The sequence below is a fragment of the Scleropages formosus genome, chromosome 10 (assembly GCF_900964775.1).
Source record: "Scleropages formosus chromosome 10, fSclFor1.1, whole genome shotgun sequence".
NCBI classification, from domain to species: Eukaryota; Metazoa; Chordata; class Actinopteri; order Osteoglossiformes; family Osteoglossidae; genus Scleropages; species Scleropages formosus.
The window spans coordinates 30,241,734-30,313,599 of NC_041815.1; the positions used below are offsets into that span (position 1 = coordinate 30,241,734).

General features: G+C 48.3%; 2 protein-coding genes and 1 pseudogene across 2 annotated transcripts; all 3 read left to right on the top strand.

Annotated features, from left to right (window-relative positions):
* Positions 1–10,123: 10,123 nt before the first annotated feature.
* Positions 10,124–13,713, top strand: LOC114911657 (extracellular calcium-sensing receptor-like). The gene is made up of 6 exons (XM_029255722.1): positions 10,124–10,263; positions 10,480–10,768; positions 10,859–11,641; positions 11,770–11,997; positions 12,447–12,570; positions 12,803–13,713. Exons 2-6 carry the CDS (start codon positions 10,514–10,516, stop codon positions 13,711–13,713), a joined length of 2,301 nt encoding a protein of 766 aa, XP_029111555.1. The 5' UTR covers positions 10,124–10,263; positions 10,480–10,513.
* Positions 13,714–29,750: 16,037 nt separating this feature from the next.
* On the top strand, positions 29,751–33,565 carry LOC114911656 (extracellular calcium-sensing receptor-like). Its single transcript, XM_029255721.1, has 6 exons — positions 29,751–29,896; positions 30,332–30,620; positions 30,711–31,493; positions 31,622–31,849; positions 32,299–32,422; positions 32,655–33,565. The coding sequence occupies exons 2-6, from the start codon at positions 30,366–30,368 to the stop codon at positions 33,563–33,565; spliced, it is 2,301 nt and encodes a 766-aa protein (XP_029111554.1). The 5' UTR covers positions 29,751–29,896; positions 30,332–30,365.
* Positions 33,566–47,069: 13,504 nt separating this feature from the next.
* On the top strand, positions 47,070–53,407 carry LOC114911708 (extracellular calcium-sensing receptor-like; annotated as a pseudogene).
* Positions 53,408–71,866: the final 18,459 nt, after the last annotated feature.

Sequence of the window (71,866 nt, forward strand, 5' to 3'; positions counted from 1 at the left end):
GTGGCGTTGTAGTTAGAGCAACTTGCCACTACGTTTATCAATGTACTTAACCTGAACTAATGCTGTAAAAATTGCCCTGCTGTATAAATGGGTAGATCACTGTAATAAGTTTAACAGGGTTCGTCACTATTCTTTCAGAGAAATGACTAAATGTACCTGGGATGGTGAGAGGCCTGTGTCCCACAGCAATGGGGAAGAATGGCAGCAGGATCTGGAGATGGTGCCGAAAGGCGAAATAAGTAATAACCCACCATATAGTTATATCCCTAATGCTGTCTTCAGTGTACATACACATATTCATACACCTTCTGAACCGCTTGTCCCATACGAGGTCACGGAGCCTACCCGGCCACTCAGGGCATAAGGCCGGAGAGGGAGAGGACACACCCAGGACGGGACGCCAATCTGGCGCAAGGCACCCCAAGTGGGACTCGAACCCCAGACCCACCAGAGAGGAGGACCTGGTCCAACCCACCGCACCACTGCACCCCCTGTCTTCAGTACATTACCCGAGAAACTTTAAACACACTGGCATGACAGGCCTTAAGAGCCAGGGGGGCTGTTGGCAGAGATCCTGGCCAGCAGAGGGAGCTACAGTCCAGCAATCTGGTCCTGTTGCCGGCCGCCAAGAGTGAAAGCCCCTGCAGGTGTTCTCCAGAACAAGACAGCTTTACCTGCACAGTCCCTGTTTCATCAGCACACCTTCATGTGCCAAAAGTGTGCATTTACCAGTGAGGGTGTGTTTATGTGTGGTATTCGCATGTCAGCACACAATGTCAGTCAGAAGCACCCAACATCAAAAAGTGATCAGACAACCGAAAATAAAAATGCAAAAAAAAACATGTGTAGTTAAAATGCAGTTAATGCTGGGTGTGGGATCGTTGGCTTGTGAGTTGTGAGTGTGGGTGGTGAGCGGACGAGAGCCGGGTGCACTGAGACTCCCTCGTCCACGTCCCGAGGCCCCGAGTCAAAACAGCCATCAGGTCAATTAAAGCGCAACCTGTGTTAAATTGAATTATTCAGGGTTGTTAAACAAATACAGGGTCCCCAGGGTGGGACAGCCAGGAAACGGCACTTTGCACCAAGGTTAACTAATGAGATGTTTACTTTGCGAGAGTGTCAGAAGGATGATTTAATGCCATATTCAAATTGCATCATGTCTGAGGTGCAGAGGGTCTGCGCATATTCTGCTTGGAATTAAGTGGATTTGTGTAAGATTTCTAAAGTATTAATTCAAACTCAAAGTGGTGGTGTGGCCCAGAAAAGTTTAGAAAAGTCTTTTACTTTTCATTAACAAATGTGTTTTTATTTTTGCTTTTGGAATAAATCCATACTTCACAGAACATATAAGTGAGTTTTTTCTCATCGCCATGGTGGCTCCATGATCTCTGTCTAAGTATAACACAAACAAATGTGCTTGCGGTCATGTGTTTCTGACACGCTTTGTGCTGCTTCGGGGATGCTGGTGCAGGCCACCGCTGTCAGGCCCTCTCACTCTCCCACACACACACAGACACACACTGGTGTCCCAGCAGCCAGGTGGACACCGAACACAACTACATGGCTCTCCTCCTGTTGCTGGCTCTCACCTGGCCAACCCTGGACAACAGCTGCCGTGTGCAGGCCTGCTATGAGCCCGACACTCTGTCAACCGTAGGCGTCACCACAGGGGGTAGTTACTGCCTGTTGCGGTCAGTGCAGATGCCATTCTGGAACTACACGACAAAGGCATATGGCAGACGGTGTGCACGGTGAGTGTCATGCTGCACGTGGTTTTCAGAGCTCTTTCCCAAGCTGCTCCTCTCCAGCTCCTTAACTGTGCAGCTCTTCTTACTCATTCCACATTCCAGCATGCTGTCCTGCACTCTATGTTCTAAAAACTGAGCTGGGGGCGAGGGGTTCTGCTGCTGTATTTCTTTCTCGGCTGGTTCTGTCACCGGCTGGAGGATCTGCCTCAGCATCGGGCGCTTTTTCGACCGCAGTGGCATTTGCACGGGGCCTCCTGTGGCTCTAACTGAACACAAGAACAGCTGAATGTTCTGCACATTGTGGTTGCAGTGTCACACGTGGGCCCTGAGAGTGACCGAGAACGACAAACACTCATTGCATTCGTCTCTGTCGGGCATCCACGCGGATCACATACAAACTTGTGTTAAAGACGAGTGTGTAAAACTGTGGAGCCTGTAGCCGCTCATCATAAGCTCTTTGCCAGTGCTGTTTGCAAACGTCTGACACGAAGAAAGGTTCCTCTCAAAGTGTCTCCACATCCTAGATTTCGCTGCCAAGGACAAAGAGGCTCAATTTACAGTGTTTTTACCACCTGCTTTTCTCTGTTTGACCATCGCTAGCAGACTGGAGCCCCCGGCAGAGTCGCAGGCCTGGACAGGCTGTCTGGACACTAGAGGAAGACCGGCCAATGTCAGCGAGTGCGGATGGCCCTGTGGCTGCCCTGCAGGGGCTGTGAGAGGGGTGGGACCCAGGTGTGCCAGCTGCCACGTCAGACACATGTGTATCAGGACCAACCTGCTCACGGCCCTCGGTCTGTACCACATGCTCGGGGCACAGCTCGTCGTGAAGCAGGCGAGGCACCCCCTCAGCCACAAACACAGGCATTTCAGTCATACTTTGAGCTAGTTCGAACAAATATTCAATTTTCATTTACAGACATGCGTTGCTTAATGATGGGGATATGTTCTGAGAAATGCGTCGTTAGACAATTTCGTTGTTGTGCAAACATCACGGAGTGTACTTATACAAACCTAGATTGTATAACCTCGATGCAGTTAAGAAGCGAGAAATATGAGATTTACTGCTGCTGGCATAACACGGCATACTGTTTTACAGCAAACTCTTTTTTTACAAGTAGAAAGAGTATACTCTAAAATAAAGATAAAAAGTACAGTGTAGTAAATACATAAACCAGTAACACTGGTGTTTATTATCAAGTATTATGTATTGTACATTTACATTTATTCACGGGGGGGCGTAGTGCTGCAGCAGGTTTGGCCAGGTCCCACTGTCTGGAAGGGCTGGGGTTCGAGTCCTACCTGGGGTGCCTTGCGATGGACTGGTGTCCCATCCTGGATATGTCCCCTCCCCCTTCAGCCCTGCGCCCCGTGTTGCCAGGCTAGGCTCCGGTTTGCCACGACCCCGCTTGGGACAAGTGGCTTGAGACAGACATTCATTCATTTAGCAGATGCTTTTCTCCAAAGCAACGTACATCTCATAGAAAATACAAGTTGTGCTTTACATTAGACGAAAGAGAGACACAATTGCAGATGTGTAATTCTTACAAACAGTTTGTTTCTTCCACCATATGCACCAATGTTCATCACACAAGTAGCTCATGTTGGGTCCAGGTGATTGTTACACTAGGACATTATGACATCGCTAGTCAATAAGAATTTTTCAGCTCCGTTATAATTCTATAAGATCACCAATGTATATGCAGTCAGTTGTTAAGTGAAATGTCGTTAAGTGGCGCACGACTATAGTTCTCTTTTTGCAGATTGTTGTGGTGTGAAAATATGATCAAGAGGTTAACATTTTCAAGTGATTAATATGTTCTGGTGTGATGTAAACGTTAAGGCATTCAAAAAATATATGCTGTCTCTTTAACGCAATGGAGAAATGTTGATGAAGAAAACAAAATGCAAAGAAAGTTTAACCTTTAGGATGTGTCCTGACACACTTCTTAAACAGGGACCAATTGTTTGGAGTAAAGATCACTTTTGTGTCGGATGCAAAGGAAGTTTGGAAAGTGTTGTTATGCCTTATGATGGTGAATATATAAGCTTGCAAATACAAGGAGGCAACACAAATTGATCGGGGAGAGACACTCAGCTGTTTGGGAGCTCTCCCATTGGCAGATGTTGTCATGAAAAGTCTCTACGTGTCTGAGTGTTTTGTGCGGATCCCCTCCGGATCCAATGGGAGAAAAAGAAATATAATTTCTTTCACGTTGTATAAACGACCAGAAGGTGCTGAGTAGCAACTTCCAGAGAACAGCCAGAATCATATGTACTAACTCGCACTTGCTGTGTTGTGTAATGGGTCTTTCTCCTCTATGGAAAACACAAGGATTTTTATGCTTTATTAAAAACCAAAACAAAACCGCATCGGTGGGTGTATGTGTATCTATATACATATTTACAGAGGTAATGTGGTGGTTACAACTGACACCTTTGGAGTCAAAAGACTCCCTTGGACTACAGTATGCAATATGCTTAAGGAAAATACTTACCTTGAATTGATACAGTAAAAAATTGCCCAGCTGTGTAAATGGGTAAATCATTATATGCCGCTTAACACTGTGAGTGTCATGACCATTCATTCCCATTGTCCTGTCTTAACGAGGGGGTATCTATCAGCAGGGATGGACTGGGAGTAAAAAACGGCCCTGGATTTTCCCCCAAATAGGCCCCACCACAACTACAAACAGCTGCTACTATCTCACAATATTACAACAGTCGATGTATCGCATTTATGGCAAATAACATCACAAAACCCATGGTGACTGAAATAAATTTATTATTGTATGAACTAAAATACTTGAAATCTACATAAAAAGAGCAGAACGCAAAATGTATAATATAACATATAATGAGAAACATAAACCTAGAATCTAGAAACCTGAAACAACAGAACTATTCTACAATAGCAGGAGGTGTGGTGGCACAGTGGGTTGAACCACAGTCCTGCTCTCCGGTGGGTCAGGGGTTCAAGGCCCAGTTTAAGTCCCGCTTGGGGTGCCTTGTGACGGACTGGTGTCCTGTCCTGGGTGTGTCCTCTCCCCCTCCAGCCTTACGCTCTGTGTTACCGGGTAGGCTCCGTGACCCTGTATGGGACAAGCGGTTCTGAAAATGTGTGTATTCTACAGTAGTTCTCATAGTATTCATATGTCTGTGTGTCACTGACACTATGCTTTTCACTCCTGCAACTACCTTCACCCTGAATAAGCAAACGAATACAGATAAATTGATTTCAGATAAGTCTCAGTATAACATCTGTCAGTTAATATTAAACCAATCCTAAATTACTTTTAGATTACTTGTATATTCTTATAACACTTTGAATGTGGAATATGGAAAGCAAACACATTGTTTTAGGTTTATTTTCAAACAAACCAGTTGTCTGCAACATGTTATCTCAATCTTGGGGAGAATTATAGCCTATGTTTTGCTATAATTTCAGCTGTAGATAACGTGAGAACACCTGATTGTGCAAACCGACACGTAGCACCATTAGAACTGTTAAATTCTGTTTGTTTTGATGTGAGTTCGTGACCAGTTCGTGGGCAATTTAAAAAGGGATGAATGGGTGTGAATTTGGATATTGGCTGGGTTAGCCTACATGCCACGATCAAAATAATATCGTTTTGGTGTCTACTGTTACCACGCAACGACAAAAGTCATGCTGCAGCCAAGCTGAGTGAGAGTGACCATGTGTGCACAAATTATTTTCAAACTCGCTCATTCTCATGTTACATGTTAATCGGAGCAATCACCATAGGCTACTTCATTTACTCTATTTTCTAACTCATTAGCAATGTAACCTATTGTAGAATCGCTGCTGTCTCGTTATGAATGAACGGAATATTCACGTCAGACAATGCGGAGTGATAAATAGCAGTGAACGTTCGGACTAGGGATGTCCTGGGATTTTACTATAGTGCTGTTCATAGGCTACATGCTCTGTAGTGAGAGAGGCGGGCAAAGGTAACCTGATGTAACTGTCCTGACAGGCGACTCACCAGAACCATTGGCTCAGGAGCAACTGCTGCTGTCTCTCCCTCATCAGGCTCAAGATTAGGGCTACTGCTGCCTGCAGTTGAACTGCTGCTGGCAACACTATTGCCAAACATCTCTGTTATTTTTTCGCATTTTGTAGCGTCGGTCTCTAAGGGCTTCGCTTTTTTTTCTTTTAGCTTCTCCCAACCACCTTTATCTTTACGTTTTTTGTTTGGCGTCATGAGCGCACTCTCCTTTGCATTAGTTTCGGTTTATTATAAGCAAAAAAAAGATTGCATTAGCACCCCCTTTTGTCGGCTGTCAACGTCACTTAATCTGACACTTTTTCTTTGATGATGAACCAGCCAGGCCGACGGCCATCGGATGGACGGACATTCTGGACTTCTCCAGAAAGTCCAGATGGCCAGTCCACCCCTGTCTATCAGATAACCACATTTGTAGACTCTGGAGCAGTTCGGTTGCTTTATGGTCATCGCTTTTGCAAACTTGCACGACATTCCCACGCGGGACTGTGGCATAACGTTACGAAACAGTGCACTCGATGGGCAACTGCTGGGAAAGGGTGTAGTGGAATTCTGCACCAAAGCAGTAGGGCTTCAAGCAGGGGCTTGCCACAGGGATACTCTCTTTTTTTCCCTTATCACGTCCCCTGACAACTTGGTTAATTATAATATCGGTAACAGGGAGTTACTAGCCTAACTTTGGAGGAATGGAGGCACTGGTTAGAGTGGGCCACTCATCCATTCTTGGTCGTTACAGACCACCAGAACTCGGAATACCTCAGAACAGCTCATCGCTTAAACCCATGCTAAGCCTGTTGAGCTCTCTTTTTTTTTTTTTAACCAGATTCCGGTTCCACGTTTCATATCGTCTGGGCTTGAAGACAAGGTGGATGCCCTGTCCAGGCTTTATGACAAAGACCTGACCCCAGTATTGCTGGAAACCATCTTGCTGAGCTTGTCCTTTGTGGTGCCGGTGTGGTGGCAGTTCACGCAGGACCTCCAGAGGGCCCAAGCAGAGGACCCAGCTCCAGCAGACGCCCCTGATGACAAGGACTACGCTACAGCAAGGATGCAATCCCACCTGCTCCACTGGGCACACAATGCCTCAGCAGCCAGCCACCCTGGGAGCTGACAGACTGTCTCCCTTGAAAAGAAGTGCTGGTGGCCTTCCCTTCATGATGATGTGCAGGAATCTGTGGAGGCATGCAAGGTTTGTGCTCAGGCAAAGACCCCCAGTCAAAAGCCGGCAGGGTTGTTGGAACGCCTCCCGTGCCATTCTGGCCCTGGTCCCAGGTGGCAGTGGATTTCCTGACGGGCTTATCTCCCTCTGCCAGTAACACCGTGATCCTGATTGTCTTAGACAGGTTTTCCAAGGCCTGTCGACTAATTCCATTACCTCGTCTCCTCACAGCTCTAGTCATGTCAGAACCGCTTTTTCAGAAGGTATTCCGCATCTTTGGGTTGCCGGAGGATATCGCATCCGACCGTGAGCCACAATTTGTGTTCAAGGTGTGGAGAGTGTTCTGGTAGAAGTTCGGTGTCTCGGTCAGCCTCACCTCCGGGTACCATCCTCAGGCCAACGGACAAGTAGAGTAGCTGAATCAAGATCTCAGCTGCTTGAACCGGAGCTACTGTGGCCAGGACCATGACCCATGGGCTTGGTTCCTGCCATGGGCTAGGTATGCACATAACTGCCTCTCACACTCCTCCACTGGTCTCTCCCCATTCTAGTGTCTCCTTGGGTATCAACCTCCCCTGTTTCCATGGCACCGTGGTTCCTCTGATGTCCCTGCCGTAGATTCCTGGTTCTGGAGCAGCGAGGAGGTTTGGTGTGCGGTACACCTGCGCCAGTGTCCACTGCTAAAAACAACAGGCCGACCGACATTGTTGCACCCTGCTCTACCAGCCAGGAAAATGGGTGTGGCTACCCACCCGGGATAGCCACCTCAAGCTGCCCTCCAAAAAACTCAGCCCCCGCTACACTGGACCGAACAAGATCATCCAACACATCACTCCCATCACTTATGGGTTACAGTTGCCTCCACACATACGTATATGCCCCAATATCCATGTTTCCCTGCTCAGACCCTAGAAGACTTCTCTTCTCCAGGTGTTCGGAAGGGATCTGATGCCCCCTCCCGTTGAAGTGGATGTGGCACTGGCCTACACCATCTCCACCCTTCTGGACTCCAATACCTGGCATGGACACATATACTACCTTGTGGACTGGGAGAGGTATGGCCCAGAGGAATGCAACTGAACGCCGGTGTGCGATATCGTCGATCCATTCCTCCTCACTGACTTCCACAGGGACCCTCTGGATCGGCCAGTGACCTGTTTCAGATGCCTTCCAGGGGTCACAGGACAGCAAGAGCTGCCTGTGAGGGAGGGTACTGTCGCGACTAAACCCACATGTCAACCAGCAGCACCTGGCTCTGATTAAGTACCTGGCTTCAGTCGAATCACTCAGCTATAAAAACACTTCTCAGCCTCTTCATAGTTGCGGAATCTCACTTGAGACAACCGTCCCCTCTGCGGTCTCAAACCCTCCCAAACTTTGCGTTTCCCAAGTCCCGTTTCTCATCGTTCCCCAGTCCTGCTCCACGTCTTTTTTGTTAATGACCGCCCGCCTTGTTCCCCAATCACAACTTTGGATCCTTGCCTCTGTTCAGTTTGCCATTTGACTGACCATTCACTTGTCCCTGACCACGCGAACATATCTACTAGTTTGGCTTTGAATAAACGATCCTGCACTTGGGTCCAGCCTCCTTCGCATCCTCTGTTTACCATGACAGTGAGATGTTCTGGAGAAAAGTCCATCCATCCATCTTCCTCCACTTATCCGGGGCCAGGTCGCGGGGGCAGCAGTCCAAGCAGAGTCCTCCAGACCGCCCTCTCCCAGCACACCTCCTCTAGTTCCTCTGGGGAAACCCCAAGGCGTTCCCAGGCCAGCCGGGAGACATAGTCTCTCCAATGCGTCCTGGGTCTGCCCCAAGGCCTCCTCCCAGTGGGACATGCCCTGAACACCTCACCAGGGAGGCGTCCAAGAGGCATCCGGAACAGATGCCTGAGCCACCTCAACTGGCTCCTCTCGATGTGGAGGAGCAGCGGCTCTACTCTGAGCTCCTCCTGGGTGACTGAGCTCCTCACCCTATCCCTAAGGGTGCGCCCAGCCACTCTTCGGAGGAAACTCATTTCTGCCGCTTGTATCCACGATCTCATTCTTTTGGTCATGACCCAGAGTTCATGACCATTGGTGAGGGTAGAAACATAGATTGACCGGTAAAGACTTTTCTGGAGAAAAGTGTCAGACAAAAATAAAAAATATATAAGAAGCTTAATTCATTCAAATCTGAGTTGTTTCTGTCATCACGAACACAGAAGATCGACTTGGCGCACTCAGGTGCAGGTGCTGTTTTTTTAATAGAACAGCCAAAAGAGTGGTCAGGACAGGCAAGGGTCAGGCGATTTGCATTCTTTGGTCACAAAAGGCTCTTGTTGCAGTTGCTCAAAGTGAGGTATTGTGTTTGGCTCTGGTCGAGTCGCCTCCTTTGTTCATGCGTGCCCTAAATGCCTGCAGATGCGGAGGTGGGTTGTACAGCAGTGGATGTGACAGTTGCCCTGAGATGTGACCTGAAAATAAATTCTATGGGAAACAAAGTAATTGGTTGCTAAATAAAAATAGATCCTAAAATGAACTAAAACAGCAAAAATAAGGTATTTTTATGCATAACAATAACATACACAAAAAAATTATTTCTAGCTTGTCTTTCACTGTTCACTGTTTTCATTCATACATTGATTATGAATAACTGCTTACTAATAACCAGAGATGCCAAAGCTGAGATGCATAGGGCATGAGACAAGAGTACAACCTCGACAGAGACATTGTGATAATTTGTCTCCCAGGTGTTCGTGATATAAAGAACATTCACAAGATCACTGCCCGTGTCTTTCACTCCGCAAAGCACAGACACAACACTGTTAGAGGCTGTGACTGTTTGATCCCGTCTGCTGCTACAGTGCCGTTTATCAAGGCATCTCGGACTGAGACAGTAAAAATCACGCCGCTGTATAAAGAGTTAAATCAGGGTAAGTAATTGAACATTTAGTCCAAGGGCTGTACTGTACCTAACCCTACTCCTAAGCCTAGGTGTTGTGCACACGTCTGTTGGGAAGTGTCTCCTGTACCCGCTGCGGGTGCCGTGTGATTGGCTCAAGTCAATGTGTTGTGTCCCTGTAGCGTATAAAAGTCCCGTTTCCAGATTTGCCCAGTTTGGTAGCAGCCCACTGAGCAGGGTGGGTGCCATGCTGCTGTGTGCAGCAGTGGTTCTCTGTGCTCTAGGAGCCATGGGAGAAGAGCCTCTGTGCCGAATACTGGGGAACCCAGAGACCCCCCAGCTTTCCAAGGACGGGGACATCCGTATTGGAGGAGTTTTCTCCATTCACCGCACAATTAGGCTACCTGTGCTCTCATTCAGAAACAAGCTGCCACCTCCAGCCTGCTCCAGGTGTGTTTCTGCTCAGGTGTGCTTCTTTGCCCTCTGAGCCACTCTGTCTTTTCTGTAGAGAGACATAACAGCCTTCTGTCAAGGTGGCAGGAAAGTGTCACTGAATCTGTGTTTGGCAAATTTGTTGAGGCAGCTGTAGCGCCTAGACTGGGGTCGACCACAGTCAATGACAGCCATTAAGTACAAATTAACCAGGACCTTTTCTGTATTTAACAGCATAAACCTGAGAGAATTTCGGTATGCACAGGCTATGATCTTTGCCATTGAGGAAATAAACAACAGTAACAGCTTGCTCCCAAATGTGACCTTGGGTTATGAGATCTATGACAGCTGCACCTCCACAGTGGGTGCTATGCGGGCTGCCATGGCGCTTGTGAATGGCCAGGACCAGATGGCACACAGCGGATGCGCAGGCAAACCAGTGGTGCATGCCATTGTAGGGGAATCGGAGTCCTCTTCGACTATCGTCATAGCAAGGACCACCGGGACATTTCACATTCCAATTGTAACGTCTCTCTTTTTTGCACATTAACCACACTGTAAAGTATTTAACAAGGAAAACATTTGACTAAAATACTGTATTTTTTTGTTGCAGATCAGCCACTTTGCCACGTGTGCATGTCTGAGCAACAAAAATGAGTTCCCCACCTTTTTCAGGACCATTCCCAGTGACTACTACCAGAGCAGAGCACTGGCCCAGATGGTCAAACACTTTGGCTGGACCTGGGTTGGCACTGTCAGAAGCGACAATGACTATGGCAACAGTGGAATGAGTGTGTTTGAGGAGGCTGCCAAAGATGAAGGTGTGTGCATTGAGTACTCAGAGGTCATATTAAGAAACTATCCCCAACAGAGGATTACAAAGGTTGTTGAAGTTATTAAAAGGTCCACTTCAAAGGTAATTATAGCATTTTCTTCCCTAACTGAGATGGATGTTTTGCTGGAGGAGATCCTACTTCAAAATGTGACAGGTCTCCAGTGGGTGGCTAGTGACTCCTGGATCACAGCTCGATATCTGGCCATTCCCAGAACCTCTGCTGTTATCAGCAGTGTCATCGGTTTCACCATAACGAAGTCCACAGTACCTGGTCTCAATGACTTCCTGGTGAAGGTCCATCCATCTAAAAGTCCACAAAACGCCCTTTTGAAAGAATTCTGGGAAGCTTCCTTTGCGTGCATGTTCTCCCAGAGGAATGAAACAACAGATGTGAAGCTTTGCTCAGGCAAGGAGAAGCTGGCAGAGCTGAGTAACGAGTACACTGACTTTTCAGAGCTGATGTCCAGCAATGTCTACAAAGCTGTGTATGCTGTAGCACACGCCCTTCATGAGCTGCTGACATGCAAACAGGGCAAAGGGCACACATTAAATGAGTCGTGTGTAGACAAGGCAAACATTCAAGGGGCTCAGGTGTGCATCAGTTGCTGAAATTTTAGAATGTAACTTTTAGACCAATAAAAAGGAAACTGTTGCTTCCCTATTACTAATGCCACTGTTTCCTTACGTAGGTGGTAAAATATTTGCATGAGGTCAATTTTACAACACACACTGGTGAACGTGTGTATTTCGACCTTAATGGAGATCCAACAGCCCGATATGAACTGGTGAACTGGCAGAAGGGGGAAGATGGAGAAATAAAGTTTGTCACAATAGGTTATTATGATGCATCTCTGCCAGCTGGAAAGCAATTTACCATGAACGACAACAATATTTTCTGGGCCGGAGATCCGTTCACGGTAGGTAGAGCATGCTGGGTTCCAGCACTATTTCGATTTTTTCGATTTCGGTCTTTCCGGCTCTCTACTTCAGTGAGAATGCCGAGGTTCTGTTGTGTGTTTGAAGGTAAATGTGCTTGAGGAGCACAACTGGGTCTGAGGGTCAATTTGAAAACAGTCATGCTCAATGTCATTCTGCTTTGCACAGTGATCACCTGGACAGTCCTTGTGTATTTTGGTATTCATTAATCATTTCATTTTTGCATGTCCCTGTGTTTTTTGTATTTGCTTCCTCTGTTACAGAGGCAACTTTCTTGAAAGCTATGGTACAAAAAATTAGCTGAAGTTAGCAGAACTGTCAGTGAATAAAGATGAGAGTGAGTGATTTACTGCTGTAAAAAGATGAGAGTGAGTGAATGAGTGGCAAACTGAAACTTGCTTGGCCAGCTGAAACTTGTGCTCTTTCTCAGAAGCCCAAGTCCGTCTGCAGTGAAAGCTGCCAACCGGGTACTAGCCAGGCTGTGATTCGAGGCAAACCTATATGCTGCTTCTCCTGTATTCCATGTGCTGCTGGGGAGATCAGCAATGTAACAGGTAGAACTTTCTCTAGCAGTAATAACAGTCTCACCATCTCCATATACCCTGCCTTACTTCTAACAAAGCTGAATGTGACAAAAAAAGGAGACCCGATTGCTGGATGCATGTCTACTGGAATGATCAATAAATGTGCAAAATTAATAGAGAAACAAACAAAAAGCTGCAGCTTTTGTGAATCATAAAGTAATAGAAGTGCAGAAAAATACTCTGATTGTGTGTTTTGTTTCAGATTCAACTAAGTGCATCAAATGTCCGCTGGAATATTGGTCAAATGAAGACAGAACCGAGTGCATACTCAAGAAGGTTGAGTTTCTCACCTTTGGAGAAACCATGGGCAAAATGCTAACAGCCATCTCTGTGATAGGAGCGAGTTTAACAGCAGCAACTGGATTAATATTCTTTCACTTCATGGAAACACCAATTGTGAAAGCCAACAACTCAGAGCTGAGCTTCCTGCTGCTCTTCTCGCTCATTCTGTGTTTCCTTTGCTCTCTCACTTTCATCGGCCGGCCCTCTCAGTGGTCCTGCATGCTGCGTCACACAGTGTTCGGGGTCACCTTCGCTATGTGTATGTCTTGTGTCCTGGCGAAGACAATAGTGGTAGTAAATGCCTTTAAAGCATCTGTCCCTGGAAGCAATGTTCTCCAGTGCTCTGCCCCCTTACAGAGACTCAGTGTACTCTGCTGTACTCTCATTCAAGTTGTAATATGTGCATTGTGGGTGTCACTTGCCCCACCAGTTCCAAACAGAAACACTGCATACTCAACTGACAAGGTCATTCTCGAGTGTGACGTAGGCTCAGCCGTGGGCTTCTGGGCTGTGTTGGGCTACATTGGCCTCCTCTCTCTCATGTGCTTTGTACTGGCTTTCCTGGCCAGGAAGCTGCCCGACAACTTCAACGAAGCCAAATTCATCACATTCAGCATGCTCATATTCTGTGCGGTGTGGATCACCTTTATCCCGGCCTATGTCAGCTCACCGGGCAAGTTCACTGTAGCTGTTGAGATCTTTGCCATTTTGGCTTCCAGTTATGGTTTGCTGTTCTGCATTTTTTTGCCTAAATGTTACATAATATTATTTAAACCTGAAAAAAATACTAGGAGGCATATAATGGGTAAAATGCATGCTAAATCCCACTAACTACCTGTTTTTATTAGTTATGAAGACCTTTCTGCAAAAAGGTTTAATCTTGATCATGAATAAGCCAATCCTTACATATGTACAAAACAGAGGACTGTTGTAGAACCACATTGGTGTGGATGTTTTTCGTTCTGTTAATAGAACTAAGGCATAAAATAATCTCAGACGTAAATATAAGTTTGAAAAATATTAAAAGGAAATGTGATGTGACGAGTGAATCATAAGTTGTGTTTTACCCATTAGACATGTTAAAAGTGTTCTTTTGTTATGGACATGAAATGTTTTTAAGTATAAGAAAAAAATAAAAACGCTGCTTTTTACCATAGACTTTGATATGACATATTGTCGTTTTTGTGGTGTGTTCTGTTTATTTTCTTTCGTTGTACTTTGCATTTGTCAACACAATACAGAAAGATGATAATCAAATATTTTCAGGAGAATGAAAAGATCACAAAGTCAATTACTGGTCTGAGTGAAAGTACAACCCCAATTCCAAAAAAGTTGGGCCAGTATGGAAAGTGCTGATAAAAACCAAAAGAAGTGATTTGTAAGTTTACTTTGACTTCTATTGAAACAAAAATAGTATTGACAAGGTATTTGATGTTTTACCTAATCAGCTCTATTATTTTTTGAAGATATACACACACACACACACAGTCAGAACCACTTGTCCCATACGGGGTGACGGGGAACCGGAGCCTACCCGGTAACACAGGACATAAGGCCGGAGGGGGAGGGGACACACCCAGGACGGGACGCCAGTCCGTCGCAAGGCACCCCAAGCGGGACTCAAACCGCAGACCCACTGAAGAGCAGGACCCGGTCCAACCCACTGAGCCACCACGCCCCCTATGAAGATACACATTTAGTCTGAAACTGATCCCTGCAACATATTCCAAAAAAGTTGGAATACACACACACACACACACACACACACACACACACACACACACACACACACGCATTTTCAGAACCGCTTGTCCCTTACGGGGTCACGGGGAACCGGAGCCTACCCGGTAACACAGGGCGTAAGGCCGGAGGGGGAGGGGACACACCCAGGACGGGACGCCAGTCCGTCGCAAGGCACCCCAAGCGGGACTCAAACTGCAGACCCATTGAAGAGCAGGACCCGGTCCAACCCACTGAGCCACCACGCCCCCTATGAAGATACACATTTAGTCTGAAACTGATCCCTGCAACATATTCCAAAAAAGTTGGAATAGTCAAGTCTTTTCCACTGTGCAACATCACCATGTCTTTTAATAACACATCATTTGGGCAATGAAGACACCAGTTGGTTAAGTTTTGCAAGCGGAATTTCCCCCCATTCATCCATTATGCAGGAATTCAGCTGCACAATTGTATGGGGCCTTTGCTACTGTATTACGCGCTTCATTATGAGCCACACATTCTGAGACAGTTCAGGACTGCAGGCAGGCCAATCTAATACCTGTACTTTCTGCTTATGCAGCCATGCACTTGTAATCCAGGCAGAATGCAGTTTGCCGTCATCCTGCTGGAGAATGCAGGGATGTCCCTGGACAAGACGACATCTGGATGGCAGCCTATGTTGCTCCAAAATTTGTACATATCTTTCGACATTAATGGTGCCCTCATGGATATGCAAGTTGCCCATGTCATGGGCACTGACACACCCCCATACCATAACAGGTGCTGGCTTTTGGACCGGATGCTGAGAACAGCTTGGATGGTCCTTTTCCTCTTTGGCTCAAAGAACACAATGGCTGTTTTTTCCAAAAACTATTTGAAATCTTGCCTTGTTGGGCTGCTTTGTCACCTGCTCTGAAGGCAGAGTCAAAAAGAAGGTGTCACATTGTGACCCTCGTGAGACTAGTTTCCCGGTGCTCCAAGAAAAACCAGGTTGCGTTTAGCCAGCCAGGTGTACCCCAGGATGTTATCCAGGAATTTAATGAGGTAGAAGGACACTGAAGGACATACTTGCAGCTGCAACAGCTCTGTGCAGCTTTTCTTTATACCTGTCCCTAGTGGTTGCCTGTGCAGCTTGCTAACCTGCAGCATTGTGTCACACCCAGGAAAGGGAATACTGTGCAAAGGTATAATCAATGAAGCTGCTTGCAGCCCCTGAGTCGAAGAACGCCTGAGCCAAAACCTGGTTCCACCCCATGACATGGCAACGAGCACAAAGCGCTGTGAGGCAGGCCGAGGGAGGTCACTCACCTATAAAGGAGGACCGGAGTTTGATTGTGCTGGACCCACCGCTTGGAAGTGAACTGCACTCCCGCAGTACAGACAGAGGCCCTCATGGATCTGCCACTGTCTTTCTTCCAGGATCAGGCATTCTCTTCCTAATGGCAGGGGCTTTAGCGCCTCAAAGAAAGATCCAGACAGGGAGAGTGCGTGGCAGGAACGTTGTGTACGCTCTCTCATGAGGTTATCAATCGTGATGGTGTTCTCCGCAAATTCATCGAAAGTTCAGTTCTCCTCCGATACGCAAATTCAACGCATGGGTGTGGCCAGCTGGGGGTCCTCCGTGGGGACTGACATGGAGGTGATGGCTGATGACGCGGGAGGTGGCACGGCAGACGTGGATGTGCCATTTGCTGCTGTGGCCCCATCCTGATGCAGGTTACACAGTATCTCCTGCATGGCCTTGGACAAGCACTGAAGGGTTTGCTCCTGAGAACCCAGCAAAACCCCCTGGTGATGTTGGTGTATCAAAGTTTCTCAATCTCTGCTGGGTCTATGTAAGAGGTGGAATCTTCTGTCAGGGATATGAGTCCAGGAGACTGCAGGTAGGACCCAAAGTGCGGGATTGTTTTATTCATTTTCTGAAGGGTGAGGCAATACTCGTGGTTGGGGATGGGCATGTGTCAATGAATCGATGTGCGAACGTTGTACTAAAGGATGAGCCGAGGTATTGGTCGAAGGACGAAGCCTCAGTTGAGGTCAGACCGTCAGGACTTCGAGTGAGGAGATGGGACCAGGGTAACAAGGGAGGAACACAAGGTGAAGGACAACAGATGCAGATAACAAATGCAGAGGGGATGGTTGTCTCAGGGAGATTCCACAACCTGGTTGGGGTAGTGTGGCTTTTTATATTCAGTTCCATTGATGCCTGCCAGGTACAATAGGCTGCGGTGTGGTCAGGGGCATGACATGCTGAATGTGGTCATCCATTCTTTTTAACCACTTGTCCTTTAGGGCCGCGGTGGCAATAGGGAGAGCAGAGAAGCTCGGACATCCCTATCCCACACAACTTCCTCCAGCTCACCCTGGGGGATCCCCAGCCGCTCCCAAGCCAACTGGGAGATGTAATCTCTCTAGTAGGTCCTGGGCTGACTTTGGGGTCTCGTCCCAGTTGGCCGTGCCTGCTATACTTCCAACGGGAGGCGCTCTCACATCCTTACCAGATGCCCAAACACCTCAACTGGATCCTCTCAATGTGTAGTAGTAGCGACTCTACTCTGAGCTCCTCCTGGATGGCCAAACTCCTAATCTTATCACTAAGAGTGAGTCCCACCACCCTGCGATGTAAACTCATTTCAGCCACTTGTATCCGTGATCTTATCCTTTCGGTCGTGAACACTGTATGCAAATGTTTGTGTACCTTCTAAAAAAAAAAAATTGAAGGAAGGTCATCAGGATTCATCTGTCCTGCATTTTATGCACCTACTTGAGCGATGAACATCGGTGGATCAAGTGGAAAGCAACAAACTAGGTTTACTTAAGAATCACTTCTGCAGCTATGTATCTTTCTCTTAATGTAATGCACAAATGGTATTTTTACTGAGGGGGGTGCGGTGGCGCAGTGGGTTGAACCACAATCCTGCTCTCCGGTGGGTCTGGGGTTTGAGTCCCGCTTGGGGTGCCTTGCGACGGACTGGCGTCCCGTCCTGGGTGTGTCCCCTCCCCCTCCGGCCTTACGCCCTGTGTTACCGGGTAGGCTCCGGTTCCCCGTGACCCTGTATGGGACAAGTGGTCCTGTGTGTGTGTATATTTTTACTGAGATGTACGTCGCTTTGGAGAAAAGCATCTGCTAAATTAATAAATGTAAATGTAAATGTAACCTTGCCTAAGAAGTTATAAAAAGGATGACCAAATATTCCAAAGCTCATTACAGTTATAATGCAAGTGAAACATTAACTTTTCTAGTGGATTCAAGTTAGACACCTGAGTCATCGACATATTTGTTGCGGAAACTTTAGCTGTGGTTCATAGCAGAAGGACACATGTTCCACCCTGGACAGGACACGCATCCATCAAAGGGGAATGTCATACATAGTAACTCAAACACACTGCAAGCAATTTAGAGCCACCAATGCAACTGAAACATGTCTACGGCCTGTTGGAGAAAACCCAACATGAACATGGGGAGAACATGCTGATTCCACACAGTGAGGTCATGATATTGAGCAAAGATGGTAATGCAGCCATACCTAAAAAGTTCCACAAAGGGTGACCAGATATTCCAGAACTCGTTACAGTTGTGACGGAAGTGAAACATTAACTTTTCTAGTGGAATAAACTTAGACACTTGAGTCATCGACATATTTGTTGCGGAAACTTTAGGTGTGGTTCAGAGGAGAAGGGCACATGTTCTTGCCAAATGTACAAAAATATACAACTTAGGATAAGCTCTGGTTTTCCACACATTCTTCTTTCTCAGATACAGAATTTGGGTTATGATTTACCATATGATATATAAATGAAAGAGGAAAAAAGGTGTAGTATTGCATTTCCCTCACAGAAGCATGCAGCCGGTGCGTGGCGACGTGCTGATTGCTGATCCTCGCAGACTTGTTAGTTTAGTGTATATTGTTTTGTTTGTGTCACTATCCTTCCAGCCAGTTTACTCTCTTATTACTTATGATCACCAAACACTTCTGCAAATACGTAAAACAGTGCGATTAGACGCAATTGTTAGCGTTAGAGAGCGGAACTCGCTGCCTCGGCTCTGCCGCGAACAGCATGACCGTGTCCCACCAGGGACCACTCAGACAACACAAGCTCGGGAAAAGGGGCCCCAGGGCTGACGTACAGGTGAGAACAAAACGCCGCGGGTTACGACCTTCGATGCCCAGTATTTTACTGTCCAATGTTCAGTCTCTGGACAATAAAGTGGACGATCTCAGAGGACGACTTAAATTCCGAAGAGACCTACGGAACTGCTGTGTTTTCTGCTTTACGGAGATGTGGCTCACCGCCAGCATGCCGGACCACGTGGTCCAGCCCAAGGGCTTCTCAATCAACGCACGGATCGGAATGATTCCTCGGGGAAAAAAAGAGGAGGGGCATATGCTTTCTTATTAACTACACATGGTGTATGAATGTGGAAGTGATTTCACAGAACTGCACTCCGGACCTTGAATACCTTCTGATCAAATGCCGACCATTCTACCTGCCCAGGGAGTTCTTGGCTGTGCTCGTGGTCACAGTTTACATCCCACCCCAAGGGAACACACACACAATGCTGAGAACGAACTGTACCACGTTGTCACTAAGTACGAGAACAAGCACCCAGACAGCCTGTTCATTATCTCTGGGGACTTTAACCAAATCGACTTCAGGAATGTATACCCAAAGTACCACAAGCACATCTCCTGGATTACCGCGGAAATCTGAAATAAGATCCGTGAGTGAACCTCTGCGTTTCAGTCCAGAAACACGAAAGCATACAAGAAGAATAAGTATGAGCTCTGCAAAGCCATCGCCAGCACGAAACGGGAGTACAGCAGGAAGGTGGAATCAGAGTTTAACTGCACTCAAGACGCACGTAGGTTGTGGCAGGGAATCCAAACTTTAACAGATTATAAACCACAGACACAGACACAGACAGGTGCCGCTGTGTCTCTCCCTGACGAACTGAACATGTTTTATGGCCGTTTCGAGCTCGCGAACAAAGACCCCCTGGTGAGAGTTCCCACAGTCCTGTGTGACTCCAGTCTCAGCGTCTCTGTGGCACATGTGAGAAAAACTTTTAGCTGAGTCAACATCCGCAAAGCTGCTGGTGTCACGTCCCCGGCAGCCGGCACATCAGCGACACCTGCTGTTTCCTAATAGGGACAGCAATAAAGAGGGACGCCGAGGAAGCCCAGATGCGGAACCTTGCTTTGCCTCCTTTGTTTCCTCCCGAGCCGTGCCACAGTGAACCTCTTCCGATATCGACCTTTGCCTGTACATTCCTGACCTCGTTCTTTGTCTAGTCCTCTGTATTACGTTTGCTGATCGCCTGACCCACACCTGTCCCTCGACTTTGCTTTTGGATTCTGATTTGGCTTAATTAAACATCTGTTTATGAAACTCTGCACTTGAGTCCGTCCTCGCGAAGTGCAACCGTAACAGAAGGTTCTGCCTGCTACCAGGACTCAGCGGAGTATGCTCAAATGTGTACGGCGCTCGCCACGCAAGGCGACATTTTGGGAGCGCAAGACCACTCACTGCAGCGCCTGCAAAAGATGGTAGACGGATTGATCCAGACTCTCCTAGCAGGAGGTATTATCCAACCCACCACCCAGACGGCACCCGCAACTCCTGCTGAGCCTGCCCCGCCTACACCACCAGAGGCATCCGGTACGGTCACACGGATCGCTGCCCCAGAGATGTATGACGGTTCTCCCGATCAATGTCAAGATTTTCTGGTGCAGTGTGAGTTGGTCTTTGAGTGTTCTCCTCACATGTATCAGACTGACGCATCCAAGATCGCTTTTGTCCTGTCCTTGCTGTCCGGCCTGGGCGTGGGCGGCCGCTGAGTGGCGCACCCGCCAAAGAACCGCCTACACTGTTTTCTGCAAGAAGTTTGAAGCGATTTATGACCACCCTCACGCTGGGCGCGCGGCGGGTAATCGTCTCATGCGTCTCACCCAGGGAGATAGAAGCGTGGCTGAGTACGCTCTTGAGTTCAGACCCCTCGTGGCCAAGAGTGGATGGAACTCTCCTGCCCTCCTCACCTGTTTCTGCAAAGGGCTGAACCCCCGGATCCAGGAAGAGCTCACGTATGGGGTGAGGATGGGGACTTCGACCGGTTTGTGGAGACCGCCATCGCCATTGACAACCTTGGCAGGAGCCGACAGCCCCGGGGAGACCAGACCATCCACCCGGGGTCCGGCCCAGAGGAGGAACCCGAGCCCATGCAGATAGGACCGGGTCAGCTTAGGACAGAAGAAAGAAGACGGTGCTTGGTGGGGAAACTGTGTCTCTATTGCGGGTCCCAGGAGCATCTCCATGCCGCATGCCCGGCGCGACCACCCCAAGGGACCTCCAAAGACGCGAAGGTGAGTCCGGGGGAGCACCGGGGACAGTTGCGGTTGCCAGTGAGTATTGCCGGGGGAAGCCGGGTGCAGGCAAGTGCCCTCATTGATTCAAAAGCAGTGAGCTGTTTTATGGACTGGGGCTTTGCCAGAGCACACCATGTCCCTCTTAAGACCTGTGAGGTCACCCTGAGAGTGAAAGCCCTTGATGGTCAACCCTTGGGGACAGGGGTAGTTGATAACAGAACCGTACCTCTCCTGCTTGAGACAGGAGCCTGTCACCACAAGAAACTTACCTTCTTTCTGCTCCGAGCTCCAGACACCCCGATTATTCTAGGTTACCCCTGGTTGACACGTCACGATCCAGTCTTCAAATGGAGCACCAATGAGCTGGTTTCATGGGGAGAGTCCTGTCGTTCGTCTTGCCTCACCCTTCCTTGTCGGGCCACGTCAGTGGAGGGGGTAGAGGGCCTTACCCAGCCGGTCATACCCCCTGACTATGAGGATCTACGAGAAGTCTTCAGTAAGGCCCGTGCCGCTGAACTGCCTCCTCACTGGTCCTGGGACTGTGCCATTGACCTCTTACCAGGTACCACGCTACCTCGGGGTCGGGTGTATCCCCTGTCATTGCCGGAACAATGGGCTATGCAGGAGTACATCAGGGAGGCCCTTGAGGCCGGCCTGATCCGTCCTTCAACATCACCTGCGGCAGCAGGGTTTTTCTTTATCAGTAAGAAGGACGGGGGACTAAGGCCGTGCATAGATTACCGGGGGTTTAATGCCATAACAGTCAAATACCCACACCCTTTGCCGTTGATCACGTCAGCCTTGGAAAGTATTCATGGTTCGACCTGGTTTACTAAATTAGACCTCCGCAGCACGTATAACCTTATTCGGATCCATGAGGGGGATGAATGGAAGACAGCCTTCTCCACTACACTAGGTCATTATGAGTACAGGGTCATGCCTTTTGGCCTAGTTAACGCCCCCTCGGTTTTCCAGGCCTTTCTGAGCCACGTGTTGGGGGACTTCATTAATCACTGTGTCATTGTCTACCTTGACGATATACTGATATACTCAAGGACCCGAGAGCAGCATATCCAGCAGGTCCGGTCAGTCCTCAGGCGGCTCTTACAACACCGTCTGTATGTTAAGGCAGAGAAATGAGAGTTCCACCAACGCCAGATCTCCTTCCTGGGCTATATCCTGATCCAGGAGGGAGTCTCCATGGACCCCAGGAAAGTGGACGTGGTGACATCCTGGCCTCGACCCACCATGGTAAGGGTGCTCCCATGCTTCCTTGGTTTCGCCAATTTTTATCGTCGGTTCATACGAAATTTTAGCACAGTAACCGCTCCCCTTACTGCACTAGCGGCTAGCAAGGATCGAAGACTCCCTTTGAGGGCGGAGGCAGAGAAGGCCTTCCAGGATCTAAAGAAACAGTTTACCTCCGCCCCAGTGCTGAAACAGCTGGATCCTTCCTTGCCGTTTGTGGTGGAGATCGATGCCTCCTCAGTAGGAGTGGGAGCAGTCCTGTCACAGAGGCAAGGGGACCCGCCGAAGCTGTACCCCTGTGCCTTCTTCTCCAGGAAGATGACCCCCGCCGAACGTAATTACAACATTGGGAACCGGGAACTCCTTGCCATTAAACTCGCGCTTGAGGAGTGGCGTCACTGGTTGGAGGGTGCTGTCCATCCCTTTGTGGTACTTACAGATCACAGAAACCTTGAGTACCTTGAGACCGCGTAAAGGCTGAATTCCCGACAGGCCCTATGAGCCCTGTTCTTCACCCGTTTTCACTTTACTGTGTCCTATCGACCAGGTACCAAGAATAGGAAAGCCGATGCCTTATCGTGGATTCACGACCCAGAACCGACGCCCACCAACCCAGAGGGGATCCTGCCTAAGGGGTGTGTGGTGGGTCCGGTCCACTGGCAACTCCTCCAGGACATCCAAGAAGCTCAGGATGGCGAGCCAGAACCTCCTGGGAAACCTGCATGTTGTGTTTATGTGCCCATTTCCTTCCGCGCAGCAGTGATGAAATGGGCTCACGAGGCCCCGGAGGCAGGGCATCCCGGGATCCGGCGTACCCTCTCCCTGCTACAAGGACGGTTCTGGTGGCCTTCGGTGTCCGATGACGTCAGGGACTTTGTCCAGGCCTGCACCACTTGCGCGCAAACCAGGACCTTACCCAAAAAGGCGGCTGGTTTCCTAGAACCCCTACCTACACCGACCCGACCTTGGACCCATGTGGCACTGGACTCCCTAGTGGACCTGCCGGTCTCCGAGGGTAAGACAGGGATCCTCTCTCTCATAGATCGTTTCTCCAAGGCCTGCCGACTGGTGCCCCTTCCAAAGTTGCCTACAGCTCTTGAGGTAGTGGAGATCCTGTTTGAACAAGTCTTTAAACTGTACGGACTCCCCGAAGTCATTGTTTCAGATCGGGGGCCCCAGTTCACCTCTCGGGTGTGGAAGGCTTTTTGGGGATGGCTGGGAGTAATGGTCAGCCTTACATCTGGATACCACCCGCAGGCCAACGGCCAAGCAGAACGCCTACAGCAGGATGTAGCAAGGTATCTCCGAGCCTACTGTTCCCAAAGACAGCACCAATGGGCTCGCTACCTGGCCTGGGCAGAGTATGCCCACAACTCTGCACCACATACATCCACAGGTATGTTGCCCTTCCAATGTGTTTTAGGCTACCAGCCTGTCCTTTTCCCTAGAGAAACCTCCCCGTGTCATGTTCAGGCCGTGGAAACTTGGCACAAAGAGAGCGCCCACGTATGGAGGATGGTCCGGTCCCACCTGCTCCGCAGTGCGGAATGCCACAAACGTCAGGCGGACCGGCACCGGCGTACCCTTTCGTTTGTTCGTTTGTACCCGGGCAAAGAGTTTGGCTCTCCACCCGAGATCTTAACCTGAAGGTTCCCTCAAAGAAACTCGGGGCCTGTTACATTGGCCCCTTCAAGATTGTGCGACGAGTCACACCGGTTACTTACCGCCTTCAGTTGCCTCCTGATCTCCGAGTACACCCAATATTCCATGTCTCCCTCCTGAAACCAGTAGGAGTGTCGCTGCATCAGCCGCCAGTCGACACCACACAAACACCTCCGCTACCCCTTGATGGGGATAGTGTCTACGAGGTCCGGGCCCTACTGGACTCTCGCCGACAGAGACGCCGGTTGCAATATCTGGTAGACTGGGAGGGGTACGGCCCAGAGGAACGTTCATGGGTAGCTGCTTTGGATATCTTGGACCCCGATCTGATTGCTGCCTTTCACAGGGACCATCCAGAGTGCCCGGCCCCTCGCCCCCGGGGGCACCCTCCTTCTAGGCCCAGGGCGTCCGGAGCCGCCCGTGGAGGCGGGGGTACTGTCACGTCCCCGGCAGCCTGTACATTGACGACACCTGCTGTTTCCTAATAGGAACGGCAATAAAGGGGGACGCCGAGGAAGCCCACATGCAGAACCTTGTTTTGCCTCCTTTGTTTCCTCCCGAGCCGTGCCACAGTGAACCTCTTCCGATATCGACCTTTGCCTGTACATTCCTGACCTCGTTCTTTGTCTAGTCCTCTGTATTACGTTTGCTGATCGCCTGACCCACGCCTGTCCCTCGACTTTGCTTTTGGATTCCTATTTGGCTTTATTAAACATCTGCACTTGAGTCCGTCCTCGCGAAGCGCAACCATGACAGCTGGTCTGGATGGAATTTCAGGGTGAGTTTTAAAAAGATGCAGTGAGCAACTGGCTGCTGTCTTCACAGACATATTTAACACCTCCTTAAAAAGCTCAATTGTACTCACCTGTTTCAAAAACACCACCATTATCCCTGTTCCTAAGAAAAACAAAGTGAGCTGCCTTAATTACTATCGCCCAGTGGCACTGAGCCCCATTGCAATGGAATGTTTTGAGAGACTGGTGCTGGGATACATTAAAGACACCATCCCTGACACTTTGGACCCACTTTAGTTTGCCTACCGCCACAACAGATCCACTGAAGATGCAATATCACACACCCTTCACACCACTCTGGCTCACCTGGACAATAAAAACTGCCATGCAAGGCTATTATTTGTGGACTATAGCTGGGCATTTAACACTGTCATCCCGACCAAGCTGATCCACAAACTACTAGGACTGGGACTGAGTGCTACATTGTGCAACAGGATCCTGGACTTCCTCACCAACAGACTCCAGTGTGTGCAGAATGGCAGAAATACCTCCTCCCCACTGATCTTCAACACTGGCACTCCACAGGGAAGTGTCCTGAGCCCGGTACTGTATTCCTTGTTCACACATGACTGTGTGGCCAGTCACAGCCCCAACACCATCATAAAGTTTGCTGATGATACCACCATTGTGGGTCTGATCACCAACAACGATGAGAGGGCCTACAGAGAGGAGGTGAGGCTCCTGGGAGAGTGGTGTCAGGACAACAACCTGTCTCTCAATGTCAGTAAAACTAAGGAGCTGTTGATTGACTTCAGGAAACAGGATACAGTTCATGTCGATAGTCTGTGGAGAAGCGTTCAAGAAGAATTTCATGATACTTGAACATGGTACTTGTACCTATGACAATAAACTTGAAACTTAACTGATACCTTTGTTTGAGCTGACTTACACTGCCTTTAGGTTTGTACCCTAAGTGACTGACACTGATTTACCCATTTATACTGTTGCATAGTTTTTACTCTTTCAGTTCAGGGTTAATAGCTTGGTCAGGAGTACCACTGCAGGGGTGCATTTGAACACAGGTTCTCCACATTACAAGGTAACAGGTCTGACCATTACACCACCTAAGAATTCTTCACCGAGAGTGTTAAGTGGACAGATTTGGCTGCAGCCTCGGTGGTCCTCCACATGCAACCACTGAAAAAACTGCATAGCTGGAAAGGTAAAACACAGAAACAGGGTCAGCAGGTGGCGTTGTAGTTAGAGTAACTTGCTACTACGTTTATCAATGTACTTAACCTGAACTAATGCTGTAAAAATTGCCCTGCTGTATAAATGAGTCATCATTGGCATCCATCAGTCTAGAAAGACCATGGAATTGCGCCTTGGTTTTGTCCACTTCACGGTGGTTTGCATCGCCGGCCATGACTGTGAAGGCCCAAACGAGAATGACAGTCCTTGCCACAGTTGCAACAGATGTGCTGGGTGCTGTTCATATGTTCCACTTGAAGCCTGACCTTCCTGCGTCTTTGCCTCTCCTCAGCCTGTAGTCGCAGCTTTTGTTCGCCATGTCCCAGACCTTGATGAAGTTCAAGATAAATGAGTAGATCACTGTAATAAGTTTAACAGGGTTCGTCACTATTCTTTCAGAGAAATGACTAAATGTGCCTGGGATGGTGAAAGGCCTGTGTCCCACAGCAATGGGGAAGAATGGCAGCAGGATCTGGAGATGGTGCCGAAAGCCGAAATAAGCTATAACCCACCTATGGTCATATCCCTAATGCTCCCATCCTGCCCTACACTGTCTTAAGCACATTACCAGTCATACACGAAGTAAGGCACATGTCTGAGGTGCAGAGGGCCTGCACAACTTGAGGCACAGTGGCATGACAGGCCTCAAAAGCCAAGGGACTGTTGGTAAAGATCCAGTCTAGCACTCCGGCCCCCGTGTGTGTGGCGAGCGGACGGAAGCCGGGTGCACTGAGACTCCCTCGTCCACGTCCCGAGGCCCCGAGTCAAAACAGCCATCAGGTCAATTAAAGCGCAACCTGTGTTAAATTGAATTATTCAGGGTTGTTAAACAAATACAGGGTCCCCAGGGTGGGACAGCCAGGAAACGGCACTTTGCACCAAGGTTAACTAATGAGATGTTTACTTTGCGAGAGTGTCAGAAGGATGATTTAATGCCATATTCAAATTGCATCATGTCTGAGGTGCAGAGGGTCTGTGCATATTCTGCTTGGAATTAAGTGGATTTGTGTAAGATTTCTAAAGTATTAATTCAAACTCAAAGTGGTGGTGTGGCCCAGAAAAGTTTAGAAAAGTCTTTTACTTTTCATTAACAAATGTGTTTTTATTTTTGCTTTTGGAATAAATCCATACTTCACAGAACATATAAGTGAGTTTTTTCTCATCGTCATGGTGGCTCCATGATCTCTGTCTAAGTATAACACAAACAAATGTGCTTGCGGTCATGTGTTTCTGACACGCTTTGTGCTGCTTCGGGGATGCTGGTGCAGGCCACCGCTGTCAGGCCCTCTCATTCTCCCACACACACACAGACACACACTGGTGTCCCAGCAGCCAGGTGGACACCGAACACAACTACATGGCTCTCCTCCTGTTGCTGGCTCTCACCTGGCCAACCCTGGACAACAGCTGCCGTGTGCAGGCCTGCTATGAGCCCGACACTCTGTCAACCGTAGGCGTCACCACAGGGGGTAGTTACTGCCTGTTGCGGTCAGTGCAGATGCCATTCTGGAACTACACGACAAAGGCATATGGCAGACGGTGTGCACGGTGAGTGTCATGCTGCACGTGGTTTTCAGAGCTCTTTCCCAAGCTGCTCCTCTCCAGCTCCTTAACTGTGCAGCTCTTCTTACTCATTCCACATTCCAGCATGCTGTCCTGCACTCTATGTTCTAAAAACTGAGCTGGGGGCGAGGGGTTCTGCTGCTGTATTTCTTTCTCGGCTGGTTCTGTCACCGGCTGGAGGATCTGCCTCAGCATCGGGCGCTTTTTCGACCGCAGTGGCATTTGCACGGGGCCTCCTGTGGCTCTAACTGAACACAAGAACAGCTGAATGTTCTGCACATTGTGGTTGCAGTGTCACACGTGGGCCCTGAGAGTGACCGAGAACGACAAACACTCATTGCATTCGTCTCTGTCGGGCATCCACGCGGATCACATACAAACTTGTGTTAAAGACGAGTGTGTAAAACTGTGGAGCCTGTAGCCGCTCATCATAAGCTCTTTGCCAGTGCTGTTTGCAAACGTCTGACACGAAGAAAGGTTCCTCTCAAAGTGTCTCCACATCCTAGATTTCGCTGCCAAGGACAAAGAGGCTCAATTTACAGTGTTTTTACCACCTGCTTTTCTCTGTTTGACCATCGCTAGCAGACTGGAGCCCCCGGCAGAGTCGCAGGCCTGGACAGGCTGTCTGGACACTAGAGGAAGACCGGCCAATGTCAGCGAGTGCGGATGGCCCTGTGGCTGCCCTGCAGGGGCTGTGAGAGGGGTGGGACCCAGGTGTGCCAGCTGCCACGTCAGACACATGTGTATCAGGACCAACCTGCTCACGGCCCTCGGTCTGTACCACATGCTCGGGGCACAGCTCGTCGTGAAGCAGGCGAGGCACCCCCTCAGCCACAAACACAGGCATTTCAGTCATACTTTGAGCTAGTTTGAACAAATATTCAATTTTCATTTACTTCTCTTTTTTTCAGATTGTTTAAATGGCCGGAAGGTGCTGAGAAGCGACTTCCAGAGAACAGCCAGCATGATGTGTACGAATTCGCACTTACGGTGTTGTGTGATGAGTCTTTTTCCTCTATGGAAAACACAAGGACTTTTATGTTCTGTTAAAAACCAAGACAGTACGAGTGGGTGTGTGTGTGTGTCTCTATATACATATTTACTGAGGTAATGTAGTGGTTACCGTTGCCACCTTTGCAGTCAAACGACCCCCTTTGACTACAGCGCGTGGTACGCTTAAGGAAAGTACTTGCCTTGAATTGATACAGTAAAATTCACCCAGCTGTGTAAATCGGTAAATCATTATACGTAGCTTAACATCGTGAAGTCTTAGAGAAAAATGTTGGAAAAAAAAATATACATTATAAAGTTTCATTCATTCAAATATGATTAGTCAGCCTGAGATGTGGCCTGAAAATAAATTCTATAAAAAATAAGACTGGGTAAGTTTGTGTCATTTGTAATGTAGAAAACCACACTTAAATTTACTTGTGTTAATAAACTCAGTACACATTGCAGTATTGACATAGCTGCGCAGTAGTTTCTTCAGAATGATGTATAAACCCATTCCTTACATAACACGATAAAATTGCTCTGAAAAATTTCCCCACTACGTGAATTCCCATTGTGAGGTGATAAAATTACCGTTACTGCCATTACTCCTTACAGGAAAACAAAGTAATTGGTTGCTAGATAAAGAATAGATCCTAAAATGAACTAAAACAGCAAAAATAAGGTATTTTTATGCATAACAATAACATACACAAAAAAATTATTTCTAGCTTGTCTTTCACTGTTCACTGTTTTCATTCATACATTGATTATGAATAACTGCTTACTAATAACCAGAGATGCCAAAGCTGAGATGCATAGGGCATGAGACAAGAGTACAACCTCGACAGAGACATTGTGATAATTTGTCTCCCAGGTGTTCGTGATATAAAGAACATTCACAAGATCACTGCCCGTGTCTTTCACTCCGCAAAGCACAGACACAACACTGTTAGAGGCTGTGACTGTTTGATCCCGTCTGCTGCTACAGTGCCGTTTATCAAGGCATCTCGGACTGAGACAGTAAAAATCACGCCGCTGTATAAAGAGTTAAATCAGGGTAAGTAATTGAACATTTAGTCCAAGGGCTGTACTGTACCTAACCCTACTCCTAAGCCTAGGTGTTGTGCACACGTCTGTTGGGAAGTGTCTCCTGTACCCGCTGCGGGTGCCGTGTGATTGGCTCAAGTCAATGTGTTGTGTCCCTGTAGCGTATAAAAGTCCCGTTTCCAGATTTGCCCAGTTTGGTAGCAGCCCACTGAGCAGGGTGGGTGCCATGCTGCTGTGTGCAGCAGTGGTTCTCTGTGCTCTAGGAGCCATGGGAGAAGAGCCTCTGTGCCGAATACTGGGGAACCCAGAGACCCCCCAGCTTTCCAAGGACGGGGACATCCGTATTGGAGGAGTTTTCTCCATTCACCGCACAATTAGGCTACCTGTGCTCTCATTCAGAAACAAGCTGCCACCTCCAGCCTGCTCCAGGTGTGTTTCTGCTCAGGTGTGCTTCTTTGCCCTCTGAGCCACTCTGTCTTTTCTGTAGAGAGACATAACAGCCTTCTGTCAAGGTGGCAGGAAAGTGTCACTGAATCTGTGTTTGGCAAATTTGTTGAGGCAGCTGTAGCGCCTAGACTGGGGTCGACCACAGTCAATGACAGCCATTATGTATAACTAATGCCTAGAAATGATTTCATAGCGATGCACTGGATTTTTATGTCACACAAATTTTTCAATGCAAAAATATGTATGAATAATGATACACAACTCCAGGTAATAGGCAACGTGGTAATGAATGCATTGTTTATATTTGAATGGTCAAATTGTCCACAAAAAACAAAGGTCTGGAACCACAAAGTAAAGGCAAATCCTTTAAATTCTCCAGTTCCACAAATTAACCAGGACCTTTTCTGTATTTAACAGCATAGACCTGAGAGAATTTCGGTATGCACAGGCTATGATCTTTGCCATTGAGGAAATAAACAACAGTAACAGCTTGCTCCCAAATGTGACCTTGGGTTATGAGATCTATGACAGCTGCACCTCCACAGTGGGTGCTATGCGGGCTGCCATGGCGCTTGTGAATGGCCAGGACCAGACGGCACACAGCGGATGCGCAGGCAAACCAGTGGTGCATGCCATTGTAGGGGAATCGGAGTCCTCTTCGACTATCGTCATAGCAAGGACCACCGGGACATTTCACATTCCAATTGTAACGTCTCTCTTTTTTGCACATTAACCACACTGTAAAGTATTTAACAAGGAAAACATTTGACTAAAATACTGTATTTTTTTGTTGCAGATCAGCCACTTTGCCACGTGTGCATGTCTGAGCAACAAAAATGAGTTCCCCACCTTTTTCAGGACCATTCCCAGTGACTACTACCAGAGCAGAGCACTGGCCCAGATGGTCAAACACTTTGGCTGGACCTGGGTTGGCACTGTCAGAAGCGACAATGACTATGGCAACAATGGAATGAGTGTGTTTGAGGAGGCTGCCAAAGATGAAGGTGTGTGCATTGAGTACTCAGAGGCCATATTAAGAAACTATCCCCAACAGAGGATTACAAAGGTTGTTGAAGTTATTAAAAGGTCCACTTCAAAGGTAATTATAGCATTTTCTTCCCAAAGAGATATGGAAGTTTTGCTGGAGGAGATCCTACTTCAAAATGTGACAGGTCTCCAGTGGGTCGCCTGTGACTCCTGGATCACAGCTCGATATCTGGCCATTCCCAGAATCTCTGCTGTTATCAGCAGTGTCATCGGTTTCACCATTCCAAAGTCCACAGTACCTGGTCTCAGTGAATTCCTGGTGAAGGTCCATCCATCTAAAAGTCCACAAAACGCCCTTTTGAAAGAATTCTGGGAAGCTTCCTTTGCGTGCATGTTCTCCCAGAGGAATGAAACAACAGATGTGAAGCTTTGCTCAGGCAAGGAGAAGCTGGCAGAGCTGAGTAACGAGTACACTGACTTTTCAGAGCTGATGTCCAGCAATGTCTACAAAGCTGTGTATGCTGTAGCACACGCCCTTCATGAGCTGCTGACATGCAAACAGGGCAAAGGGCACACATTAAATGAGTCGTGTGTAGACAAGGCAAACATTCAAGGGGCTCAGGTGTGCATCAGTTGCTGAAATTTTAGAATGTAACTTTTAGACCAATAAAAAGGAAACTGTCGCTTCCCTATTACTAATGCCACTGTTTCCTTACGTAGGTGGTAAAATATTTGCATGAGGTCAATTTTACAACACACACTGGTGAACGTGTGTATTTCGACCTTAATGGAGATCCAACAGCCCGATATGAACTGGTGAACTGGCAGAAGGGGGAAGATGGAGAAATAAAGTTTGTCACAATAGGTTATTATGATGCATCTCTGCCAGCTGGAAAGCAATTTACCATGAACGACAACAATATTTTCTGGGCCGGAGATCCGTTCACGGTAGGTAGAGCATGCTGGGTTCCAGAACTATTTCGATTTTTTCGATTTCGGTCTTTCCGGCTCTCTACTTCAGTGAGAATGCCGAGGTTCTGTTGTGTGTTTGAAGGTAAATGTGCTTGAGGAGCACAACTGGGTCTGAGGGTCAATTTGAAAACAGTCATGCTCAATGTCATTCTGCTTTGCACAGTGATCACCTGGACAGTCCTTGTGTATTTTGGTATTCATTAATCATTTCATTTTTGCATGTCCCTGTGTTTTTTGTATTTGCTTCCTCTGTTACAGAGGCAACTTTCTTGAAAGCTATGGTACAAAAAATTAGCTGAAGTTAGCAGAACTGTCAGTGAATAAAGATGAGAGTGAGTGATTTACTGCTGTAAAAAGATGAGAGTGAGTGAATGAGTGGCAAACTGAAACTTGCTTGGCCAGCTGAAACTTGTGCTCTTTCTCAGAAGCCCAAGTCCGTCTGCAGTGAAAGCTGCCAACCGGGTACTAGCCAGGCTGTGATTCGAGGCAAACCTATATGCTGCTTCTCCTGTATTCCATGTGCTGCTGGGGAGATCAGCAATGTAACAGGTAGAACTTTCTCTAGCAGTAATAACAGTCTCACCATCTCCATATACCCTGCCTTACTTCTAACAAAGCTGAATGTGACAAAAAAAGGAGACCCGATTGCTGGATGCATGTCTACTGGAATGATCAATAAATGTGCAAAATTAATAGAGAAACAAACAAAAAGCTGCAGCTTTTGTGAATCATAAAGTAATAGAAGTGCAGAAAAATACTCTGATTGTGTGTTTTGTTTCAGATTCAACTAAGTGCATCAAATGTCCGCTGGAATATTGGTCAAATGAAGACAGAACCGAGTGCATACTCAAGAAGGTTGAGTTTCTCACCTTTGGAGAAACCATGGGCAAAATGCTAACAGCCATCTCTGTGATAGGAGCGAGTTTAACAGCAGCAACTGGATTAATATTCTTTCACTTCATGGAAACACCAATTGTGAAAGCCAACAACTCAGAGCTGAGCTTCCTGCTGCTCTTCTCGCTCATTCTGTGTTTCCTTTGCTCTCTCACTTTCATCGGCCGGCCCTCTCAGTGGTCCTGCATGCTGCGTCACACAGTGTTCGGGGTCACCTTCGCTATGTGTATGTCTTGTGTCCTGGCGAAGACAATAGTGGTAGTAAATGCCTTTAAAGCATCTGTCCCTGGAAGCAATGTTCTCCAGTGCTCTGCCCCCTTACAGAGACTCAGTGTACTCTGCTGTACTCTCATTCAAGTTGTAATATGTGCATTGTGGGTGTCACTTGCCCCACCAGTTCCAAACAGAAACACTGCATACTCAACTGACAAGGTCATTCTCGAGTGTGACGTAGGCTCAGCCGTGGGCTTCTGGGCTGTGTTGGGCTACATTGGCCTCCTCTCTCTCATGTGCTTTGTACTGGCTTTCCTGGCCAGGAAGCTGCCCGACAACTTCAACGAAGCCAAATTCATCACATTCAGCATGCTCATATTCTGTGCGGTGTGGATCACCTTTATCCCGGCCTATGTCAGCTCACCGGGCAAGTTCACTGTAGCTGTTGAGATCTTTGCCATTTTGGCTTCCAGTTATGGTTTGCTGTTCTGCATTTTTTTGCCTAAATGTTACATAATATTATTTAAACCTGAAAAAAATACTAGGAGGCATATAATGGGTAAAATGCATGCTAAATCCCACTAACTACCTGTTTTTATTAGTTATGAAGACCTTTCTGCAAAAAGGTTTAATCTTGATCATGAATAAGCCAATCCTTACATATGTACAAAACAGAGGACTGTTGTAGAACCACATTGGTGTGGATGTTTTTCGTTCTGTTAATAGAACTAAGGCATAAAATAATCTCAGACGTAAATATAAGTTTGAAAAATATTAAAAGGAAATGTGATGTGACGAGTGAATCATAAGTTGTGTTTTACCCATTAGACATGTTAAAAGTGTTCTTTTGTTATGGACATGAAATGTTTTTAAGTATAAGAAAAAAATAAAAACGCTGCTTTTTACCATAGACTTTGATATGACATATTGTCGTTTTTGTGGTGTGTTCTGTTTATTTTCTTTCGTTGTACTTTGCATTTGTCAACACAATACAGAAAGATGATAATCAAATATTTTCAGGAGAATGAAAAGATCACAAAGTCAATTACTGGTCTGAGTGAAAGTACAACCCCAATTCCAAAAAAGTTGGGCCAGTATGGAAAGTGCTGATAAAAACCAAAAGAAGTGATTTGTAAGTTTACTTTGACTTCTATTGAAACAAAAATAGTATTGACAAGGTATTTGATGTTTTACCTAATCAGCTCTATTATTTTTGAAGATATACACACACACACACACAGTCAGAACCACTTGTCCCATACGGGGTGACGGGGAACCGGAGCCTACCCGGTAACACAGGACATAAGGCCGGAGGGGGAGGGGACACACCCAGGACGGGACGCCAGTCCGTCGCAAGGCACCCCAAGCGGGACTCAAACCGCAGACCCACTGAAGAGCAGGACCCGGTCCAACCCACTGAGCCACCACGCCCCCTATGAAGATACACATTTAGTCTGAAACTGATCCCTGCAACATATTCCAAAAAAGTTGGAATACACACACACACACACACACACACACACACACACACACACACACACACACGCATTTTCAGAACCGCTTGTCCCTTACGGGGTCACGGGGAACCGGAGCCTACCCGGTAACACAGGGCGTAAGGCCGGAGGGGGAGGGGACACACCCAGGACGGGACGCCAGTCCGTCGCAAGGCACCCCAAGCGGGACTCAAACTGCAGACCCATTGAAGAGCAGGACCCGGTCCAACCCACTGAGCCACCACGCCCCCTATGAAGATACACATTTAGTCTGAAACTGATCCCTGCAACATATTCCAAAAAAGTTGGAATAGTCAAGTCTTTTCCACTGTGCAACATCACCATGTCTTTTAATAACACATCATTTGGGCAATGAAGACACCAGTTGGTTAAGTTTTGCAAGCGGAATTTCCCCCCATTCATCCATTATGCAGGAATTCAGCTGCACAATTGTATGGGGCCTTTGCTACTGTATTACGCGCTTCATTATGAGCCACACATTCTGAGACAGTTCAGGACTGCAGGCAGGCCAATCTAATACCTGTACTTTCTGCTTATGCAGCCATGCACTTGTAATCCAGGCAGAATGCAGTTTGCCGTCATCCTGCTGGAGAATGCAGGGATGTCCCTGGACAAGACGACATCTGGATGGCAGCCTATGTTGCTCCAAAATTTGTACATATCTTTCGACATTAATGGTGCCCTCATGGATATGCAAGTTGCCCATGTCATGGGCACTGACACACCCCCATACCATAACAGGTGCTGGCTTTTGGACCGGATGCTGAGAACAGCTTGGATGGTCCTTTTCCTCTTTGGCTCAAAGAACACAATGGCTGTTTTTTCCAAAAACTATTTGAAATCTTGCCTTGTTGGGCTGCTTTGTCACCTGCTCTGAAGGCAGAGTCAAAAAGAAGGTGTCACATTGTGACCCTCGTGAGACTAGTTTCCCGGTGCTCCAAGAAAAACCAGGTTGCGTTTAGCCAGCCAGGTGTACCCCAGGATGTTATCCAGGAATTTAATGAGGTAGAAGGACACTGAAGGACATACTTGCAGCTGCAACAGCTCTGTGCAGCTTTTCTTTATACCTGTCCCTAGTGGTTGCCTGTGCAGCTTGCTAACCTGCAGCATTGTGTCACACCCAGGAAAGGGAATACTGTGCAAAGGTATAATCAATGAAGCTGCTTGCAGCCCCTGAGTCGAAGAACGCCTGAGCCAAAACCTGGTTCCACCCCATGACATGGCAACGAGCACAAAGCGCTGTGAGGCAGGCCGAGGGAGGTCACTCACCTATAAAGGAGGACCGGAGTTTGATTGTGCTGGACCCACCGCTTGGAAGTGAACTGCACTCCCGCAGTACAGACAGAGGCCCTCATGGATCTGCCACTGTCTTTCTTCCAGGATCAGGCATTCTCTTCCTAATGGCAGGGGCTTTAGCGCCTCAAAGAAAGATCCAGACAGGGAGAGTGCGTGGCAGGAACGTTGTGTACGCTCTCTCATGAGGTTATCAATCGTGATGGTGTTCTCCGCAAATTCATCGAAAGTTCAGTTCTCCTCCGATACGCAAATTCAACGCATGGGTGTGGCCAGCTGGGGGTCCTCCGTGGGGACTGACATGGAGGTGATGGCTGATGACGCGGGAGGTGGCACGGCAGACGTGGATGTGCCATTTGCTGCTGTGGCCCCATCCTGATGCAGGTTACACAGTATCTCCTGCATGGCCTTGGACAAGCACTGAAGGGTTTGCTCCTGAGAACCCAGCAAAACCCCCTGGTGATGTTGGTGTATCAAAGTTTCTCAGTCTCTGCTGGGTCTATGTAAGAGGTGGAATCTTCTGTCAGGGATATGAGTCCAGGAGACTGCAGGTAGGACCCAAAGTGCGGGATTGTTTTATTCATTTTCTGAAGGGTGAGGCAATACTCGTGGTTGGGGATGGGCATGTGTCAATGAATCGATGTGCGAACGTTGTACTAAAGGATGAGCCGAGGTATTGGTCGAAGGACGAAGCCTCAGTTGAGGTCAGACCGTCAGGACTTCGAGTGAGGAGATGGGACCAGGGTAACAAGGGAGGAACACAAGGTGAAGGACAACAGATGCAGATAACAAATGCAGAGGGGATGGTTGTCTCAGGGAGATTCCACAACCTGGTTGGGGTAGTGTGGCTTTTTATATTCAGTTCCATTGATGCCTGCCAGGTACAATAGGCTGCAGTGTGGTCAGGGGCATGACATGCTGAATGTGGTCATCCATTCTTTTTAACCACTTGTCCTTTAGGGCCGCGGTGGCAATAGGGAGAGCAGAGAAGCTCGGACATCCCTATCCCACACAACTTCCTCCAGCTCACCCTGGGGGATCCCCAGCCGCTCCCAAGCCAACTGGGAGATGTAATCTCTCTAGTAGGTCCTGGGCTGACTTTGGGGTCTCGTCCCAGTTGGCCGTGCCTGCTATACTTCCAACGGGAGGCGCTCTCACATCCTTACCAGATGCCCAAACACCTCAACTGGATCCTCTCAATGTGTAGTAGTAGCGACTCTACTCTGAGCTCCTCCTGGATGGCCAAACTCCTAATCTTATCACTAAGAGTGAGTCCCACCACCCTGCGATGTAAACTCATTTCAGCCACTTGTATCCGTGATCTTATCCTTTCGGTCGTGAACACTGTATGCAAATGTTTGTGTACCTTCTAAAAAAAAAAAATTGAAGGAAGGTCATCAGGATTCATCTGTCCTGCATTTTATGCACCTACTTGAGCGATGAACATCGGTGGATCAAGTGGAAAGCAACAAACTAGGTTTACTTAAGAATCACTTCTGCAGCTATGTATCTTTCTCTTAATGTAATGCACAAATGGTATTTTTACTGAGGGGGGTGCGGTGGCGCAGTGGGTTGAACCACAATCCTGCTCTCCGGTGGGTCTGGGGTTTGAGTCCCGCTTGGGGTGCCTTGCGACGGACTGGCGTCCCGTCCTGGGTGTGTCCCCTCCCCCTCCGGCCTTACGCCCTGTGTTACCGGGTAGGCTCCGGTTCCCCGTGACCCTGTATGGGACAAGTGGTCCTGTGTGTGTGTATATTTTTACTGAGATGTACGTCGCTTTGGAGAAAAGCATCTGCTAAATTAATAAATGTAAATGTAAATGTAACCTTGCCTAAGAAGTTATAAAAAGGATGACCAAATATTCCAAAGCTCATTACAGTTATAATGCAAGTGAAACATTAACTTTTCTAGTGGATTCAAGTTAGACACCTGAGTCATCGACATATTTGTTGCGGAAACTTTAGCTGTGGTTCATAGCAGAAGGACACATGTTCCACCCTGGACAGGACACGCATCCATCAAAGGGGAATGTCATACATAGTAACTCAAACACACTGCAAGCAATTTAGAGCCACCAATGCAACTGAAACATGTCTACGGCCTGTTGGAGAAAACCCAACATGAACATGGGGAGAACATGCTGATTCCACACAGTGAGGTCATGATATTGAGCAAAGATGGTAATGCAGCCATACCTAAAAAGTTCCACAAAGGGTGACCAGATATTCCAGAACTCGTTACAGTTGTGACGGAAGTGAAACATTAACTTTTCTAGTGGAATAAACTTAGACACTTGAGTCATCGACATATTTGTTGCGGAAACTTTAGGTGTGGTTCAGAGGAGAAGGGCACATGTTCTTGCCAAATGTACAAAAATATACAACTTAGGATAAGCTCTGGTTTTCCACACATTCTTCTTTCTCAGATACAGAATTTGGGTTATGATTTACCATATGATATATAAATGAAAGAGGAAAAAAGGTGTAGTATTGCATTTCCCTCACAGAAGCATGCAGCCGGTGCGTGGCGACGTGCTGATTGCTGATCCTCGCAGACTTGTTAGTTTAGTGTATATTGTTTTGTTTGTGTCACTATCCTTCCAGCCAGTTTACTCTCTTATTACTTATGATCACCAAACACTTCTGCAAATACGTAAAACAGTGCGATTAGACGCAATTGTTAGCGTTAGAGAGCGGAACTCGCTGCCTCGGCTCTGCCGCGAACAGCATGACCGTGTCCCACCAGGGACCACTCAGACAACACAAGCTCGGGAAAAGGGGCCCCAGGGCTGACGTACAGGTGAGAACAAAACGCCGCGGGTTACGACCTTCGATGCCCAGTATTTTACTGTCCAATGTTCAGTCTCTGGACAATAAAGTGGACGATCTCAGAGGACGACTTAAATTCCGAAGAGACCTACGGAACTGCTGTGTTTTCTGCTTTACGGAGATGTGGCTCACCGCCAGCATGCCGGACCACGTGGTCCAGCCCAAGGGCTTCTCAATCAACGCACGGATCGGAATGATTCCTCGGGGAAAAAAAGAGGAGGGGCATATGCTTTCTTATTAACTACACATGGTGTATGAATGTGGAAGTGATTTCACAGAACTGCACTCCGGACCTTGAATACCTTCTGATCAAATGCCGACCATTCTACCTGCCCAGGGAGTTCTTGGCTGTGCTCGTGGTCACAGTTTACATCCCACCCCAAGGGAACACACACACAATGCTGAGAACGAACTGTACCACGTTGTCACTAAGTACGAGAACAAGCACCCAGACAGCCTGTTCATTATCTCTGGGGACTTTAACCAAATCGACTTCAGGAATGTATACCCAAAGTACCACAAGCACATCTCCTGGATTACCGCGGAAATCTGAAATAAGATCCGTGAGTGAACCTCTGCGTTTCAGTCCAGAAACACGAAAGCATACAAGAAGAATAAGTATGAGCTCTGCAAAGCCATCGCCAGCACGAAACGGGAGTACAGCAGGAAGGTGGAATCAGAGTTTAACTGCACTCAAGACGCACGTAGGTTGTGGCAGGGAATCCAAACTTTAACAGATTATAAACCACAGACACAGACACAGACAGGTGCCGCTGTGTCTCTCCCTGACGAACTGAACATGTTTTATGGCCGTTTCGAGCTCGCGAACAAAGACCCCCTGGTGAGAGTTCCCACAGTCCTGTGTGACTCCAGTCTCAGCGTCTCTGTGGCACATGTGAGAAAAACTTTTAGCTGAGTCAACATCCGCAAAGCTGCTGGTGTCACGTCCCCGGCAGCCGGCACATCAGCGACACCTGCTGTTTCCTAATAGGGACAGCAATAAAGAGGGACGCCGAGGAAGCCCAGATGCGGAACCTTGCTTTGCCTCCTTTGTTTCCTCCCGAGCCGTGCCACAGTGAACCTCTTCCGATATCGACCTTTGCCTGTACATTCCTGACCTCGTTCTTTGTCTAGTCCTCTGTATTACGTTTGCTGATCGCCTGACCCACACCTGTCCCTCGACTTTGCTTTGGATTCTGATTTGGCTTAATTAAACATCTGTTTATGAAACTCTGCACTTGAGTCCGTCCTCGCGAAGTGCAACCGTAACAGAAGGTTCTGCCTGCTACCAGGACTCAGCGGAGTATGCTCAAATGTGTACGGCGCTCGCCACGCAAGGCGACATTTTGGGAGCGCAAGACCACTCACTGCAGCGCCTGCAAAAGATGGTAGACGGATTGATCCAGACTCTCCTAGCAGGAGGTATTATCCAACCCACCACCCAGACGGCACCCGCAACTCCTGCTGAGCCTGCCCCGCCTACACCACCAGAGGCATCCGGTACGGTCACACGGATCGCTGCCCCAGAGATGTATGACGGTTCTCCCGATCAATGTCAAGATTTTCTGGTGCAGTGTGAGTTGGTCTTTGAGTGTTCTCCTCACATGTATCAGACTGACGCATCCAAGATCGCTTTTGTCCTGTCCTTGCTGTCCGGCCTGGGCGTGGGCGGCCGCTGAGTGGCGCACCCGCCAAAGAACCGCCTACACTGTTTTCTGCAAGAAGTTTGAAGCGATTTATGACCACCCTCACGCTGGGCGCGCGGCGGGTAATCGTCTCATGCGTCTCACCCAGGGAGATAGAAGCGTGGCTGAGTACGCTCTTGAGTTCAGACCCCTCGTGGCCAAGAGTGGATGGAACTCTCCTGCCCTCCTCACCTGTTTCTGCAAAGGGCTGAACCCCCGGATCCAGGAAGAGCTCACGTATGGGGTGAGGATGGGGACTTCGACCGGTTTTGTGGAGACCGCCATCGCCATTGACAACCTTGGCAGGAGCCGACAGCCCCGGGGAGACCAGACCATCCACCCGGGGTCCGGCCCAGAGGAGGAACCCGAGCCCATGCAGATAGGACCGGGTCAGCTTAGGACAGAAGAAAGAAGACGGTGCTTGGTGGGGAAACTGTGTCTCTATTGCGGGTCCCAGGAGCATCTCCATGCCGCATGCCCGGCGCGACCACCCCAAGGGACCTCCAAAGACGCGAAGGTGAGTCCGGGGGAGCACCGGGGACAGTTGCGGTTGCCAGTGAGTATTGCCGGGGGAAGCCGGGTGCAGGCAAGTGCCCTCATTGATTCAAAAGCAGTGAGCTGTTTTATGGACTGGGGCTTTGCCAGAGCACACCATGTCCCTCTTAAGACCTGTGAGGTCACCCTGAGAGTGAAAGCCCTTGATGGTCAACCCTTGGGGACAGGGGTAGTTGATAACAGAACCGTACCTCTCCTGCTTGAGACAGGAGCCTGTCACCACAAGAAACTTACCTTCTTTCTGCTCCGAGCTCCAGACACCCCGATTATTCTAGGTTACCCCTGGTTGACACGTCACGATCCAGTCTTCAAATGGAGCACCAATGAGCTGGTTTCATGGGGAGAGTCCTGTCGTTCGTCTTGCCTCACCCTTCCTTGTCGGGCCACGTCAGTGGAGGGGGTAGAGGGCCTTACCCAGCCGGTCATACCCCCTGACTATGAGGATCTACGAGAAGTCTTCAGTAAGGCCCGTGCCGCTGAACTGCCTCCTCACTGGTCCTGGGACTGTGCCATTGACCTCTTACCAGGTACCACGCTACCTCGGGGTCGGGTGTATCCCCTGTCATTGCCGGAACAATGGGCTATGCAGGAGTACATCAGGGAGGCCCTTGAGGCCGGCCTGATCCGTCCTTCAACATCACCTGCGGCAGCAGGGTTTTTCTTTATCAGTAAGAAGGACGGGGGACTAAGGCCGTGCATAGATTACCGGGGGTTTAATGCCATAACAGTCAAATACCCACACCCTTTGCCGTTGATCACGTCAGCCTTGGAAAGTATTCATGGTTCGACCTGGTTTACTAAATTAGACCTCCGCAGCACGTATAACCTTATTCGGATCCATGAGGGGGATGAATGGAAGACAGCCTTCTCCACTACACTAGGTCATTATGAGTACAGGGTCATGCCTTTTGGCCTAGTTAACGCCCCCTCGGTTTTCCAGGCCTTTCTGAGCCACGTGTTGGGGGACTTCATTAATCACTGTGTCATTGTCTACCTTGACGATATACTGATATACTCAAGGACCCGAGAGCAGCATATCCAGCAGGTCCGGTCAGTCCTCAGGCGGCTCTTACAACACCGTCTGTATGTTAAGGCAGAGAAATGAGAGTTCCACCAACGCCAGATCTCCTTCCTGGGCTATATCCTGATCCAGGAGGGAGTCTCCATGGACCCCAGGAAAGTGGACGCGGTGACATCCTGGCCTCGACCCACCATGGTAAGGGTGCTCCCATGCTTCCTTGGTTTCGCCAATTTTTATCGTCGGTTCATACGAAATTTTAGCACAGTAACCGCTCCCCTTACTGCACTAGCGGCTAGCAAGGATCGAAGACTCCCTTTGAGGGCGGAGGCAGAGAAGGCCTTCCAGGATCTAAAGAAACAGTTTACCTCCGCCCCAGTGCTGAAACAGCTGGATCCTTCCTTGCCGTTTGTGGTGGAGATCGATGCCTCCTCAGTAGGAGTGGGAGCAGTCCTGTCACAGAGGCAAGGGGACCCGCCGAAGCTGTACCCCTGTGCCTTCTTCTCCAGGAAGATGACCCCCGCCGAACGTAATTACAACATTGGGAACCGGGAACTCCTTGCCATTAAACTCGCGCTTGAGGAGTGGCGTCACTGGTTGGAGGGTGCTGTCCATCCCTTTGTGGTACTTACAGATCACAGAAACCTTGAGTACCTTGAGACCGCGTAAAGGCTGAATTCCCGACAGGCCCTATGAGCCCTGTTCTTCACCCGTTTCACTTTACTGTGTCCTATCGACCAGGTACCAAGAATAGGAAAGCCGATGCCTTATCGTGGATTCACGACCCAGAACCGACGCCCACCAACCCAGAGGGGATCCTGCCTAAGGGGTGTGTGGTGGGTCCGGTCCACTGGCAACTCCTCCAGGACATCCAAGAAGCTCAGGATGGCGAGCCAGAACCTCCTGGGAAACCTGCATGTTGTGTTTATGTGCCCATTTCCTTCCGCGCAGCAGTGATGAAATGGGCTCACGAGGCCCCGGAGGCAGGGCATCCCGGGATCCGGCGTACCCTCTCCCTGCTACAAGGACGGTTCTGGTGGCCTTCGGTGTCCGATGACGTCAGGGACTTTGTCCAGGCCTGCACCACTTGCGCGCAAACCAGGACCTTACCCAAAAAGGCGGCTGGTTCCTAGAACCCCTACCTACACCGACCCGACCTTGGACCCATGTGGCACTGGACTCCCTAGTGGACCTGCCGGTCTCCGAGGGTAAGACAGGGATCCTCTCTCTCATAGATCGTTTCTCCAAGGCCTGCCGACTGGTGCCCCTTCCAAAGTTGCCTACAGCTCTTGAGGTAGTGGAGATCCTGTTTGAACAAGTCTTTAAACTGTACGGACTCCCCGAAGTCATTGTTTCAGATCGGGGGCCCCAGTTCACCTCTCGGGTGTGGAAGGCTTTTTGGGGATGGCTGGGAGTAATGGTCAGCCTTACATCTGGATACCACCCGCAGGCCAACGGCCAAGCAGAACGCCTACAGCAGGATGTAGCAAGGTATCTCCGAGCCTACTGTTCCCAAAGACAGCACCAATGGGCTCGCTACCTGGCCTGGGCAGAGTATGCCCACAACTCTGCACCACATACATCCACAGGTATGTTGCCCTTCCAATGTGTTTTAGGCTACCAGCCTGTCCTTTTCCCTAGAGAAACCTCCCCGTGTCATGTTCAGGCCGTGGAAACTTGGCACAAAGAGAGCGCCCACGTATGGAGGATGGTCCGGTCCCACCTGCTCCGCAGTGCGGAATGCCACAAACGTCAGGCGGACCGGCACCGGCGTACCCTTTCGTTTGTTCGTTTGTACCCGGGCAAAGAGTTTGGCTCTCCACCCGAGATCTTAACCTGAAGGTTCCCTCAAAGAAACTCGGGGCCTGTTACATTGGCCCCTTCAAGATTGTGCGACGAGTCACACCGGTTACTTACCGCCTTCAGTTGCCTCCTGATCTCCGAGTACACCCAATATTCCATGTCTCCCTCCTGAAACCAGTAGGAGTGTCGCTGCATCAGCCGCCAGTCGACACCACACAAACACCTCCGCTACCCCTTGATGGGGATAGTGTCTACGAGGTCCGGGCCCTACTGGACTCTCGCCGACAGAGACGCCGGTTGCAATATCTGGTAGACTGGGAGGGGTACGGCCCAGAGGAACGTTCATGGGTAGCTGCTTTGGATATCTTGGACCCCGATCTGATTGCTGCCTTTCACAGGGACCATCCAGAGTGCCCGGCCCCTCGCCCCCGGGGGCACCCTCCTTCTAGGCCCAGGGCGTCCGGAGCCGCCCGTGGAGGCGGGGGTACTGTCACGTCCCCGGCAGCCTGTACATTGACGACACCTGCTGTTTCCTAATAGGAACGGCAATAAAGGGGGACGCCGAGGAAGCCCACATGCAGAACCTTGTTTTGCCTCCTTTGTTTCCTCCCGAGCCGTGCCACAGTGAACCTCTTCCGATATCGACCTTTGCCTGTACATTCCTGACCTCGTTCTTTGTCTAGTCCTCTGTATTACGTTTGCTGATCGCCTGACCCACGCCTGTCCCTCGACTTTGCTTTTGGATTCCTATTTGGCTTTATTAAACATCTGCACTTGAGTCCGTCCTCGCGAAGCGCAACCATGACAGCTGGTCTGGATGGAATTTCAGGGTGAGTTTTAAAAAGATGCAGTGAGCAACTGGCTGCTGTCTTCACAGACATATTTAACACCTCCTTAAAAAGCTCAATTGTACTCACCTGTTTCAAAAACACCACCATTATCCCTGTTCCTAAGAAAAACAAAGTGAGCTGCCTTAATTACTATCGCCCAGTGGCACTGAGCCCCATTGCAATGGAATGTTTTGAGAGACTGGTGCTGGGATACATTAAAGACACCATCCCTGACACTTTGGACCCACTTTAGTTTGCCTACCGCCACAACAGATCCACTGAAGATGCAATATCACACACCCTTCACACCACTCTGGCTCACCTGGACAATAAAACTGCCATGCAAGGCTATTATTTGTGGACTATAGCTGGGCATTTAACACTGTCATCCCGACCAAGCTGATCCACAAACTACTAGGACTGGGACTGAGTGCTACATTGTGCAACAGGATCCTGGACTTCCTCACCAACAGACTCCAGTGTGTGCAGAATGGCAGAAATACCTCCTCCCCACTGATCTTCAACACTGGCACTCCACAGGGAAGTGTCCTGAGCCCGGTACTGTATTCCTTGTTCACACATGACTGTGTGGCCAGTCACAGCCCCAACACCATCATAAAGTTTGCTGATGATACCACCATTGTGGGTCTGATCACCAACAACGATGAGAGGGCCTACAGAGAGGAGGTGAGGCTCCTGGGAGAGTGGTGTCAGGACAACAACCTGTCTCTCAATGTCAGTAAAACTAAGGAGCTGTTGATTGACTTCAGGAAACAGGATACAGTTCATGTCGATAGTCTGTGGAGAAGCGTTCAAGAAGAATTTCATGATACTTGAACATGGTACTTGTACCTATGACAATAAACTTGAAACTTAACTGATACCTTTGTTTGAGCTGACTTACACTGCCTTTAGGTTTGTACCCTAAGTGACTGACACTGATTTACCCATTTATACTGTTGCATAGTTTTTACTCTTTCAGTTCAGGGTTAATAGCTTGGTCAGGAGTACCACTGCAGGGGTGCATTTGAACACAGGTTCTCCACATTACAAGGTAACAGGTCTGACCATTACACCACCTAAGAATTCTTCACCGAGAGTGTTAAGTGGACAGATTTGGCTGCAGCCTCGGTGGTCCTCCACATGCAACCACTGAAAAAACTGCATAGCTGGAAAGGTAAAACACAGAAACAGGGTCAGCAGGTGGCGTTGTAGTTAGAGTAACTTGCTACTACGTTTATCAATGTACTTAACCTGAACTAATGCTGTAAAAATTGCCCTGCTGTATAAATGAGTCATCATTGGCATCCATCAGTCTAGAAAGACCATGGAATTGCGCCTTGGTTTTGTCCACTTCACGGTGGTTTGCATCGCCGGCCATGACTGTGAAGGCCCAAACGAGAATGACAGTCCTTGCCACAGTTGCAACAGATGTGCTGGGTGCTGTTCATATGTTCCACTTGAAGCCTGACCTTCCTGCGTCTTTGCCTCTCCTCAGCCTGTAGTCGCAGCTTTTGTTCGCCATGTCCCAGACCTTGATGAAGTTCAAGATAAATGAGTAGATCACTGTAATAAGTTTAACAGGGTTCGTCACTATTCTTTCAGAGAAATGACTAAATGTGCCTGGGATGGTGAAAGGCCTGTGTCCCACAGCAATGGGGAAGAATGGCAGCAGGATCTGGAGATGGTGCCGAAAGCCGAAATAAGCTATAACCCACCTATGGTCATATCCCTAATGCTCCCATCCTGCCCTACACTGTCTTAAGCACATTACCAGTCATACACGAAGTAAGGCACATGTCTGAGGTGCAGAGGGCCTGCACAACTTGAGGCACAGTGGCATGACAGGCCTCAAAAGCCAAGGGACTGTTGGTAAAGATCCAGTCTAGCACTCCGGCCCCCGTGTGTGTGGCGAGCGGACGGAAGCCGGGTGCACTGAGACTCCCTCGTCCACGTCCCGAGGCCCCGAGTCAAAACAGCCATCAGGTCAATTAAAGCGCAACCTGTGTTAAATTGAATTATTCAGGGTTGTTAAACAAATACAGGGTCCCCAGGGTGGGACAGCCAGGAAACGGCACTTTGCACCAAGGTTAACTAATGAGATGTTTACTTTGCGAGAGTGTCAGAAGGATGATTTAATGCCATATTCAAATTGCATCATGTCTGAGGTGCAGAGGGTCTGTGCATATTCTGCTTGGAATTAAGTGGATTTGTGTAAGATTTCTAAAGTATTAATTCAAACTCAAAGTGGTGGTGTGGCCCAGAAAAGTTTAGAAAAGTCTTTTACTTTTCATTAACAAATGTGTTTTTATTTTTGCTTTTGGAATAAATCCATACTTCACAGAACATATAAGTGAGTTTTTTCTCATCGTCATGGTGGCTCCATGATCTCTGTCTAAGTATAACACAAACAAATGTGCTTGCGGTCATGTGTTTCTGACACGCTTTGTGCTGCTTCGGGGATGCTGGTGCAGGCCACCGCTGTCAGGCCCTCTCACTCTCCCACACACACACAGACACACACTGGTGTCCCAGCAGCCAGGTGGACACCGAACACAACTACATGGCTCTCCTCCTGTTGCTGGCTCTCACCTGGCCAACCCTGGACAACAGCTGCCGTGTGCAGGCCTGCTATGAGCCCGACACTCTGTCAACCGTAGGCGTCACCACAGGGGGTAGTTACTGCCTGTTGCGGTCAGTGCAGATGCCATTCTGGAACTACACGACAAAGGCATATGGCAGACGGTGTGCACGGTGAGTGTCATGCTGCACGTGGTTTTCAGAGCTCTTTCCCAAGCTGCTCCTCTCCAGCTCCTTAACTGTGCAGCTCTTCTTACTCATTCCACATTCCAGCATGCTGTCCTGCACTCTATGTTCTAAAAACTGAGCTGGGGGCGAGGGGTTCTGCTGCTGTATTTCTTTCTCGGCTGGTTCTGTCACCGGCTGGAGGATCTGCCTCAGCATCGGGCGCTTTTTCGACCGCAGTGGCATTTGCACGGGGCCTCCTGTGGCTCTAACTGAACACAAGAACAGCTGAATGTTCTGCACATTGTGGTTGCAGTGTCACACGTGGGCCCTGAGAGTGACCGAGAACGACAAACACTCATTGCATTCGTCTCTGTCGGGCATCCACGCGGATCACATACAAACTTGTGTTAAAGACGAGTGTGTAAAACTGTGGAGCCTGTAGCCGCTCATCATAAGCTCTTTGCCAGTGCTGTTTGCAAACGTCTGACACGAAGAAAGGTTCCTCTCAAAGTGTCTCCACATCCTAGATTTCGCTGCCAAGGACAAAGAGGCTCAATTTACAGTGTTTTTACCACCTGCTTTTCTCTGTTTGACCATCGCTAGCAGACTGGAGCCCCCGGCAGAGTCGCAGGCCTGGACAGGCTGTCTGGACACTAGAGGAAGACCGGCCAATGTCAGCGAGTGCGGATGGCCCTGTGGCTGCCCTGCAGGGGCTGTGAGAGGGGTGGGACCCAGGTGTGCCAGCTGCCACGTCAGACACATGTGTATCAGGACCAACCTGCTCACGGCCCTCGGTCTGTACCACATGCTCGGGGCACAGCTCGTCGTGAAGCAGGCGAGGCACCCCCTCAGCCACAAACACAGGCATTTCAGTCATACTTTGAGCTAGTTTGAACAAATATTCAATTTTCATTTACTTCTCTTTTTTTCAGATTGTTTAAATGGCCGGAAGGTGCTGAGAAGCGACTTCCAGAGAACAGCCAGCATGATGTGTACGAATTCGCACTTACGGTGTTGTGTGATGAGTCTTTTTCCTCTATGGAAAACACAAGGACTTTTATGTTCTGTTAAAAACCAAGACAGTACGAGTGGGTGTGTGTGTGTGTCTCTATATACATATTTACTGAGGTAATGTAGTGGTTACCGTTGCCACCTTTGCAGTCAAACGACCCCCTTTGACTACAGCGCGTGGTACGCTTAAGGAAAGTACTTGCCTTGAATTGATACAGTAAAATTCACCCAGCTGTGTAAATCGGTAAATCATTATACGTAGCTTAACATCGTGAAGTCTTAGAGAAAATGTTGGAAAAAAAAATATACATTATAAAGTTTCATTCATTCAAATATGATTAGTCAGCCTGAGATGTGGCCTGAAAATAAATTCTATAAAAAATAAGACTGGGTAAGTTTGTGTCATTTGTAATGTAGAAAACCACACTTAAATTTACTTGTGTTAATAAACTCAGTACACATTGCAGTATTGACATAGCTGCGCAGTAGTTTCTTCAGAATGATGTATAAACCCATTCCTTACATAACACGATAAAATTGCTCTGAAAAATTTCCCCACTACGTGAATTCCCATTGTGAGGTGATAAAATTACCGTTACTGCCATTACTCCTTACAGGAAAACAAAGTAATTGGTTGCTAGATAAAGAATAGATCCTAAAATGAACTAAAACAGCAAAAATAAGGTATTTTTATGCATAACAATAACATACACAAAAAAATTATTTCTAGCTTGTCTTTCACTGTTCACTGTTTTCATTCATACATTGATTATGAATAACTGCTTACTAATAACCAGAGATGCCAAAGCTGAGATGCATAGGGCATGAGACAAGAGTACAACCTCGACAGAGACATTGTGATAATTTGTCTCCCAGGTGTTCGTGATATAAAGAACATTCACAAGATCACTGCCCGTGTCTTTCACTCCGCAAAGCACAGACACAACACTGTTAGAGGCTGTGACTGTTTGATCCCGTCTGCTGCTACAGTGCCGTTTATCAAGGCATCTCGGACTGAGACAGTAAAAATCACGCCGCTGTATAAAGAGTTAAATCAGGGTAAGTAATTGAACATTTAGTCCAAGGGCTGTACTGTACCTAACCCTACTCCTAAGCCTAGGTGTTGTGCACACGTCTGTTGGGAAGTGTCTCCTGTACCCGCTGCGGGTGCCGTGTGATTGGCTCAAGTCAATGTGTTGTGTCCCTGTAGCGTATAAAAGTCCCGTTTCCAGATTTGCCCAGTTTGGTAGCAGCCCACTGAGCAGGGTGGGTGCCATGCTGCTGTGTGCAGCAGTGGTTCTCTGTGCTCTAGGAGCCATGGGAGAAGAGCCTCTGTGCCGAATACTGGGGAACCCAGAGACCCCCCAGCTTTCCAAGGACGGGGACATCCGTATTGGAGGAGTTTTCTCCATTCACCGCACAATTAGGCTACCTGTGCTCTCATTCAGAAACAAGCTGCCACCTCCAGCCTGCTCCAGGTGTGTTTCTGCTCAGGTGTGCTTCTTTGCCCTCTGAGCCACTCTGTCTTTTCTGTAGAGAGACATAACAGCCTTCTGTCAAGGTGGCAGGAAAGTGTCACTGAATCTGTGTTTGGCAAATTTGTTGAGGCAGCTGTAGCGCCTAGACTGGGGTCGACCACAGTCAATGACAGCCATTATGTATAACTAATGCCTAGAAATGATTTCATAGCGATGCACTGGATTTTTATGTCACACAAATTTTTCAATGCAAAATATGTATGAATAATGATACACAACTCCAGGTAATAGGCAACGTGGTAATGAATGCATTGTTTATATTTGAATGGTCAAATTGTCCACAAAAAACAAAGGTCTGGAACCACAAAGTAAAGGCAAATCCTTTAAATTCTCCAGTTCCACAAATTAACCAGGACCTTTTCTGTATTTAACAGCATAGACCTGAGAGAATTTCGGTATGCACAGGCTATGATCTTTGCCATTGAGGAAATAAACAACAGTAACAGCTTGCTCCCAAATGTGACCTTGGGTTATGAGATCTATGACAGCTGCACCTCCACAGTGGGTGCTATGCGGGCTGCCATGGCGCTTGTGAATGGCCAGGACCAGACGGCACACAGCGGATGCGCAGGCAAACCAGTGGTGCATGCCATTGTAGGGGAATCGGAGTCCTCTTCGACTATCGTCATAGCAAGGACCACCGGGACATTTCACATTCCAATTGTAACGTCTCTCTTTTTTGCACATTAACCACACTGTAAAGTATTTAACAAGGAAAACATTTGACTAAAATACTGTATTTTTTTGTTGCAGATCAGCCACTTGCCACGTGTGCATGTCTGAGCAACAAAAATGAGTTCCCCACCTTTTTCAGGACCATTCCCAGTGACTACTACCAGAGCAGAGCACTGGCCCAGATGGTCAAACACTTTGGCTGGACCTGGGTTGGCACTGTCAGAAGCGACAATGACTATGGCAACAATGGAATGAGTGTGTTTGAGGAGGCTGCCAAAGATGAAGGTGTGTGCATTGAGTACTCAGAGGCCATATTAAGAAACTATCCCCAACAGAGGATTACAAAGGTTGTTGAAGTTATTAAAAGGTCCACTTCAAAGGTAATTATAGCATTTTCTTCCCAAAGAGATATGGAAGTTTTGCTGGAGGAGATCCTACTTCAAAATGTGACAGGTCTCCAGTGGGTCGCCTGTGACTCCTGGATCACAGCTCGATATCTGGCCATTCCCAGAATCTCTGCTGTTATCAGCAGTGTCATCGGTTTCACCATTCCAAAGTCCACAGTACCTGGTCTCAGTGAATTCCTGGTGAAGGTCCATCCATCTAAAAGTCCACAAAACGCCCTTTTGAAAGAATTCTGGGAAGCTTCCTTTGCGTGCATGTTCTCCCAGAGGAATGAAACAACAGATGTGAAGCTTTGCTCAGGCAAGGAGAAGCTGGCAGAGCTGAGTAACGAGTACACTGACTTTTCAGAGCTGATGTCCAGCAATGTCTACAAAGCTGTGTATGCTGTAGCACACGCCCTTCATGAGCTGCTGACATGCAAACAGGGCAAAGGGCACACATTAAATGAGTCGTGTGTAGACAAGGCAAACATTCAAGGGGCTCAGGTGTGCATCAGTTGCTGAAATTTTAGAATGTAACTTTTAGACCAATAAAAAGGAAACTGTCGCTTCCCTATTACTAATGCCACTGTTTCCTTACGTAGGTGGTAAAATATTTGCATGAGGTCAATTTTACAACACACACTGGTGAACGTGTGTATTTCGACCTTAATGGAGATCCAACAGCCCGATATGAACTGGTGAACTGGCAGAAGGGGGAAGATGGAGAAATAAAGTTTGTCACAATAGGTTATTATGATGCATCTCTGCCAGCTGGAAAGCAATTTACCATGAACGACAACAATATTTTCTGGGCCGGAGATCCGTTCACGGTAGGTAGAGCATGCTGGGTTCCAGAACTATTTCGATTTTTTCGATTTCGGTCTTTCCGGCTCTCTACTTCAGTGAGAATGCCGAGGTTCTGTTGTGTGTTTGAAGGTAAATGTGCTTGAGGAGCACAACTGGGTCTGAGGGTCAATTTGAAAACAGTCATGCTCAATGTCATTCTGCTTTGCACAGTGATCACCTGGACAGTCCTTGTGTATTTTGGTATTCATTAATCATTTCATTTTGCATGTCCCTGTGTTTTTTGTATTTGCTTCCTCTGTTACAGAGGCAACTTTCTTGAAAGCTATGGTACAAAAAATTAGCTGAAGTTAGCAGAACTGTCAGTGAATAAAGATGAGAGTGAGTGATTTACTGCTGTAAAAAGATGAGAGTGAGTGAATGAGTGGCAAACTGAAACTTGCTTGGCCAGCTGAAACTTGTGCTCTTTCTCAGAAGCCCAAGTCCGTCTGCAGTGAAAGCTGCCAACCGGGTACTAGCCAGGCTGTGATTCGAGGCAAACCTATATGCTGCTTCTCCTGTATTCCATGTGCTGCTGGGGAGATCAGCAATGTAACAGGTAGAACTTTCTCTAGCAGTAATAACAGTCTCACCATCTCCATATACCCTGCCTTACTTCTAACAAAGCTGAATGTGACAAAAAAAGGAGACCCGATTGCTGGATGCATGTCTACTGGAATGATCAATAAATGTGCAAAATTAATAGAGAAACAAACAAAAAGCTGCAGCTTTTGTGAATCATAAAGTAATAGAAGTGCAGAAAAATACTCTGATTGTGTGTTTTGTTTCAGATTCAACTAAGTGCATCAAATGTCCGCTGGAATATTGGTCAAATGAAGACAGAACCGAGTGCATACTCAAGAAGGTTGAGTTTCTCACCTTTGGAGAAACCATGGGCAAAATGCTAACAGCCATCTCTGTGATAGGAGCGAGTTTAACAGCAGCAACTGGATTAATATTCTTTCACTTCATGGAAACACCAATTGTGAAAGCCAACAACTCAGAGCTGAGCTTCCTGCTGCTCTTCTCGCTCATTCTGTGTTCCTTTGCTCTCTCACTTTCATCGGCCGGCCCTCTCAGTGGTCCTGCATGCTGCGTCACACAGTGTTCGGGGTCACCTTCGCTATGTGTATGTCTTGTGTCCTGGCGAAGACAATAGTGGTAGTAAATGCCTTTAAAGCATCTGTCCCTGGAAGCAATGTTCTCCAGTGCTCTGCCCCCTTACAGAGACTCAGTGTACTCTGCTGTACTCTCATTCAAGTTGTAATATGTGCATTGTGGGTGTCACTTGCCCCACCAGTTCCAAACAGAAACACTGCATACTCAACTGACAAGGTCATTCTCGAGTGTGACGTAGGCTCAGCCGTGGGCTTCTGGGCTGTGTTGGGCTACATTGGCCTCCTCTCTCTCATGTGCTTTGTACTGGCTTTCCTGGCCAGGAAGCTGCCCGACAACTTCAACGAAGCCAAATTCATCACATTCAGCATGCTCATATTCTGTGCGGTGTGGATCACCTTTATCCGGCCTATGTCAGCTCACCGGGCAAGTTCACTGTAGCTGTTGAGATCTTTGCCATTTTGGCTTCCAGTTATGGTTTGCTGTTCTGCATTTTTTTGCCTAAATGTTACATAATATTATTTAAACCTGAAAAAAATACTAGGAGGCATATAATGGGTAAAATGCATGCTAAATCCCACTAACTACCTGTTTTTATTAGTTATGAAGACCTTTCTGCAAAAAGGTTTAATCTTGATCATGAATAAGCCAATCCTTACATATGTACAAAACAGAGGACTGTTGTAGAACCACATTGGTGTGGATGTTTTTCGTTCTGTTAATAGAACTAAGGCATAAAATAATCTCAGACGTAAATATAAGTTTGAAAAATATTAAAAGGAAATGTGATGTGACGAGTGAATCATAAGTTGTGTTTTACCCATTAGACATGTTAAAAGTGTTCTTTTGTTATGGACATGAAATGTTTTTAAGTATAAGAAAAAAATAAAAACGCTGCTTTTTACCATAGACTTTGATATGACATATTGTCGTTTTTGTGGTGTGTTCTGTTTATTTTCTTTCGTTGTACTTTGCATTTGTCAACACAATACAGAAAGATGATAATCAAATATTTTCAGGAGAATGAAAAGATCACAAAGTCAATTACTGGTCTGAGTGAAAGTACAACCCCAATTCCAAAAAGTTGGGCCAGTATGGAAAGTGCTGATAAAAACCAAAAGAAGTGATTTGTAAGTTTACTTTGACTTCTATTGAAACAAAAATAGTATTGACAAGGTATTTGATGTTTTACCTAATCAGCTCTATTATTTTTTGAAGATATACACACACACACACACAGTCAGAACCACTTGTCCCATACGGGGTGACGGGGAACCGGAGCCTACCCGGTAACACAGGACATAAGGCCGGAGGGGGAGGGGACACACCCAGGACGGGACGCCAGTCCGTCGCAAGGCACCCCAAGCGGGACTCAAACCGCAGACCCACTGAAGAGCAGGACCCGGTCCAACCCACTGAGCCACCACGCCCCCTATGAAGATACACATTTAGTCTGAAACTGATCCCTGCAACATATTCCAAAAAAGTTGGAATACACACACACACACACACACACACACACACACACACACACACACACACACACGCATTTTCAGAACCGCTTGTCCCTTACGGGGTCACGGGGAACCGGAGCCTACCCGGTAACACAGGGCGTAAGGCCGGAGGGGGAGGGGACACACCCAGGACGGGACGCCAGTCCGTCGCAAGGCACCCCAAGCGGGACTCAAACTGCAGACCCATTGAAGAGCAGGACCCGGTCCAACCCACTGAGCCACCACGCCCCCTATGAAGATACACATTTAGTCTGAAACTGATCCCTGCAACATATTCCAAAAAAGTTGGAATAGTCAAGTCTTTTCCACTGTGCAACATCACCATGTCTTTTAATAACACATCATTTGGGCAATGAAGACACCAGTTGGTTAAGTTTGCAAGCGGAATTTCCCCCCATTCATCCATTATGCAGGAATTCAGCTGCACAATTGTATGGGGCCTTTGCTACTGTATTACGCGCTTCATTATGAGCCACACATTCTGAGACAGTTCAGGACTGCAGGCAGGCCAATCTAATACCTGTACTTTCTGCTTATGCAGCCATGCACTTGTAATCCAGGCAGAATGCAGTTTGCCGTCATCCTGCTGGAGAATGCAGGGATGTCCCTGGACAAGACGACATCTGGATGGCAGCCTATGTTGCTCCAAAATTTGTACATATCTTTCGACATTAATGGTGCCCTCATGGATATGCAAGTTGCCCATGTCATGGGCACTGACACACCCCCATACCATAACAGGTGCTGGCTTTTGGACCGGATGCTGAGAACAGCTTGGATGGTCCTTTTCCTCTTTGGCTCAAAGAACACAATGGCTGTTTTTTCCAAAAACTATTTGAAATCTTGCCTTGTTGGGCTGCTTTGTCACCTGCTCTGAAGGCAGAGTCAAAAAGAAGGTGTCACATTGTGACCCTCGTGAGACTAGTTTCCCGGTGCTCCAAGAAAAACCAGGTTGCGTTTAGCCAGCCAGGTGTACCCCAGGATGTTATCCAGGAATTTAATGAGGTAGAAGGACACTGAAGGACATACTTGCAGCTGCAACAGCTCTGTGCAGCTTTTCTTTATACCTGTCCCTAGTGGTTGCCTGTGCAGCTTGCTAACCTGCAGCATTGTGTCACACCCAGGAAAGGGAATACTGTGCAAAGGTATAATCAATGAAGCTGCTTGCAGCCCCTGAGTCGAAGAACGCCTGAGCCAAAACCTGGTTCCACCCCATGACATGGCAACGAGCACAAAGCGCTGTGAGGCAGGCCGAGGGAGGTCACTCACCTATAAAGGAGGACCGGAGTTTGATTGTGCTGGACCCACCGCTTGGAAGTGAACTGCACTCCCGCAGTACAGACAGAGGCCCTCATGGATCTGCCACTGTCTTTCTTCCAGGATCAGGCATTCTCTTCCTAATGGCAGGGGCTTTAGCGCCTCAAAGAAAGATCCAGACAGGGAGAGTGCGTGGCAGGAAACGTTGTGTACGCTCTCTCATGAGGTTATCAATCGTGATGGTGTTCTCCGCAAATTCATCGAAAGTTCAGTTCTCCTCCGATACGCAAATTCAACGCATGGGTGTGGCCAGCTGGGGTCCTCCGTGGGGACTGACATGGAGGTGATGGCTGATGACGCGGGAGGTGGCACGGCAGACGTGGATGTGCCATTTGCTGCTGTGGCCCCATCCTGATGCAGGTTACACAGTATCTCCTGCATGGCCTTGGACAAGCACTGAAGGGTTTGCTCCTGAGAACCCAGCAAAACCCCCTGGTGATGTTGGTGTATCAAAGTTTCTCAGTCTCTGCTGGGTCTATGTAAGAGGTGGAATCTTCTGTCAGGGATATGAGTCCAGGAGACTGCAGGTAGGACCCAAAGTGCGGGATTGTTTTATTCATTTTCTGAAGGGTGAGGCAATACTCGTGGTTGGGGATGGGCATGTGTCAATGAATCGATGTGCGAACGTTGTACTAAAGGATGAGCCGAGGTATTGGTCGAAGGACGAAGCCTCAGTTGAGGTCAGACCGTCAGGACTTCGAGTGAGGAGATGGGACCAGGGTAACAAGGGAGGAACACAAGGTGAAGGACAACAGATGCAGATAACAAATGCAGAGGGGATGGTTGTCTCAGGGAGATTCCACAACCTGGTTGGGGTAGTGTGGCTTTTTATATTCAGTTCCATTGATGCCTGCCAGGTACAATAGGCTGCAGTGTGGTCAGGGGCATGACATGCTGAATGTGGTCATCCATTCTTTTTAACCACTTGTCCTTTAGGGCCGCGGTGGCAATAGGGAGAGCAGAGAAGCTCGGACATCCCTATCCCACACAACTTCCTCCAGCTCACCCTGGGGGATCCCCAGCCGCTCCCAAGCCAACTGGGAGATGTAATCTCTCTAGTAGGTCCTGGGCTGACTTTGGGGTCTCGTCCCAGTTGGCCGTGCCTGCTATACTTCCAACGGGAGGCGCTCTCACATCCTTACCAGATGCCCAAACACCTCAACTGGATCCTCTCAATGTGTAGTAGTAGCGACTCTACTCTGAGCTCCTCCTGGATGGCCAAACTCCTAATCTTATCACTAAGAGTGAGTCCCACCACCCTGCGATGTAAACTCATTTCAGCCACTTGTATCCGTGATCTTATCCTTTCGGTCGTGAACACTGTATGCAAATGTTTGTGTACCTTCTAAAAAAAAAAAATTGAAGGAAGGTCATCAGGATTCATCTGTCCTGCATTTTATGCACCTACTTGAGCGATGAACATCGGTGGATCAAGTGGAAAGCAACAAACTAGGTTTACTTAAGAATCACTTCTGCAGCTATGTATCTTTCTCTTAATGTAATGCACAAATGGTATTTTTACTGAGGGGGGTGCGGTGGCGCAGTGGGTTGAACCACAATCCTGCTCTCCGGTGGGTCTGGGGTTTGAGTCCCGCTTGGGGTGCCTTGCGACGGACTGGCGTCCCGTCCTGGGTGTGTCCCCTCCCCCTCCGGCCTTACGCCCTGTGTTACCGGGTAGGCTCCGGTTCCCCGTGACCCTGTATGGGACAAGTGGTCCTGTGTGTGTGTATATTTTTACTGAGATGTACGTCGCTTTGGAGAAAAGCATCTGCTAAATTAATAAATGTAAATGTAAATGTAACCTTGCCTAAGAAGTTATAAAAAGGATGACCAAATATTCCAAAGCTCATTACAGTTATAATGCAAGTGAAACATTAACTTTTCTAGTGGATTCAAGTTAGACACCTGAGTCATCGACATATTTGTTGCGGAAACTTTAGCTGTGGTTCATAGCAGAAGGACACATGTTCCACCCTGGACAGGACACGCATCCATCAAAGGGGAATGTCATACATAGTAACTCAAACACACTGCAAGCAATTTAGAGCCACCAATGCAACTGAAACATGTCTACGGCCTGTTGGAGAAAACCCAACATGAACATGGGGAGAACATGCTGATTCCACACAGTGAGGTCATGATATTGAGCAAAGATGGTAATGCAGCCATACCTAAAAAGTTCCACAAAGGGTGACCAGATATTCCAGAACTCGTTACAGTTGTGACGGAAGTGAAACATTAACTTTTCTAGTGGAATAAACTTAGACACTTGAGTCATCGACATATTTGTTGCGGAAACTTTAGGTGTGGTTCAGAGGAGAAGGGCACATGTTCTTGCCAAATGTACAAAAATATACAACTTAGGATAAGCTCTGGTTTTCCACACATTCTTCTTTCTCAGATACAGAATTTGGGTTATGATTTACCATATGATATATAAATGAAAGAGGAAAAAAGGTGTAGTATTGCATTTCCCTCACAGAAGCATGCAGCCGGTGCGTGGCGACGTGCTGATTGCTGATCCTCGCAGACTTGTTAGTTTAGTGTATATTGTTTTGTTTGTGTCACTATCCTTCCAGCCAGTTTACTCTCTTATTACTTATGATCACCAAACACTTCTGCAAATACGTAAAACAGTGCGATTAGACGCAATTGTTAGCGTTAGAGAGCGGAACTCGCTGCCTCGGCTCTGCCGCGAACAGCATGACCGTGTCCCACCAGGGACCACTCAGACAACACAAGCTCGGGAAAAGGGGCCCCAGGGCTGACGTACAGGTGAGAACAAAACGCCGCGGGTTACGACCTTCGATGCCCAGTATTTTACTGTCCAATGTTCAGTCTCTGGACAATAAAGTGGACGATCTCAGAGGACGACTTAAATTCCGAAGAGACCTACGGAACTGCTGTGTTTTCTGCTTTACGGAGATGTGGCTCACCGCCAGCATGCCGGACCACGTGGTCCAGCCCAAGGGCTTCTCAATCAACGCACGGATCGGAATGATTCCTCGGGGAAAAAAAGAGGAGGGGCATATGCTTTCTTATTAACTACACATGGTGTATGAATGTGGAAGTGATTTCACAGAACTGCACTCCGGACCTTGAATACCTTCTGATCAAATGCCGACCATTCTACCTGCCCAGGGAGTTCTTGGCTGTGCTCGTGGTCACAGTTTACATCCCACCCCAAGGGAACACACACACAATGCTGAGAACGAACTGTACCACGTTGTCACTAAGTACGAGAACAAGCACCCAGACAGCCTGTTCATTATCTCTGGGGACTTTAACCAAATCGACTTCAGGAATGTATACCCAAAGTACCACAAGCACATCTCCTGGATTACCGCGGAAATCTGAAATAAGATCCGTGAGTGAACCTCTGCGTTTCAGTCCAGAAACACGAAAGCATACAAGAAGAATAAGTATGAGCTCTGCAAAGCCATCGCCAGCACGAAACGGGAGTACAGCAGGAAGGTGGAATCAGAGTTTAACTGCACTCAAGACGCACGTAGGTTGTGGCAGGGAATCCAAACTTTAACAGATTATAAACCACAGACACAGACACAGACAGGTGCCGCTGTGTCTCTCCCTGACGAACTGAACATGTTTTATGGCCGTTTCGAGCTCGCGAACAAAGACCCCCTGGTGAGAGTTCCCACAGTCCTGTGTGACTCCAGTCTCAGCGTCTCTGTGGCACATGTGAGAAAAACTTTTAGCTGAGTCAACATCCGCAAAGCTGCTGGTGTCACGTCCCCGGCAGCCGGCACATCAGCGACACCTGCTGTTTCCTAATAGGGACAGCAATAAAGAGGGACGCCGAGGAAGCCCAGATGCGGAACCTTGCTTTGCCTCCTTTGTTTCCTCCCGAGCCGTGCCACAGTGAACCTCTTCCGATATCGACCTTTGCCTGTACATTCCTGACCTCGTTCTTTGTCTAGTCCTCTGTATTACGTTTGCTGATCGCCTGACCCACACCTGTCCCTCGACTTTGCTTTTGGATTCTGATTTGGCTTAATTAAACATCTGTTTATGAAACTCTGCACTTGAGTCCGTCCTCGCGAAGTGCAACCGTAACAGAAGGTTCTGCCTGCTACCAGGACTCAGCGGAGTATGCTCAAATGTGTACGGCGCTCGCCACGCAAGGCGACATTTTGGGAGCGCAAGACCACTCACTGCAGCGCCTGCAAAAGATGGTAGACGGATTGATCCAGACTCTCCTAGCAGGAGGTATTATCCAACCCACCACCCAGACGGCACCCGCAACTCCTGCTGAGCCTGCCCCGCCTACACCACCAGAGGCATCCGGTACGGTCACACGGATCGCTGCCCCAGAGATGTATGACGGTTCTCCCGATCAATGTCAAGATTTTCTGGTGCAGTGTGAGTTGGTCTTTGAGTGTTCTCCTCACATGTATCAGACTGACGCATCCAAGATCGCTTTTGTCCTGTCCTTGCTGTCCGGCCTGGGCGTGGGCGGCCGCTGAGTGGCGCACCCGCCAAAGAACCGCCTACACTGTTTTCTGCAAGAAGTTTGAAGCGATTTATGACCACCCTCACGCTGGGCGCGCGGCGGGTAATCGTCTCATGCGTCTCACCCAGGGAGATAGAAGCGTGGCTGAGTACGCTCTTGAGTTCAGACCCCTCGTGGCCAAGAGTGGATGGAACTCTCCTGCCCTCCTCACCTGTTTCTGCAAAGGGCTGAACCCCCGGATCCAGGAAGAGCTCACGTATGGGGTGAGGATGGGGACTTCGACCGGTTTGTGGAGACCGCCATCGCCATTGACAACCTTGGCAGGAGCCGACAGCCCCGGGGAGACCAGACCATCCACCCGGGGTCCGGCCCAGAGGAGGAACCCGAGCCCATGCAGATAGGACCGGGTCAGCTTAGGACAGAAGAAAGAAGACGGTGCTTGGTGGGGAAACTGTGTCTCTATTGCGGGTCCCAGGAGCATCTCCATGCCGCATGCCCGGCGCGACCACCCCAAGGGACCTCCAAAGATGCGAAGGTGAGTCCGGGGGAGCACCGGGGACAGTTGCGGTTGCCAGTGAGTATTGCCGGGGGAAGCCGGGTGCAGGCAAGTGCCCTCATTGATTCAAAAGCAGTGAGCTGTTTTATGGACTGGGGCTTTGCCAGAGCACACCATGTCCCTCTTAAGACCTGTGAGGTCACCCTGAGAGTGAAAGCCCTTGATGGTCAACCCTTGGGGACAGGGGTAGTTGATAACAGAACCGTACCTCTCCTGCTTGAGACAGGAGCCTGTCACCACAAGAAACTTACCTTCTTTCTGCTCCGAGCTCCAGACACCCCGATTATTCTAGGTTACCCCTGGTTGACACGTCACGATCCAGTCTTCAAATGGAGCACCAATGAGCTGGTTTCATGGGGAGAGTCCTGTCGTTCGTCTTGCCTCACCCTTCCTTGTCGGGCCACGTCAGTGGAGGGGGTAGAGGGCCTTACCCAGCCGGTCATACCCCCTGACTATGAGGATCTACGAGAAGTCTTCAGTAAGGCCCGTGCCGCTGAACTGCCTCCTCACTGGTCCTGGGACTGTGCCATTGACCTCTTACCAGGTACCACGCTACCTCGGGGTCGGGTGTATCCCCTGTCATTGCCGGAACAATGGGCTATGCAGGAGTACATCAGGGAGGCCCTTGAGGCCGGCCTGATCCGTCCTTCAACATCACCTGCGGCAGCAGGGTTTTTCTTTATCAGTAAGAAGGACGGGGGACTAAGGCCGTGCATAGATTACCGGGGGTTTAATGCCATAACAGTCAAATACCCACACCCTTTGCCGTTGATCACGTCAGCCTTGGAAAGTATTCATGGTTCGACCTGGTTTACTAAATTAGACCTCCGCAGCACGTATAACCTTATTCGGATCCATGAGGGGGATGAATGGAAGACAGCCTTCTCCACTACACTAGGTCATTATGAGTACAGGGTCATGCCTTTTGGCCTAGTTAACGCCCCCTCGGTTTTCCAGGCCTTTCTGAGCCACGTGTTGGGGGACTTCATTAATCACTGTGTCATTGTCTACCTTGACGATATACTGATATACTCAAGGACCCGAGAGCAGCATATCCAGCAGGTCCGGTCAGTCCTCAGGCGGCTCTTACAACACCGTCTGTATGTTAAGGCAGAGAAATGAGAGTTCCACCAACGCCAGATCTCCTTCCTGGGCTATATCCTGATCCAGGAGGGAGTCTCCATGGACCCCAGGAAAGTGGACGCGGTGACATCCTGGCCTCGACCCACCATGGTAAGGGTGCTCCCATGCTTCCTTGGTTTCGCCAATTTTTATCGTCGGTTCATACGAAATTTTAGCACAGTAACCGCTCCCCTTACTGCACTAGCGGCTAGCAAGGATCGAAGACTCCCTTTGAGGGCGGAGGCAGAGAAGGCCTTCCAGGATCTAAAGAAACAGTTTACCTCCGCCCCAGTGCTGAAACAGCTGGATCCTTCCTTGCCGTTTGTGGTGGAGATCGATGCCTCCTCAGTAGGAGTGGGAGCAGTCCTGTCACAGAGGCAAGGGGACCCGCCGAAGCTGTACCCCTGTGCCTTCTTCTCCAGGAAGATGACCCCCGCCGAACGTAATTACAACATTGGGAACCGGGAACTCCTTGCCATTAAACTCGCGCTTGAGGAGTGGCGTCACTGGTTGGAGGGTGCTGTCCATCCCTTTGTGGTACTTACAGATCACAGAAACCTTGAGTACCTTGAGACCGCGTAAAGGCTGAATTCCCGACAGGCCCTATGAGCCCTGTTCTTCACCCGTTTTCACTTTACTGTGTCCTATCGACCAGGTACCAAGAATAGGAAAGCCGATGCCTTATCGTGGATTCACGACCCAGAACCGACGCCCACCAACCCAGAGGGGATCCTGCCTAAGGGGTGTGTGGTGGGTCCGGTCCACTGGCAACTCCTCCAGGACATCCAAGAAGCTCAGGATGGCGAGCCAGAACCTCCTGGGAAACCTGCATGTTGTGTTTATGTGCCCATTTCCTTCCGCGCAGCAGTGATGAAATGGGCTCACGAGGCCCCGGAGGCAGGGCATCCCGGGATCCGGCGTACCCTCTCCCTGCTACAAGGACGGTTCTGGTGGCCTTCGGTGTCCGATGACGTCAGGGACTTTGTCCAGGCCTGCACCACTTGCGCGCAAACCAGGACCTTACCCAAAAAGGCGGCTGGTTTCCTAGAACCCCTACCTACACCGACCCGACCTTGGACCCATGTGGCACTGGACTCCCTAGTGGACCTGCCGGTCTCCGAGGGTAAGACAGGGATCCTCTCTCTCATAGATCGTTTCTCCAAGGCCTGCCGACTGGTGCCCCTTCCAAAGTTGCCTACAGCTCTTGAGGTAGTGGAGATCCTGTTTGAACAAGTCTTTAAACTGTACGGACTCCCCGAAGTCATTGTTTCAGATCGGGGGCCCCAGTTCACCTCTCGGGTGTGGAAGGCTTTTTGGGGATGGCTGGGAGTAATGGTCAGCCTTACATCTGGATACCACCCGCAGGCCAACGGCCAAGCAGAACGCCTACAGCAGGATGTAGCAAGGTATCTCCGAGCCTACTGTTCCCAAAGACAGCACCAATGGGCTCGCTACCTGGCCTGGGCTGGGTATGCCCACAACTCTGCACCACATACATCCACAGGTATGTTGCCCTTCCAATGTGTTTTAGGCTACCAGCCTGTCCTTTTCCCTAGAGAAACCTCCCCGTGTCATGTTCAGGCCGTGGAAACTTGGCACAAAGAGAGCGCCCACGTATGGAGGATGGTCCGGTCCCACCTGCTCCGCAGTGCGGAATGCCACAAACGTCAGGCGGACCGGCACCGGCGTACCCTTTCGTTTGTTCGTTTGTACCCGGGCAAAGAGTTTGGCTCTCCACCCGAGATCTTAACCTGAAGGTTCCCTCAAAGAAACTCGGGGCCTGTTACATTGGCCCCTTCAAGATTGTGCGACGAGTCACACCGGTTACTTACCGCCTTCAGTTGCCTCCTGATCTCCGAGTACACCCAATATTCCATGTCTCCCTCCTGAAACCAGTAGGAGTGTCGCTGCATCAGCCGCCAGTCGACACCACACAAACACCTCCGCTACCCCTTGATGGGGATAGTGTCTACGAGGTCCGGGCCCTACTGGACTCTCGCCGACAGAGACGCCGGTTGCAATATCTGGTAGACTGGGAGGGGTACGGCCCAGAGGAACGTTCATGGGTAGCTGCTTTGGATATCTTGGACCCCGATCTGATTGCTGCCTTTCACAGGGACCATCCAGAGTGCCCGGCCCCTCGCCCCCGGGGGCACCCTCCTTCTAGGCCCAGGGCGTCCGGAGCCGCCCGTGGAGGCGGGGGTACTGTCACGTCCCCGGCAGCCTGTACATTGACGACACCTGCTGTTTCCTAATAGGAACGGCAATAAAGGGGGACGCCGAGGAAGCCCACATGCAGAACCTTGTTTTGCCTCCTTTGTTTCCTCCCGAGCCGTGCCACAGTGAACCTCTTCCGATATCGACCTTTGCCTGTACATTCCTGACCTCGTTCTTTGTCTAGTCCTCTGTATTACGTTTGCTGATCGCCTGACCCACGCCTGTCCCTCGACTTTGCTTTTGGATTCCTATTTGGCTTTATTAAACATCTGCACTTGAGTCCGTCCTCGCGAAGCGCAACCATGACAGCTGGTCTGGATGGAATTTCAGGGTGAGTTTTAAAAAGATGCAGTGAGCAACTGGCTGCTGTCTTCACAGACATATTTAACACCTCCTTAAAAAGCTCAATTGTACTCACCTGTTTCAAAAACACCACCATTATCCCTGTTCCTAAGAAAAACAAAGTGAGCTGCCTTAATTACTATCGCCCAGTGGCACTGAGCCCCATTGCAATGGAATGTTTTGAGAGACTGGTGCTGGGATACATTAAAGACACCATCCCTGACACTTTGGACCCACTTTAGTTTGCCTACCGCCACAACAGATCCACTGAAGATGCAATATCACACACCCTTCACACCACTCTGGCTCACCTGGACAATAAAAACTGCCATGCAAGGCTATTATTTGTGGACTATAGCTGGGCATTTAACACTGTCATCCCGACCAAGCTGATCCACAAACTACTAGGACTGGGACTGAGTGCTACATTGTGCAACAGGATCCTGGACTTCCTCACCAACAGACTCCAGTGTGTGCAGAATGGCAGAAATACCTCCTCCCCACTGATCTTCAACACTGGCACTCCACAGGGAAGTGTCCTGAGCCCGGTACTGTATTCCTTGTTCACACATGACTGTGTGGCCAGTCACAGCCCCAACACCATCATAAAGTTTGCTGATGATACCACCATTGTGGTCTGATCACCAACAACGATGAGATGGCCTACAGAGAGGAGGTGAGGCTCCTGGGAGAGTGGTGTCAGGACAACAACCTGTCTCTCAATGTCAGTAAAACTAAGGAGCTGTTGATTGACTTCAGGAAACAGGATACAGTTCATGTCGATAGTCTGTGGAGAAGCGTTCAAGAAGAATTTCATGATACTTGAACATGGTACTTGTACCTATGACAATAAACTTGAAACTTAACTGATACCTTTGTTTGAGCTGACTTACACTGCCTTTAGGTTTGTACCCTAAGTGACTGACACTGATTTACCCATTTATACTGTTGCATAGTTTTTACTCTTTCAGTTCAGGGTTAATAGCTTGGTCAGGAGTACCACTGCAGGGGTGCATTTGAACACAGGTTCTCCACATTACAAGGTAACAGGTCTGACCATTACACCACCTAAGAATTCTTCACCGAGAGTGTTAAGTGGACAGATTTGGCTGCAGCCTCGGTGGTCCTCCACATGCAACCACTGAAAAAACTGCATAGCTGGAAAGGTAAAACACAGAAACAGGGTCAGCAGGTGGCGTTGTAGTTAGAGTAACTTGCTACTACGTTTATCAATGTACTTAACCTGAACTAATGCTGTAAAAATTGCCCTGCTGTATAAATGAGTCATCATTGGCATCCATCAGTCTAGAAAGACCATGGAATTGCGCCTTGGTTTTGTCCACTTCACGGTGGTTTGCATCGCCGGCCATGACTGTGAAGGCCCAAATGAGAATGACAGTCCTTGCCACAGTTGCAACAGATGTGCTGGGTGCTGTTCATATGTTCCACTTGAAGCCTGACCTTCCTGCGTCTTTGCCTCTCCTCAGCCTGTAGTCGCAGCTTTTGTTCGCCATGTCCCAGACCTTGATGAAGTTCAAGATAAATGAGTAGATCACTGTAATAAGTTTAACAGGGTTCGTCACTATTCTTTCAGAGAAATGACTAAATGTGCCTGGGATGGTGAAAGGCCTGTGTCCCACAGCAATGGGGAAGAATGGCAGCAGGATCTGGAGATGGTGCCGAAAGCCGAAATAAGCTATAACCCACCTATGGTCATATCCCTAATGCTCCCATCCTGCCCTACACTGTCTTAAGCACATTACCAGTCATACACGAAGTAAGGCACATGTCTGAGGTGCAGAGGGCCTGCACAACTTGAGGCACAGTGGCATGACAGGCCTCAAAAGCCAAGGGACTGTTGGTAAAGATCCAGTCTAGCACTCCGGCCCCCGTGTGTGTGGCGAGCGGACGGAAGCCGGGTGCACTGAGACTCCCTCGTCCACGTCCCGAGGCCCCGAGTCAAACAGCCATCAGGTCAATTAAAGCGCAACCTGTGTTAAATTGAATTATTCAGGGTTGTTAAACAAATACAGGGTCCCCAGGGTGGGACAGCCAGGAAACGGCACTTTGCACCAAGGTTAACTAATGAGATGTTTACTTTGCGAGAGTGTCAGAAGGATGATTTAATGCCATATTCAAATTGCATCATGTCTGAGGTGCAGAGGGTCTGTGCATATTCTGCTTGGAATTAAGTGGATTTGTGTAAGATTTCTAAAGTATTAATTCAAACTCAAAGTGGTGGTGTGGCCCAGAAAAGTTTAGAAAAGTCTTTTACTTTTCATTAACAAATGTGTTTTTATTTTTGCTTTTGGAATAAATCCATACTTCACAGAACATATAAGTGAGTTTTTTCTCATCGCCATGGTGGCTCCATGATCTCTGTCTAAGTATAACACAAACAAATGTGCTTGCGGTCATGTGTTTCTGACACGCTTTGTGCTGCTTCGGGGATGCTGGTGCAGGCCACCGCTGTCAGGCCCTCTCACTCTCCCACACACACACAGACACACACTGGTGTCCCAGCAGCCAGGTGGACACCGAACACAACTACATGGCTCTCCTCCTGTTGCTGGCTCTCACCTGGCCAACCCTGGACAACAGCTGCCGTGTGCAGGCCTGCTATGAGCCCGACACTCTGTCAACCGTAGGCGTCACCACAGGGGGTAGTTACTGCCTGTTGCGGTCAGTGCAGATGCCATTCTGGAACTACACGACAAAGGCATATGGCAGACGGTGTGCACGGTGAGTGTCATGCTGCACGTGGTTTTCAGAGCTCTTTCCCAAGCTGCTCCTCTCCAGCTCCTTAACTGTGCAGCTCTTCTTACTCATTCCACATTCCAGCATGCTGTCCTGCACTCTATGTTCTAAAAACTGAGCTGGGGGCGAGGGGTTCTGCTGCTGTATTTCTTTCTCGGCTGGTTCTGTCACCGGCTGGAGGATCTGCCTCAGCATCGGGCGCTTTTTCGACCGCAGTGGCATTTGCACGGGGCCTCCTGTGGCTCTAACTGAACACAAGAACAGCTGAATGTTCTGCACATTGTGGTTGCAGTGTCACACGTGGGCCCTGAGAGTGACCGAGAACGACAAACACTCATTGCATTCGTCTCTGTCGGGCATCCACGCGGATCACATACAAACTTGTGTTAAAGACGAGTGTGTAAAACTGTGGAGCCTGTAGCCGCTCATCATAAGCTCTTTGCCAGTGCTGTTTGCAAACGTCTGACACGAAGAAAGGTTCCTCTCAAAGTGTCTCCACATCCTAGATTTCGCTGCCAAGGACAAAGAGGCTCAATTTACAGTGTTTTTACCACCTGCTTTTCTCTGTTTGACCATCGCTAGCAGACTGGAGCCCCCGGCAGAGTCGCAGGCCTGGACAGGCTGTCTGGACACTAGAGGAAGACCGGCCAATGTCAGCGAGTGCGGATGGCCCTGTGGCTGCCCTGCAGGGGCTGTGAGAGGGGTGGGACCCAGGTGTGCCAGCTGCCACGTCAGACACATGTGTATCAGGACCAACCTGCTCACGGCCCTCGGTCTGTACCACATGCTCGGGGCACAGCTCGTCGTGAAGCAGGCGAGGCACCCCCTCAGCCACAAACACAGGCATTTCAGTCATACTTTGAGCTAGTTCGAACAAATATTCAATTTTCATTTACAGACATGCGTTGCTTAATGATGGGGATATGTTCTGAGAAATGCGTCGTTAGACAATTTCGTTGTTGTGCAAACATCACGGAGTGTACTTATACAAACCTAGATTGTATAACCTCGATGCAGTTAAGAAGCGAGAAATATGAGATTTACTGCTGCTGGCATAACACGGCATACTGTTTTACAGCAAACTCTTTTTTTATAAGTAGAAAGAGTATACTCTAAAATAAAGATAAAAAGTACAGTGTAGTAAATACATAAACCAGTAACACTGGTGTTTATTATCAAGTATTATGTATTGTACATTTACATTTATTCACGGGGGGGCGTAGTGCTGCAGCAGGTTTGGCCAGGTCCCACTGTCTGGAAGGGCTGGGGTTCGAGTCCTACCTGGGGTGCCTTGCGATGGACTGGTGTCCCATCCTGGATATGTCCCCTCCCCCTTCAGCCCTGCGCCCCGTGTTGCCAGGCTAGGCTCCGGTTTGCCACGACCCCGCTTGGGACAAGTGGCTTGAGACAGACATTCATTCATTTAGCAGATGCTTTTCTCCAAAGCAACGTACATCTCATAGAAAATACAAGTTGTGCTTTACATTAGACGAAAGAGAGACACAATTGCAGATGTGTAATTCTTACAAACAGTTTGTTTCTTCCACCATATGCACCAATGTTCATCACACAAGTAGCTCATGTTGGGTCCAGGTGATTGTTACACTAGGACATTATGACATCGCTAGTCAATAAGAATTTTTCAGCTCCGTTATAATTCTATAAGATCACCAATGTATATGCAGTCAGTTGTTAAGTGAAATGTCGTTAAGTGGCGCACGACTATAGTTCTCTTTTTGCAGATTGTTGTGGTGTGAAAATATGATCAAGAGGTTAACATTTTCAAGTGATTAATATGTTCTGGTGTGATGTAAACGTTAAGGCATTCAAAAAATATATGCTGTCTCTTTAACGCAATGGAGAAATGTTGATGAAGAAAACAAAATGCAAAGAAAGTTTAACCTTTAGGATGTGTCCTGACACACTTCTTAAACAGGGACCAATTGTTTGGAGTAAAGATCACTTTTGTGTCGGATGCAAAGGAAGTTTGGAAAGTGTTGTTATGCCTTATGATGGTGAATATACACACACACAATTTCAGAACCGCTTGTCCCTTACGGGGTCACGGGGAACCGGAGCCTACCCGGTAACACAGGGCGTAAGGCCGGAGGGGGAGGGGACACACCCAGGACGGGACGCCAGTCCGCCACAAGGCACCCCAAGTGGGACTTGAACCCCAGACCCACCGGAGAGCAGGACTGCAGTCCAACCCACTGCGCCATGGTGAATATATAAGCTTGCAAATACAAGGAGGCAACACAAATTGATCGGGGAGAGACACTCAGCTGTTTGGGAGCTCTCCCATTGGCAGATGTTGTCATGAAAAGTCTCTACGTGTCTGAGTGTTTTGTGCGGATCCCCTCCGGATCCAATGGGAGAAAAAGAAATATAATTTCTTTCACGTTGTATAAACGACCAGAAGGTGCTGAGTAGCAACTTCCAGAGAACAGCCAGAATCATATGTACTAACTCGCACTTGCTGTGTTGTGTAATGGGTCTTTCTCCTCTATGGAAAACACAAGGATTTTTATGCTTTATTAAAAACCAAAACAAAACCGCATCGGTGGGTGTATGTGTATCTATATACATATTTACAGAGGTAATGTGGTGGTTACAACTGACACCTTTGGAGTCAAAAGACTCCCTTGGACTACAGTATGCAATATGCTTAAGGAAAATACTTACCTTGAATTGATACAGTAAAAAATTGCCCAGCTGTGTAAATGGGTAAATCATTATATGCCGCTTAACACTGTGAGTGTCATGACCATTCATTCCCATTGTCCTGTCTTAACGAGGGGGTATCTATCAGCAGGGATGGACTGGGAGTAAAAAACGGCCCTGGATTTTCCCCCAAATAGGCCCCACCACAACTACAAACAGCTGCTACTATCTCACAATATTACAACAGTCGATGTATCGCATTTATGGCAAATAACATCACAAAACCCATGGTGACTGAAATAAATTTATTATTGTATGAACTAAAATACTTGAAATCTACATAAAAAGAGCAGAACGCAAAATGTATAATATAACATATAATGAGAAACATAAACCTAGAATCTAGAAACCTGAAACAACAGAACTATTCTACAATAGCAGGAGGTGTGGTGGCACAGTGGGTTGAACCACAGTCCTGCTCTCCGGTGGGTCAGGGGTTCAAGGCCCAGTTTAAGTCCCGCTTGGGGTGCCTTGTGACGGACTGGTGTCCTGTCCTGGGTGTGTCCTCTCCCCCTCCAGCCTTACGCTCTGTGTTACCGGGTAGGCTCCGTGACCCTGTATGGGACAAGCGGTTCTGAAAATGTGTGTATTCTACAGTAGTTCTCATAGTATTCATATGTCTGTGTGTCACTGACACTATGCTTTTCACTCCTGCAACTACCTTCACCCTGAATAAGCAAATGAATACAGATAAATTGATTTCAGATAAGTCTCAGTATAACATCTGTCAGTTAATATTAAACCAATCCTAAATTACTTTTAGATTACTTGTATATTCTTATAACACTTTGAATGTGGAATATGGAAAGCAAACACATTGTTTTAGGTTTATTTTCAAACAAACCAGTTGTCTGCAACATGTTATCTCAATCTTGGGGAGAATTATAGCCTATGTTTTGCTATAATTTCAGCTGTAGATAACGTGAGAACACCTGATTGTGCAAACCGACACGTAGCACCATTAGAACTGTTAAATTCTGTTTGTTTTGATGTGAGTTCGTGACCAGTTCGTGGGCAATTTAAAACGGGATGAATGGGTGTGAATTTGGATATTGGCTGGGTTAGCCTACATGCCACGATCAAAATAATATCGTTTTGGTGTCTACTGTTACCACGCAACGACAAAAGTCATGCTGCAGCCAAGCTGAGTGAGAGTGACCATGTGTGCACAAATTATTTTCAAACTCGCTCATTCTCATGTTACATGTTAATCGGAGCAATCACCTTAGGCTACTTCATTTACTCTATTTTCTAACTCATTAGCAATGTAACCTATTGTAGAATCGCTGCTGTCTCGTTATGAATGAACGGAATATTCACGTCAGACAATGCGGAGTGATAAATAGCAGTGAACGTTCGGACTAGGGATGTCCTGGGATTTTACTATAGTGCTGTTCATAGGCTACATGCTCTGTAGTGAGAGAGGCGGGCAAAGGTAACCTGATGTAACTGTCCTGACAGGCGACTCACCAGAACCATTGGCTCAGGAGCAACTGCTGCTGTCTCTCCCTCATCAGGCTCAAGATTAGGGCTACTGCTGCCTGCAGTTGAACTGCTGCTGGCAACACTATTGCCAAACATCTCTGTTATTTTTTCGCATTTTGTAGCGTCGGTCTCTAAGGGCTTCGCTTTTTTTTTCTTTTAGCTTCTCCCAACCACCTTTATCTTTACGTTTTTTGCTTGGCGTCATGAGCGCACTCTCCTTTGCATTAGTTTCCGTTTATTATAAGCAAAAAAAAGATTGCATTAGCACCCCCTTTTGTCGGCTGTCAACGTCACTTAATCTGACACTTTTTCTTTGATGATGAACCAGCCAGGCCGACGGCCATCGGATGGACGGACATTCTGGACTTCTCCAGAAAGTCCAGATGGCCAATCCGCCCCTGTCTATCAGATAACCACACGTGCATTTGTAGACTCTGGAGCAGTTCGGTTACTTTATGGTCATCGCTTTTGCAAACTTGCACGACATTCCCACGCGGGACTGTGGCATAACGTTACGAAACAGTGCACTCGATGGGCA

Excerpts from the sequence above, each read along its gene's own strand:
- LOC114911657 (XM_029255722.1), top strand. The coding sequence starts at position 10,514 with ATGATCTTTGCCATTGAGGAAATAAACAACAGTAACAGCTTGCTCCCA. Across the intron at positions 11,998-12,446 it reads GGGCCGGAGATCCGTTCACG|AAGCCCAAGTCCGTCTGCAG; the intron begins GTAGGTAGAGCA and ends GCTCTTTCTCAG. Across the intron at positions 12,571-12,802 it reads GGAGATCAGCAATGTAACAG|ATTCAACTAAGTGCATCAAA; the intron begins GTAGAACTTTCT and ends GTTTTGTTTCAG.
- LOC114911656 (XM_029255721.1), top strand. The coding sequence starts at position 30,366 with ATGATCTTTGCCATTGAGGAAATAAACAACAGTAACAGCTTGCTCCCA. Across the intron at positions 31,850-32,298 it reads GGGCCGGAGATCCGTTCACG|AAGCCCAAGTCCGTCTGCAG; the intron begins GTAGGTAGAGCA and ends GCTCTTTCTCAG. Across the intron at positions 32,423-32,654 it reads GGAGATCAGCAATGTAACAG|ATTCAACTAAGTGCATCAAA; the intron begins GTAGAACTTTCT and ends GTTTTGTTTCAG.